This window comes from Camellia sinensis, chromosome 12 (genome assembly GCF_055761805.1).
Source record: "Camellia sinensis isolate YWXY chromosome 12, ASM5576180v1, whole genome shotgun sequence".
Taxonomy (NCBI): domain Eukaryota; kingdom Viridiplantae; phylum Streptophyta; class Magnoliopsida; order Ericales; family Theaceae; genus Camellia; species Camellia sinensis.
The window spans coordinates 29,746,686-29,818,774 of NC_138972.1; the positions used below are offsets into that span (position 1 = coordinate 29,746,686).

At 36.9% G+C, this 72,089-nt stretch overlaps 2 protein-coding genes across 3 annotated transcripts in view; both read left to right on the forward strand.

The window, feature by feature from the left end:
* Window positions 1-18,975: 18,975 nt before the first annotated feature.
* LOC114312491 (Pectin lyase-like superfamily protein) lies at window positions 18,976-41,971 on the forward strand. The gene is made up of 3 exons (XM_028258731.2): window positions 18,976-19,760; window positions 40,141-40,472; window positions 41,245-41,971. Exons 1-3 carry the CDS (start codon window positions 19,183-19,185, stop codon window positions 41,730-41,732), a joined length of 1,398 nt encoding a protein of 465 aa, XP_028114532.2. The 5' UTR covers window positions 18,976-19,182; the 3' UTR covers window positions 41,733-41,971.
* A 26,644-nt stretch (window positions 41,972-68,615) lies between these two features.
* LOC114279939 (Pentatricopeptide repeat (PPR) superfamily protein) overlaps window positions 68,616-72,089 on the forward strand; it is a 7,581-nt gene continuing 4,107 nt past the window's right edge. The window contains exon 1 of one of the 2 annotated variants that reach the window (XM_082898260.1): window positions 68,616-69,230. In XM_082898260.1, the coding sequence (XP_082754386.1) occupies window positions 68,651-69,230 (580 nt within the window). In that variant the 5' untranslated portion in view covers window positions 68,616-68,650. The remainder of the gene's footprint in view (window positions 69,231-72,089) is intronic. The other variant, XM_082898259.1, reaches the window with a different exon arrangement.

The following is a 72,089-nucleotide window of genomic DNA, read 5'->3' on the forward strand; positions in this document are numbered from 1 at the left end:
GTGCTTAACACAATTTCAGTCTCATATTCAAGTTTAGAAAGTCTCGAATATCTTCTTCTATAAGGTTTCACTTTAATTTTTCTTTTAGTTTTAAGTGTTAAAGATCTTTTCTTCTAAAATCAATGCACTATTTTTTGTTGAGTTGGAGTGTTGTACAAAAATTTTCAATTCATGTAAGGCCAATGTTTTTATTGTTAATGCTTTGTACATGTGACGGAAGCTGTCACGACCCAAACCGGCCCCTAAAAGTTTGGACCATGATCGGCTAGTAACCTTTTGATTACCAAAGGCCTCTTACAGAATACAAAAGATTTATATTAACGGGGCCTCAGCGGAAGCAAATAAAATAACAGAACGTCCATTGAGCAGTGTTTATGTCACGACCCCAAACCGCCCCTAGTAGTTTGGTGCCGTGATGGCCAGTAATCCGTAATTACCAAAGGCCAACTTTCTCTAGGTTTAACATAATCAGAGTATGGATATAGGGGGCTCACAAATGCGGAAGCAATAAATCAAAATACAAGTGGTCCATAAAAGCAGTGCATAAGTCTAATGAAATAGCATACATCTTTACAACTTTACAAATCGGGAACAACAAAGTAAAAATACGTATTACATCTTGATCAAAAGGCTTCTTGAGCCGACATATACAAAATACAGTGAATACAAGCCAAGAAGCATGATTTTCAAGATTCGCCGACATAAAGATAAATGACATCGCCAACGTGAATACAAAACAAAGCCGACATAATCATGGATCCAAAACAAGCTTTCAAAAACACATTCTAGGCGTCGCCGACGTCCTGCTCATCACCTACATATATATAGAGAGGGTGAGCTTGAATACTCAGTGAATGGTACTAGTAATAAAGGTTTTGCATGAATATAGCCGAAGTCTTTCAAAACAAAACATGCCAAAACCATACGAATATTAGTCGAGATCCTTTCAAAGCAAAACACATCAAACTTTATCAAAACAAGGGATGAACCGTATTCATCTATCAAAGTCTTACAAGTCTCAAGGGATGCTTACTGACATCGGAAAAACACAAATCAAGCTTTCCGAACAAACAAATCCACGCGGTAAACCGTCAGTGGCAAAACAAAGACTGCACGATCCGCAATCGATTAGTCGAAGGTACTGCGAAAGTTTATAGTCCTCCAGCACAAGGGACTTGTGTTACTTAGGCCCGTAGCCCGCTTTAACATGATGGGACTTGTGTTACTTAGGCCCGTAGCCCGCTTTAACACAGTAGTCTTTCCAAGAGAGGACCGTATCCTTTTTATACTTAGTGCTGCGAAAGTTTAGAGTCCTCCAGCACAAGGGACTTTTGTACTTGGTACTGCGAAAGTTTAGAGTCCTCCAGTACAAGGGACTTTTCAAGAATGACATCGAAACAAGGCTTATACTTGATACATCAAACAGAGCTATTCATTCATGCTTAACAAATACTTTCATCAAAACAAAGCAAAGCAAGATTTATCAAAACAGTATAACATAACTTTATTAGAAATACCACTCACATAGATTTCCTCGGATGTAGGCTCAAAGCAAAGATCAAGGACCTACAATCACATGGCAAATCACATTCTCAAAACAAGCTTTATATGCATGCAAATGATCTCGGCGTTCTCACCAGGTCCAAGTCAATAACAAAGAAAAACATGTTGGGAGTTTAAACACTGCTCCCGTCTCATGAAACTACACTAGGTACCAACCAGGTCCTTGCCGAGGTCCCACACCTCCTTGCCGAGGTGTGGTCCCGATGGCCTCATTCAAAAACAAAGTCGGGAAAAACCTGGGTTTCCCTTTGAAGAACATGAAGAATATGATGAACATGATCATGAGGAAAAATGAATGCAAGATCATAACTTGTTACAAAAATCTGAGATTTCATGCCATGAGTTCAAAACATGGACCTGGGTACCCCTACAAGAAGGTCATGCAAGAACAAACACCAAAACATGGTTCTTGCTCCAAACTTTCGGATCAAAACGAGACTTTCTTCAAGAACACATGAAAAACATTTTCTCTTTCCAAAACCAACTTCAAATCGATGCATGACATGCAAAAAAATTCGATCATGCAATGCAGCTAGATGATTAATGACAACAACCAGTGTAGATTAAGATTCTTACCTCAAAGCTCGAATCCAACGGTTCAAACCTCGAAGATCAAGCTTGGAAGATCTACTCTCTCACTCTAAAACTCCTTCTCCCTCTTCTAGAGCTTCTCTCTCTAAAGACAAAGATTTGAGAAAAAATGATTTGTTTCAAGGTCTGCCAGCTGTCTTAACAATCAGCTCAGACACGTGGCGCTACCGGGTTGGTTCAACTCAAAAGGTGATTGATTGATAAGACAAGTCTATGACAAAGCGTACGCAGCAAGCTTGGGCAAGACACATCGGCAAGTAATGACATCGGCTTAAGTCAAAGCTTTGGCAACAGGGTAACAGAGACATCGGCTAGGGAGGACGACGCTTGACTAAGCTGTGCCACACCTTGGCCGGGGTGTGCCACACCTCGGTCTAGGCCATACCTGCCCAAGGGCAAAGATCACTAAGTGCAAAACGTCTCGGCAAACATGCCCGAGGTGAAGATGGGGGTCGACCAAGGTTCCAAAACAGTTCTAAGTACAAGGGTTCAGAGGTGAACTAAGTTCAAAATGACCTCGTCCACACACACCAAGCAGGGAACAAAATCATGCAAGCAGTACTTAAACAAAACAAGGCAAGGCAAAACTTGTAAAACAACATAATAAGGCAAGATCATGCATGAATGTATGCAAGTATGACAAGAGTAAGGTGAGGGTTGCTACAGTTTATATGCCAGGATTTTAAAACATCAAGTCATATATAGAGAGTTCACATACATTGTCCATGCATACAAGCATGGGTCATGTAGGTATATACAAAGAGTTAGCAGCCTAAAAATTACAAATTGACAATGTATGCAATAAAAGTCACCAAAAGACTCAACAAAATGTGACATCAAGGTACTCCTCAAAAAGACAAAAGGCTCCAATTTTGAAGGCATAACAAAACAGGTCCATCAAAAGTTTTCTGAAGCTGACCTAGGGCTGGCCTTCGAGCTGATCACCTACATAGATATATATGAATACGGAGTGAGCAAAACTCAGTGAGTAATAATAATGTAAGGAGGTTCATATGTCTTGGAGAATATATATATATATATATAAACCACATGCACGTCTTATTCATAATCACATTCCAGAATGGCCTCGGGCCCACATAAGATGGAACAGCCTTGGGCCCAACATAATACGGAACGGCCCCGGGCCCAACATAATAAAGAACGGCCCCGGACCCAACATAATACGGAACGGCCTCAGGCCTAACATAATACGAAATGGCCTCAGGCCCTACATAATATGGAAGGCCTAACATGTTAACAATTGTTCTGAACATTATAGGGTAGATAGAACATCGACATGTCTCCACCTCCCTCGGCCTTAAGGTCATAAGTCATAAGCAATCCATATCAGACATAGCGGCCTCAGGCCCATCATACATAATAGAAACAAAATGACTTCGGGTTCATTTCATATGCCATTGCTGTTAAATGCTCAACCATTTCAATCAAAACACAATTTAGATAACGTATGGCATTCTCGATGAAAAATACATAAATCATAACATATCGTTACACTACTATTACTCACAGTAATTTGGTCGTGTAATGGTCCCTTCCGGCGAGTGACCTACATATGGCACATATACAAATGGATAAGCACTTCATTCTTTTCTTTGGTTTATCTATTTAATCATTCTTCCGTTTTATTCAATTCTTATTTATCTTTAAGCATTTCGAAGGGCTTAAATATACACATTAATAGATTCAGAGGGTTGAAAAGATGAACAGAAAGCAACAATTTTCTTCACTGTTTCCCACACATGCAGAAGACCCCTACCGCACGTGCAGAAAGGTGTGTCGCATGTGCGGCCTGCATGTGCTTTTATTTCAGAATACTCAAGTTGCTTTCCCTGTTTTCCGCACGTGCGGCTGTGAGCCTTGCACGTGCGATTCTAGGCTCTGTTTGTGCAATCCAAAAATCCAACAAACTCAAGCTTTCCAAATACATTTCTAAGGCTCAATTCATGCAATTTCACTTCAAAAACATGACATATAAACATAATAAACATGAAACTCAAGCTCAATTAGATCATAACTTACTTTACTTTGGCATATAACTTTCTAACTTCCAAAATTCCTTCATTTTCTTTTTCTTTTCATGTTCTAAATGTTTGTATATGTTTACATGAGTACACAACATGCAACTTCTCACATTCCAACTCAAATCAAACTCAAAATAAAGGAAACAACTCTTACATCAATCAAATGAAAGGAATCTATGTTAATTTCTTAATATTGATTCAAGCAAGATCATAACTCAAAAACCCTAACTTTTTTGAGTGTAAAGCTTCATCTTAGGGCTTGATTTTAATCAATTGAAGGAAGATTGAGAGTATTCTAGTTGATCTACACTTACCTTGAGCTATAATCTTGATTTCCCTTTCAATTCCTAAATATCCAAGCTCCAAGTTGAGTTCTCTACTTCTTTTCTCTCTCTTCTCTTCTTTTCTTTCTCTAGAAGTTCTCCAGGAGATTTTTTTTTTTTTTTGTTTTTGTTGAGTCAAGTCATATATAAGGCTCACCTCTATCTCTACTAAATCAGGAGTTAACCTTATTTGAGCCTAAGCCAAGCCTTACTGAGGGTTTAGACTAATTAAATCTAATTAATTCATTACGAATCAAATTTTTACAAAACTTCATATTATGTTCTAAAAATAATGCTAATCATAATTATAAAGTCAATTTCGGTTTATCGCACCTCTAAGGCTTTCAAATTTTCGTCCAAAGGTTGTAATTTCAACAGATTTTCTCATAACTGATAGATACAAATTTATAAACATGTATCTCACGCTTTAAAATATGGAATTCCACATCAAACACATAAGCACACATATAATAAGGGAATTAAAGCATATGAAGCATGTAAGAGAGTCGGGTTATTACACTCTTCCCCCCTTTAAAAAGTTTGGTCCCTCAAACTTGTTTTACCTCAAGTTGAAAATAACTCCGGGTACTGTTGTTTCATTTCCTCTTCTCTTTCCCAAGTGGCTTCTTTTCCGTAGTGTGCCTACCATTCAACTTTCACCATTGGAATTGTCTTGTTCCGTAGTTGCTTCACTTATCGATCCAAAATCTGAATCGATTTCTCTTCATAGATCAAGTTGTCATCCAAAGCAATCTGACGGTAGTCTATAATATGGGATGGATCTTAGAGGTAATCCCGTAACATTGATACATGAAACACGTTATGTATTTGCTCCATACTCGGTGAAAGAGCAACACAATAAGCCACTGGACCTACTCTTTCCAGAATTTGAAACAGACTTACATATCGGGGTGCTAATTTCCCTTTCTTGCCGAATCTTGTTTGTCCTTTCATTGGGGTGACTTTAACAAAAACATAATTACCAACTTCAAATTCTAAATCCCTTCTTCAGTGATCTGCATAACTCATTTGCCTGCTTTGGGCGGTTTTCAACCTTTGCTGAATGATTTTAATTTTCTCCATCATCAATTGTACAATTTCAAGCCCAAACAATGATCTATCAACAACTTCAGTCTAACACATTGGGAAGCAACATTTCTTCCCATACAAAGCTTGTGTGGAAACTATTGTTGTATGCAAACTCTGCCAACGGTAGGTAAGTTTCCCAACTCCCTTGGAAGTCCAAGACACACATCTGAAGCAGATTCTTCAATGTTTGTATTGTTCTCTCTGATTGGCCATCAATTTGGGAGTAGAATGCCGTACTAAATTTCAACTCTGTTCCCATAGCATCTTGTAAACTCTGCCAAAATCTGGAGACAAATTTCAGATCTCTATCGGATACAATTGAAACTATAACACCATGTAATCGGACAATTTCATTCATATACATAGTAGCAAGTTTATCTGCATTATATTGAGTTTTTACAGGCAAGAAATGAGTAGATTTAGTCAGTCTATCAACAATAACCCATATGGAATTCATATCTTGGGGTGTTCGGGGTAAGCCAACAATAAAATCCATAGTTAGATGCTCTCACTTCCACTCTGAGATTGGAAGAGGCTGAGGTAAACTCGCCGGTCTTTGGTGTTCTGCTTTCACTTGTTGACATGGTAAGCATTTCGAAACAAACTCTGTAATTTCCCTCTTCATACTTGGCCACCAAAAATTTTTCTTAAGATCTTGGTACATTTTGGTATTACCGGGGTGCAATGCAAATTTAGACTTATGCGCTTCCTCTATAGTCCTCCGTTTAATTTCTGGAACATTTGGGACGCACAACTTATCTTTAAATTTCAACACTGAAGTTTCAAGGGTGAACCCAAGCCTTGGCCTTGTTTCCATTTCATGACAAATTTGCTTTAGAAAGTCATCTTCTTTAGTCTTTGTTTGGTTTCTTCGATAATTTCCGATTGAACTGACATTGTTGCTAACACTGCGCCTTGATCACGTAGCACAATTTCCATATCCATTCTTTCCATTTCAAGTAGCAACTCTTTTCGCCCTGTGGGAAAACTTGCCAAATTCCTTATACCTTTCCTACTAAGAGCATCTGCAATGGTATTAGCCTTGCCAAGGTAGTAGTGGATTTGCAAGTCATAATCCTTGATAAACTCTAACCACAGTCTTTCTCACATATTTAACTCCTTTTGCATAAAGAAGTACTTTAGGCTTTTATGGTCGGTGTAGATCTCACATGTTGTACCATACAAATAATGTCGCCATATCTTCAAAGCAAATACCATTGCGGCTAGCTCTAAGTCGTGTGTGGGATAATTCTTTTCATGAGGCTTGAGTTGATGTGAAGTATAGGCAATAACCCTTCCATTCTGCATAAGTACACATCCCAATCCTTTATAAGAGGCGTCACTGTAAATCACAAACCCCTCCATACCAGTCGGTAAAGCAAGAATAGGTGTTGTAGCTAACCTTGCCTTCAATTCCTGGAAGATAGATTCTCTTTGTTCTGACCACTCAACGGAACACCCTTTTGGGTCAATTGGGTAAGAGGCACTACAATTTTGGAAAAGTCTTTAACAAACCTCCGGTAGTATCCTGCTAAATCTAAGAAGCTACGTACGTCTATCACATTCGTAGGAGTTGGCCAATTCACAATGGCTTTTTATCTTGTGTGGATCAACAGAAACACCCTACTTATTAATTACATGTCCCAAAAACACCACTTCATGTAACCAAAACTCACATTTCTTCAATTTCGCATATAATTTCTTCTCAATGTTTGAAGAATTAATCGTAAATGGTTCTCATGAGCTTCGGTGCTTTTCAAATAGATGAGTATATCATCAATAAACACAGCTACAAAGTCATCCAAGTGTGGTTTAAAAACACGGTTCATCAAATCCATGAAGGCCACCGGTGTATTAGTAACCCAAATGGCATAACGAAAAATTCGTAATGCTCATATCGGGTTCGGAAAGTAGTCTTCTCAATGTCTTCGGCTTTTACCTTTAATTGATGATATCCGAATCTCAAATCTATCTTTGAAAAGACTTGCGCACCTTGTAGTTGATCAAATAAATGATCAATTTTCTAGGCAAGGGATACTTATTCTTTACAGTTACTTTATTGAGCTCCCAATAGTCAACACATAACCGAAGTGTCCCATCTTTCTTCTTTACAAAAAGATTCGATGCTCCCCAAAGGGAGGTACTCGGGCAAATAAACCCTTTATCAAGTAGGTCTTGCAACTATACCTTCAATTCTTTCATTTCAGCCGGTGACATTCTATACGGAGCTTTTGAAATTGGTTGAGTTCCCGGCACTATATCAATTGGAAATTCAATTTCACGGTCTACCAAATCTCCTAGCAACTCCTCTGGGAAAACATCTGGAAATTCACGGACAATTGGAATATCATTACACATACATCCGTTGGTTGTCCATTCAAAATACTACACAAATACCCCTGACAACCCTTTTGCAATAACTTACACACTTTCATAGCTGAGATCAAGTATGGTGGCCAAATCACCCCATGTCCTGTAAAAATAAATTCAGATTGTCCCGGAGGTCGAAAAATGACTTGCTTGGATGTACAATCAATAGTCGCGTGGTATTTACTTAGCCAATCCATCCCTAATATTATATCAAAATAATCCATATCAAGAGGCAACAAATTAACATATAATTAAACATCCCCAATTAAGATCTCACATGCAGGATAAACAGACGTACATAACATGGAGCCCCCCCGATGGTGAAGACACACACAACACATAATGCAATGATTCCATAGGTCTATTCAAATTACTAGCAAATGCTTTCAACACAAATGAATGGGTAGAACCCGAGTCAACTAACACATGAGTAGGATGACCATTAATTAAGAATGTACCTGATATCACAGCCTCAGTATTCTACACATCACTAGGAATAAGGGCAAACACTCTTTCCTGCCTTACATTGTCTCTAGTATTGGTAGGTTTTGCAGCAGTCTTTATTGCTGGAGTTGGAGTTGAGCCGGCTGAACTTGTAGTGGTTTTATTCCCATTTTGTCGGTCAATCTGAGGGCAATCTCTCACTAAGTGACCCGTCTTTCCACACTTGAAGCATGCCCCAGTTACCTGATAACAAGTCTCGCAGTGTCTCTTCCCACATTTCGGACAAACTGGGGCCGAGTCAAGAGTAAAGGCGGAAGTACTAGAGGTTCCTAAATTCGATTTCTTATTTTGTGATGCCACTGGTCCCCTTTGTACTTGTGTACTCTGTCTCTTCCCTTTCCAATCAGAAATTCAATTTTAAGCCGCTATATTACCTTCAACCATTATCGTCCTTTCCAACACATTGACATATGCAGGCAATTTCAACACATTAACCCGATGCAGAATGGCATTCCAAAGTCCTTCCTCAAACTTTCTTGCTTTCTTGTAATCCGTATCCATCATATGTGGTGCGAAACGGGCTAACTCTGCAATCTTGTTTCCTTGCCTCAAAGTTTCAAATTCTGTCACTTTCTTATCTCGCATACACTGTGAAAAACACTTATAATAGAAAAGCTCTAAAAATCGAGCCCAGTTCAATCCCGAATGTTCATTTCTAGTGAGCATCCACCATCTCCGTGTTTCATCTTCGAGAGTAAAAGCGGCAAGTCGTACTTTCTATGCCTCGGTATATGGGAAGACCTCAAACAAATTCTCGATACCCAGTACCCATGCCTCTGCTTTCATCGGATCAATACCCTCCTTGAACAAAGACAGTTTCATCTTCTTAAACTCTTTCGTAAGTGCAATTGTTCGGTTCTCGACTTAATGATCTTGCACCACTAGCGGTGATATAAGCATTGGCGGTGGCGGTGGCGGTGGTGGTGGCGATGGTTGTTGTGGTTGTTTCTGTTGATGTCTCATAGCTTCTGCCATGTCCATTATCATTCGTTCCAATCTATCAAGCCGTGTGGAGGTTGACTTCTCCACTTCATCTTCTCTCATTCTCACCAGGATCTATATAACAATGGATTATAATACACACAGAAAAGCTACACAAGTACACAGTGACAATATTCATTTCATATTCCATAGCATTATTCACATATACAGATCATGTTACTATATTTGATATTGTGTGCATATCATAAGGCAGTAACATGAATATAACCTAAGTCTTTTCTAGACTCCTTATAGCTCAAATGGACACGTGTGTGAGATATTCACTCGTGCTCTGATACCAACTATCACGATCCAAACCCGCCCCTAAAAGTTTGGACCATGACCGGCTAGTAACCTCTTGATTACCGAAGGCCTCTTACAGAATACAAAAGATTTATATTAACGGGGCCTAAGCGGAAGCAAATAAAATAACAAAACATCCATTGAGCAGTGCTTGTATGCCAAATTTTAAAACATCAAGTCATATATAGAGAGAGTTCACATACATACAAGCATGAGTCATGTAGGTATATACAAAGAGTTAGCAGCCCAAACATTGCATATTGACAATGTATCCAATAAAAGTTACCAAAAGACTTAACAAAATGTGACATCAAGGAACTCCTCAAAAGGCAAAAGGCTCCAATTTTGAAGGCTTAACAAAACAAGTCCATCAAAAGTCTACATAGATATATATATAAATACGGAGTGAGCAAGGCTCGATGAGTAATAATAATGTAAGGAGGATTGTATGTCTTGGAGAATATATATATAAACCATATACATGTCTTATTCATAATCACAATCCAGAACGGCCTTAGGCCCACATAAGACGGAACGGCCTTAGGTCCAATATAATACAGAACGGCCTTAGGTCCAACATAATATGGAACGACCTCAGGGCCAACATAATACGGAACGACCTCAAGCCCAACATGTCAACTATGACGACCCCAAAATGTGTATCAGAAATTATCTTTAACTAATTGTGGGTTAATGTACTTTAATTTAATGATATTTGTTCGAATTGAAGAATTATCTGTTGAGTTACGACTTTAAAACTGAAATAGACGACCTTTATGGGTTCAGAAATCAAAATTGAGTACATGGATATGCTAATGGGAATTTTTAGAGCCATTTGGGAAAATTAATTAGAAATTTATTTCATCTGATTCGTTAAGGTATGTTTGGGTTAACTTTGCACTGCGAATTGAATGCCCTAGAGGCTTCAGAAACCAAAACGGACTACATAGTTATGATCAACATGATTTTTAGAGTCATTTGAAAAGTTTAATTGAAATTTGATTTCGTACGATTCGTAAGGGTGCGTTTGGCTCTCCCTAATTATGATAAGCTTATCTATATATATGATATGAGTTGAACTCATCCCTTGGAGTTCAAAAATATCTGAAGGAGAGAGAGAAAACTGTGAGAGAGAGAGAGAGAGAGAGAGAGAGAGAGAGAGCAAGGGAAAGAGAAAGCTTCTCTAAGAGAAAGAGCTCAACATTCATGGGGGTTTGAAGATAAATTGAAGAGATTGAAGAGAGAGGAAGAAGATCAACCATGGAAGCTTAGGAAATTGAAGAGAATTAAGAGAAAGGCAAAGAGTGAACTAAGGTACGGAAATCTATCTTGAATTCTTATGATTAATGCATCAATTTCATGAAATCATAATGATATTGGAAGATTTGAAACCCATTTGGGTTAGGGTTTTATGTATGTATTTAATTGAGCTAAATTTAAGAAATTAGCACTTGGGTCCTATGATTTCGTTTATGATTGGAGCTCAATCTTATGAATACCATATGAAATGAACTCTAGATTATCCATAGAATAAGATTTATGCAAGGATCAAGTGTGTTTGTAGGTTGTGTTTTGGGAACTTTCAAGATTATGAAAGATGAAACATTGATCTTGAACTTGAGGCAAAGATTGATTTGTTTGAGATGAAATTACACATGAATGATTTTAGTTTATCATGTTGTGGGGTAATTTTACATGTTTTTGAGTGATTAGAGTTGAAATCTAGCTTAGAAAGTGCAAAAAAAATAAGTGTTAGAGCAAACAAGAATTTCGGACAGCAGATTTTGCCCAGAGCCGCATGTGCGGCGGGGCTTCCCATACGTGCGGCAGTCCACTTCCAGTACCAAAATTGATTATGAAATAAAAGCACCTTGTCCCGCACGTGCGGCTCAATTCCCACAGGTGCGGCCCTGTTTCCCGCAAGTGCGGGGCATCCCTATTTCAGCCCACTTTCAAAATAAGCATATCTCTCTCATCCTGACTCTATTTTAAGTGATTCTTGAGCCTAAATTCAAGCCCCGGAAGTATAGTTTCAAATGGTGGTAGTCTCACACCCAAATTCTAAGTACACAAATAGATATTCTCAAATTAGTGAAGTTGTTCACTTTCTGTCTACCGATTTTATACCATTTCTTCTTCTAAACCATTTTCCTTTCGATCCCTCCTATTTTCCTAGACACGGATTATGACCTATTAAGGACTAATGAGTTTAGAACCAACATGATTAATTGATTAAAGAGCAAAGAAAGGGATCGGTTATATTCTCATATTATGCTATGTGCATTGTGTTGTAGGTCAAGACGAGGACAACGTCCCACTACTACCAAAAGCCCATCATTGTAAGTAATAATAGTGTAACGATATGTTTTACTTGCTTCCTGTGATTATGATTTATATATCATTGTTTATGAATGGCATATACTATTGACATTGTGCTTTGATTGAATTAATTGACATGATTGAACGATGGCATTGATATGGACCTAAGGTCGTTTTGTTCCTATTAATAAAAGTGGGTCCGAGGCTATTATAATGTGAATTATTTATGACTCATGGCCCTAAGGCCAAGGGAGATGGAGACATGCTGATGTTCCATCTACCATATAATGATATGAATTGTACATGACTAAAGACTCTAACGCCTACGGAGATGGAGACATGCCGATGTTCTATCTTCCCTATGTTGCTCTAGACAGCTGTTGTTATGTTGGGCCTAAGGCCGTTTCGTATCATACATGGACCCAAGGCCGTTCTGTATTGCATGTGGGCCTGAGGCCGTTTTGAAATATGGTTATAGATAAGACCTGTATATGGTTTGATATATGTATATTTATATTCTCCAAGGCTATGCTCATTCACCTAACCCCCTTACATTGCTATTATTCACTGAGCCTTGCTCACTCCATTTATATATATATATATATATTTATGTAGGTGAGCCATTGGGGATCGACACTAGAGTTGTATTGAGGTCCACCTCTCTGTCAAGCCGCCCGGGTTACGCCTCCGTGTCGAGGCTTTAATCTTGTATTAGAGAATCATGTAATTCATTGAGTCTTATGTATATGTGTGTGAGATCTATGTAAGTTCTGTGATTATATGTATATATGAAAAGTGTATTTAAATGCTTAAATTAATCTAAATCTCCATGTATGCACAAGCTCAATGGGCATTATCTTTTTGTTGGTATTTGCTTCTGCTTAAGGCCCCGTATTTGAATAAATATTATTGTGAAATTTTGTTTTGAGGCCTAAGTACAGGCTAGTCATGAACCAAACTTTTAGGGGCAGGTTTGGGTCGTGACGTCAATAACTATTCTGAACATTATAGGGTAGATGGAACGTCGACATGTCTCCACCTCCCTCAGCCTTAGGGCCACAAGTCATACACAATCCGTATCAGACATAACAGCTTTGGGCCCATCATACATAACAGAAACAGAATGACCTCAGGTCCATTTCATACACCAGTGCTGTCAAATGCTCAACACGTGTGCGAGATATTCACAGGGAATGGAAGATGAAGGGAGATTAATCGAATGATCAAACTTTTGGTTGGGAAAAAAGTTCCCCTTTGCTAAACTTTTGACTGGGGTGAGGAAAAAGTTCCCCTTTACTTGATTGGGTTGAGTTTATGAATTTATCTATTTTTTGGACGATGTTCTCTTTCTAATTATTTTTATTATTATTTATTATTTTTGGGAAAGACAAAAAAAATAGTATTTTTTTGTTTTTTATTTGCATTACTTCTAAATAGTTTGAATGCTCTCAATTGGATCTTAGTTGTGAGTTCCTGAAATCTTTCTTTTCAGATTGTGGTTTGAAGATTTTTGAAATGGACGCTCCTTGCATTGTGGTGCCAAAGATATCCATGAAAGGTTATCAAATAAAGAACCTTTTTCTTGGTCAATAAATCTCTCTCTTTTCCCTCTATATGGATGTGTCTTTGTTGAACATTTTTTTGATATATAGCAGTTTCCTGGGTGGACGCCACATCTGTCTGGGTGCATAAAATATTTGTTACATAAATTAAAATACAAATAGGATGTGTGGGTGTGGGATGAGGGGGAGTAGAGATAAAGGGAGGCAAAAAGTGAAATGGTGTGAGACAAATTGCCTCTTGAAAATTGTCTACGTAAGTGCTGAATTTCATGTCTCTAAAAGACTACTCAATGTTAGAAATTAAATATATTTGCTGAATCATTACTGCTTGATGATGTAGGGAGGCATTTATAAACATTAGTGCCTGATGATGTGTTTTAAGACCTAAAATCTAATAATGTGTTTAGAACCTTTTCAATTAGTGCTTGATGATTTTTGTTTTTGCAATTATTATAAATAGTGCTTGATGTTTTGAGATCGGTGTAATCCATAGACATATATGCTTGATTGGAGGGTTAGTTGATTGCCCAAAGAGAGGTGGTTTTGTTGATTAAGGTTTAGTCTCTATTTTTTTTTCTTCTCTTTCTCTGTAATTAGTTTATTAATTAAGCTTCAGCAAGAGAGAACTGTAATATGAGGAGTCTGAGACTTAAGCTTAGGAAAGTGAAATGAGTAACTAATATTGTAATATCACTGAGACTTAAGTGTAATATGTTCATGAGTTTGCTAATCATATATTTTACTTAACTAATTGATACATTTTTCCTGCTACACTTTGGGCTTTGATACACTTCAATTTTGCACAATGGGTGTGAGCAGTAGTGTACGATTTTTCTTTCCATACCTTTTCTTTTTAAACATTAGAGATGGTTTGTTAATATTACAATCACTGAGATTATATTATTTTCTAATTTTAGCCAAAGTTCAAATGAGACCAACCTCTTCAATTAGAACAAGAAAGATTGATAACTTAGGTAAGAATAATAGTGATGCTATAAGAAAGGAACAATTTTCTCCAAAATTATTTTGTGAATAAATTTTCCATGTACTACATAAAAGATTGGACATGAGAAGATTAATCTCAATATTATACACTAGTTAAATAACATGATTAACAGATTAGATATTGTTATGATTTTGTCCCTACTACTAGAGAGATGGTGAAGTTCTATTTCAAGCCCAGATTGGCGAAGTGCTAGTTTGTTCAAATTCTTCCTGATTTTGGCCAGGGTTTCGATGACATAGTTAATAGTGGAGGATAACTGGGGGTTCCCTCCTAGCGTTGATAGAGTTCGATCTATCCCTAAAGTCTTCAGCCAGCCAGGTTAATGCTCTCATTTTTCCTACATATGAATTTGTTTTTTGTGGTATTTGCGCTGATGTTCTTACTTTGTTTCTCTTTTTCCAGCTGTAAAGGTCTTTTCTTATCCAAGCGAGTGGGAAGATTAGGTTAACATCCCCTCCTTCCAAAAGTCTGGGCATACAAAGGTTCTCATGAGCAATAGATTCAAGTTGTATCCTAGAAACTTAATCACATACTCACATAGTCACATAAACACATAAAGCATGCAAGACAATTAATGTCCCATCCTAGCATGATAAACCCATTGTGGCAAAGCCACATCCCATAAACTTAAGGTATTCAAATCTGATTAGCTATGATACTAAGTTGTAACACCCCTAAAATTTAATCCCTTTTTTTTGTAGTTTAAAACATTTAATATACATCAGCCATTTCTAGAAATATTATTAAAGTATACCATAATTTGGCTAAGATAATTTGAAACGATAAATACATTGTAGTTCTAATACATCTAATACTAATAATAATAAAAAATAGTTCAAAAAGCAAGAGAAGTACAAAAGTCCGGTCCCCTAATGGCATACAAATTTCAATGATGGCCCTTGACTACACAAAATGGACATTTAGTCCCAAACCACAAAATAGCTTCGAATCTTCAACAAATAACATCCATTGAAATTTCATGCTCCATTCAAAACACTTCCACCGCCAAGTCACTTAGGCAAAGTCACACCATCAATTCCTGAAATATTGTTAGTTTGGGGTGAGCTAATGCCCAATAGCAATACTATTAACAGAGTATATAAATGATCAAAATGCATATGATCATGCTATGCACGTGTTAATATAAAATCTACATTTTTCCTTTCAAAATTTTTAATGCTCAATGCATGATTTCCATTTAAAATCTCATCCACTACAATGGGATAGTAAATATGCTATGATGTACCAAGCAAGAGCCGTAAAACCATACATACATATATAGATTTATTTATTAAAAATATTTCCACTTTTGCCACCTCTAAAAACAGCGGAGTGATGGGCACCAAAAACCTTTCCTTTCCACATTTGTTGACTCGTGGAATGGCAAGCTCGTGGACACCCAAAAACCTTTTCTTACATTCATCTGGCAATAAACTCAACACATTTGTAACAATCATCTACCCAATTTCAAGGTTTAAGAGTCAACTGAACTAAACCCCATTATCAAATTAAGGGTTAGTTTGGGATGTCCTAAAAAAGTGCACTTTTTGACTTATTGGTGGGTTAGGGTTGAGTTTGGGTTGGGTTTGATGTGATGTGTTAGAGAAGTGATGTGATTTAAATAAGATGATGTGACTTAAATAAGATAGTGACTTTTTGACTTTTTAACTTATTTAGTACATGCCAAACTAGCCTTAAGTTTAAAACTAGGGTTTTGAGAAATTTGGGGCTTTTCCCTCTTTTTCACTTTAAGAACCAATATTCATCATCAACATCTATAATCAACAAGAAATATTAATAATCATCCTAAAAAATTAGGTTTAAGCCCCTTTTTGTTCATCAAACTCATTTTCTATAACAAAATCATCTCATACATCACTATAACTAAGAAAATACCATATATATATATATATATATATATACCTCAAATCATAGATATAACAAGTTAAAAGTAACCTTACCTCAAGAATGAAGACAAAGAGATGAAAGTGTAAGCAAACCAATCAGTGAAAATCTTGATCTAAGCTTGCTCTTCACTAATCTTGGAAGATCTAAGATGAATCTTTAGTAGAAAAGGATGAAATCAAGAGTTTTGGGTTAGGGTTTTTCGAAAATAGGGAAGAGAGGAAGTGGGGAAAAGAAAAAGTGGAGTGAAAAATGATTTCTAATTAGTTGAGTCCGAATAGAGTGCTCGAGCGATCTAACCTGCGCTCAAGCGGTAACTTCACCACTCGAGTGGTCTTGCCCTTTCTAGAGCCGTCATAGACTATAACCACAATTAATCAATTGAATTAGGAATGTGGTAAACTTGTTTCAGAGATTATTAATGAACAAGTTGATACGGATATGGGTATAGGTCAAGATTCTTCATGGGCTACTCATATTTTCAATAACATTTCGACTTGGTGTCCTAATCTTTGTTTTGACAGGTTTATTATTGATGGTGCTTGGATGCTGAACTCAACAAGAGCATGTGCTGCTTGGATTGCTATGGATAACAGGGGAAACCAGATTGCTCAAAAGAATTTTTCTTTTCTTTTTTGCAACTTCAGCTATGATGGCTGAAGCTAAAGCCTGCCTTGAGGTGCTAAAATGATGTAAGATTAGCAATGTAAGGATGGCCACAATTCTCACAGATAGTCCTTTGTTAGTCCTGCAAATCAAAAAGGCCAAGGCTTTGGAGTGGAATATTAAATATATTTTGTTAGATATTAGCATTTTGGCTTAAAGCCTCCCTCAAGAACTTCCCCTACTCTGTTAATGATATTGTTATGAATTGGAGGCAAATAAGGGGCTGCCATTGATTTTCTGTTACCTGCCATTTTTCTGAATGGCGACAGGAGTGTGGTTGATTTGTCAAGCTGGTTGAGCTTTGTTGATTGGCTGCTGTGATCGGGTGTTTTTTTTTGGCATGCTCTGTTGTATCTGCTCTGCTGGTTGTCTGCTGGTTGACCTCTGTTGTATGTGTTATTTTACCTCTGCTGGTTGTTGTAGCTTTGCTGATTAGCTGTTATGATCAAATAGGGGTAGGCTGAATTGTTGTTTTGATCAGAAATAGGAAGGCTGCTTGGTTGTTCTGCTTCTGTGTTCATCTGGAATGCAAATGGATTAAGGGCTGAATTGGTTGGGAAGGCTATCTCAGTCATGGTGTTCGACTTCTGCTGTGGCTCCAATGTTTCAATTGATTAATGAAAGCAAAGCTTGTCAAAGTGGGGAAAAGTCGTTGCTCATCAGTTTTACTATCAGTTTGGCTGCTACTATCAGTTTTGGCTCCTATCAGTTTGGCTTCTTAGCTCCAAGTTATAGACTAGTTTATCTATCAGTATGTCTTTTCTTTTGCTCTCTTTTGTTGGTTCTTTACCAACTGGCGCTGAGAGTTTTTTCTTAGCTCCAAGCTCCTCTTTATTGATGTAATATTTCATACCTTGTATGTTTTCATCAATAAAGATTTTCTTTGCCGATCAAAAAAAAAAAAAAAAAAAACTATGGCTAGGCAGGTTGTGCATAAAGTACATATCATTGCCAAAGCAGCATCTAACTATGCATCTTAACTTTCCTAAAACATAATAGGGGTTACGTATGAGTTTTAGGGTCTTGCTACGTCCCCTAAAATTTTCCCCCCTAATCCCCATAATTTCTATATCAAGTAAAAAAAAAAAAAAAAAAAGAGAAAAAAGTTGCCCAAAATAGAAATTAGGAGGATTAGGGGGGAAAATTTTAGGGCTCTAAATCATTTTCCTGAGTTTTAATAGGTGAATATATTATTTAATAGATTTTATAATAATTAATGATATTTTTATTAAATATTATTAAAAAATTATTTATTTTTAATTTTTAGCTAAAGTTTAAAAATTTTGTCGCAAACATATTACTAATTATAAGTTTTAACGACATTTTAAAAATTTTATTATAAAACAATGTCATTAATTGTAAATTTTAACGACAATTTATAAAAATCGTAATAAAAAAATCACTAATTGTTAATTTTTAGTGACACGTGTAAAAAAGTTACAAAAAATTATTTTTAACAACGATTTTAAATAAGACTTGATGAAAATTAAGTCAAATTATAATTTATCCAAAAATTAATAATAAAAATAATGATTTAATTATAACATATATAATAATTTATTTATTTATTATTACTTTTAACGAGCTTAACTATAAATGTAGATTACACTGGAAGTCTTTGTTGTGGATTATAAGTTATTTTAATTTGAAAATTTATACTAGGCTGTTTGATATAATTTTTATTTATAAATTTTTAAACAGAAATAATTTAAACAAGTTTTAAAAAAATTAATTATTTAAAAATTAAGAAAAAAATACTTTTATCTCCAACTTTTTAATTTTCAATTTATAACTTACAGAATCCACTCCAAATACCCCCTTTCTTCGGAGATAGATGGTGGACCAAACTTAAAAGCAACGGAAAAGCGCCAATGAGGTAAAAGAAAGAAACACCACGCACGCAAAGACCCATTTCACACAATTGTACACTACACAGCACAGCCTCCGCCGTTGAGCAGATGATGAGAAGCCAATTATTAGGTGCGGTTTTCATCTTCTTCTCCTCTCTATTCGAAACACCAACACCAACACCAACACCAACCCCAGCAGCTACCCAATCAGTCTCTGTGAGCGACTACGGCGCCGTGGGCGATGGCGTCCACTACGACACCCTCCACATCCAGGCCGCCATCGACGCCTGCTCCTCCGCTCCCGGAGTCTGCCGCGTCTTCTTTCCTCCCGGAACCTATCTAACCTCTACTCTCTTTCTCAAATCTGGGGTTGTTTTGGATCTTCATAGAGGCGCCAAGATATTAGGGGGAACCAAGTTGGAGGACTATCCAGCCGAGTCGTCTACCAGGTGGTACGTGGTGCTGGCCGAGGACGCCGACGATGTGGGGATCACCGGTGGAGGGGAGATCAACGGCCAGGGGTTGAAGTTCGTGGAGAGGTTCGATGAGAGGAAGAACGTGATGGTGAGTTGGAATCGGACTGGGGCATGCTTCGGAGATGAGTGCAGGCCCAGACTCGTTGGCTTCCTCCGTTGCCGTAATGTTCGCGTCTCCAACATCAGCTTGATTGAACCGGCCTACTGGTGGTGCGTATTTTAGACCCTCTCTCTCTCTCTCTCTCTCCCTTTGGTTTGCTTGCTATATTACTCATCAAGTAATGTTTTACTGATTTTCCTTTTCCATTTCCAATTTTAACAAGGCTGTCTTTGTTTGACTTAGGCCTCGTTTGGAACAGGTTTTCACCTTCCTTGTTTCATTTTTCAAAAAAACACTTCCTAGAAAATTTTACTTTCTTATTTTTCTTATTTTTTATTTTTACTGAATTTTTTTAATATTTTAAATAATTTTTTACTTTTTAGACATACTGACCTAGTTTGGGAAGACTAAATAAGTGCACTTTTTGACTTTTTATGAAATATGGGTTGAGTTTGGGTTGGGTTTGAAGTGATGTGTTAGAGAAGTGATGTGACTTAAATAAGATGATGTGACTTAAATAGGATAGTGACTTTTTGACTTTTTGTCTTTTTTTAATTATGCCAAACTTGGCCTTAACATAAAGACACCTAAAAACTAAAAAAAAATGTAAAAAAAACTTTTTAAAAATTCAAAAAATATCAAAAATACAAAAAAAAATACAAGAATTTAGTAATTTTTTGTATTTTTTTATATTTATTAATTTTTTAAAATATTTTTTCATAAATTTTTTACTTTTTAGATACATCTAAGTAAGGTATATCTAAAAAAGTAAAAAAAATGTTTAAAATTTTAAAAATATTCACTAAAAATAAAAAAATACGAAAACCAAAAAACTTAGTCCAGAAAACTAAAACCAAACACATTAATTAGTTTTTTTTTTTTTTGTTTTTTTTTTTTTGAGCTAAAATATGATGTAAAAAAACTAGTATATTAGATTGACTTTTTAATTTTTTATGAAAAACCGTGTAAAAAGTAGGGAGAAATGAGAATTTTTGACTTTTTAGATTAAAAATTGATATTGCAGAAAATCTTATTATTCATAACAACTTTACTAATTCTTTGGCCATGTCCAACCCTTCAATATCCACTCAAACTGCATTTTGAGCAAATTGAGTTTTATTCAAATCAACGGAGTCCCATTCATTTATCCAAATTTTTATCCAATCAAAACTTTGACACAAAGGTGCTTCTACCCAAATAATTTCAAATTCTTCTTTACTCCAAACTCCTAGCGTCATCAATTTTTTCCCCAATTTTGAATTTACCCATTAGAGTGCTTCATATGAAATGAAACCTCAATTTAATTTGAGTAAAAGTATTAGTAAGGATTGGAGATGGCCTTGTTATTTAAAACTTGAAATTTTATCCTAAACAAGAATATGAGACAATTTTTACCAATGTCAAAAAGGTTCCACCGATTTCAAAACTCTATCTTTGGATACATTATAGTGACAACCTGAACTCCTCTTAAATAACCTGACCTTCTTTATTACATGAAATGTCATTGCCCTCTCGCACCTTAGAAAATGTTGACTTGTCCAGGACTCAATCTTGGTACCAATCCATAACAATGAAAGTCGAATTGTGAACCTATTAGTGAAGCGAATTCAATGAAATAACAACTAGAGAAGTTAACAATAGTAACAAAATTATACTAAAGCAAAGTTACCTTGTTACACCTTTCTTTCTCACTCACCCAATCTCCCAGAGTGTGTTATCAACTCTCATTGCCACCTCCTACCACCGCGACCATTAGCAATCCCTTGTCATGCCGCCCACCCCCCCTTCTCCACTACATACCTCCTCCTCTCTCAATCATTGTCCCCAACAACAATCAATCATAGACCCAAAATCGCAGTTAGAGAGAGAAAGACCACATCCATGCCAATGCACCCATTGCCATAACACTACCGCCACCAAGAATCCACGTCGAATTCCGAGAGAGAGAGAGAGAGTTAGGTCGTGGTTGGTTTAGTGGACAAGCAAGTGGTATTTATAACGTCACTTGCAACTTTCATCAAACATGTGGCCCTCATCCACCACCATTGTTAACTCATCATTGTTCGCCTCAATTTGCTTTCATCCACCGTCATCAGCAACCTCATCACCTACAAAATCTCATCATCGATCCACCACATTTGTGATAAGCTCAAAACACATCCTCTATCGACCTAGTGGTGGGAGGTGGAGGTGGACAGTTGTACCCTTCTTCAATGCAATGAGCATCACTGGACAATCACACTCCTCTCCCACGCAATGACCGTCACCCTATGAAGCACAAATACTTCAAATAGGGTGACGTATCTGTATTGTATATCAATGCTCTTTGGATACTCTCAGGTATTTATCAGGCACTTATTAAAAGTATCGGATATTTCTCAATTAATTTTTCATTAATTTTGGAGTATCAAATACTTAATTTTGAAGTATCAAATACTCCAAGTCATGTATGACTATTTTTATGAAATTAGAATTGTAGCATTTCTTGCATAGTAACATAATATAATATAATCGCAAGAATAAATATAAAAATATATTTTTAATACTTTGTTTAGTTTTTTGATGATAAGAACATAGTGCTTTAAATAATAGAGTTTATCAAATTGATGTATCCTAATTGTTTCATGCATATCCCATATGACTACATAGATTAACAAGAGGATATAATAATAATAAAATGAAATATCAATAAATAAATGAGTAAATAAACTTGAATACAAACACTTTTTACTAGTGCCAAAGGGAAAAAGCACAGGAATAATTTGTGGATTGTTCTATTATTGTAATATAAACATATTAGACTTCATATTGAAATGAAATATTTGCAAGACCTATTGAAAATTTAAAAGGTAAACAAGCTACTAGCATAAATTAATACCTAATTCTTAAAGGTTAGTATTTTGCATTATAAAATTACATTGTGATTTCTCAACGATTTTTGGCTTATGTGTCATTATTAATAATTTTAAAAACTATATTTTTCACAAACATATCCTAGCCGTACCCATATCTTATTTTTTTAGATTTTGTCATATCACCGTATCCATATCGTATCGTATGGCACAGTGTCCAAGCCAGTATCGGTTTTGTTGTGGTATGGTGAGGGAAGGTGGAGGAGTGACGATTGAGTATGTGAAAGGAGTGGAAAGGGATCAAGAAGTGGTGGGAGAGGGTGGGGAGTGGCCTATGAGGCACTAACACTCCAAAATATGTGCCGTAGCTGTGTTGGACATGAGGAAACGACGGGTACACGTATAAGACTCACCATGTGGCGTGTCCTTTCATTTGAATTTTTTTTTTCCCAGGGGACACTCTAGGGACACGCCAACTAATTTGCTATCCCCCTTTCTTTTGTGCTTTTGATGCATATTGGATGTTGAATGTTTATTGCTTTTGCTTAAATTTAAATAATTAATATATCATCTTAAAAAAAGACATAAGTGATTTAATTTTGATTGTTTGTAGATGTAATATTAATCTACATAGAAAATTAAAAAATATATATATATTTATTGTTGTGCTTCTAGGGAAGGGGGTTGGGTGTGGTAGGCGAAGCTAGGATGGTTGAATAAGAGGTAGGGGTGGGTTTGGGGTGAGGCGAGGGTGGATAGTAGGGTTGGCTGCTAAGAACAAGCAGAATATGAGGGGTTATTTTGTTTGTGTTACAAGGGTAAAGTGAGTACTTTATAAAATTGTATTGTTCATATTAACATGAATCGTTAGGTCAACTAACGGTGGACTAACGGAAAGTGTAATTTGTTAAACCAAACCGAACCAACCCCTAACTCCCATCAAATGGGGTCAGCATGAATCATTCTTCTCCACCCGACTATCAACAGAAAGTGTAATTTGTTATGTGAATATAAGCCTCTGGGGGGGAATGTAATTTCCAAGATCATAGGGAATCAAAAGTATTTTAGGCAAACCTCAAGGGGGTATTTGTAATTTGCCCTTAACAATTCATTTACTTTCTTTCTTTAACCATCCTTCCTCTCTCTCTCCTTTTCTTTACCTGTCATCATTTTCAAACGAATGGATCCCCTAGATGAACCTAAACCTTCCCGTCCATTATTGACAATGGTCAACATCATCTCCACCATCACCCTATCAACGGTATTTTGTATAGTAGAACACTAGCACCATCGCGATTATTCCACCACCATCGCTATATCTCTCTTTCTCGCCACTCTCCCTTGTCATCCCACCACCATTTCACTCTGGCCCGGCTTTTGTGCTTAATTTAGAAGTAGAAAAGAGAAGAAAAAGAGAGATGGAGAGAGGATAATGCAAGACAAAAATATGGTTGTAGAATGAGATGATTTTCTCATCCCTAGACCTAGGTATTTATTTTAAATAGTTTGAGAAATTACAAGAGTGCCATTAATGAAATAACGTAAAGAACATTTCTATGAATGCTTTTCTAATCTAAGTGATCTTATTTTGTGTCACGTGCTAGGAAGCATTAATTCTGTTTTCATTCCAAATTCAAGAATACGACCAATACAATTGATTGGTCTGTGCACCTCTCTTATTACTTTTTTTGCATTCCCCTATTCTTTAGGTCCCATATCTTCTCACTGCTTATTTAGTTACTTTCTTTGTTTGGTTTAGATTTGCCCTTTTTCTAGTTGCGGTTATGCCAGTGCTTAAGCAAATAGAGGTAATGAATATTCATAAACTAATATTCCCCCTCAAGTTAGTTCATATATGTCTCTCATGCCTAACTTGAATACAAGAGAATGAAAACACCGCAAGTTGATCTCTAGATTTCTCAAACGACGTACAAATCAGACCTGTATCCAACTTTTCCTTAATGAAATGATCATCAATCTCAACATGTTTGGTTCGATCATGTTGAATAGGATTATAAGCAATATCGATAGCAGCCTTATTATCACAGTATAGTTTCATAGGATCATCACACACCAACCCCAAGTTTTTCAGTAGAGTTTGAAGCCACAAATGTTCAATAACTCCATGTTACATAGCACTATATTCTGCTTCTGCAATCTGCACTAAACCTAGCAACAACTTGTTTCTTGCTTCTCCACATAACAAACTGCCCTCTAACAAAGGTGCAATAACTCGAGGTTGAACATCTATCATCTATAACAGTGTTATTAAAGGTGCGCCTAGGCATTCGCCTAGGCCCAAGTCCCATCCAAGCCTAAGGTTTGCGCCTTGTAGTGTTCCAGGCTAGGTGACTTCGATAAGGCGCGCCTAGGTGTGCGCCTAGGACCAAGTCCCGTCTAGGCCCAAAGTTTGCGCCTTGTAGTATTCCAGGCTAGGAGACTTGGATAGCACCTGACTGGCCCAAGGCTTGCATCTTGAGGGCTTTTTTTATTATTGCTTTAATTGGTTTTGTTTAAAATTTGACCATTGATTTAATATGGTGTAGCTACAGAAGATCCCTACTCTTATTACAGATGCCAATACATTGGGTATTCAACCCCAAATCAATGATAGAAGAAAAATTAACTCTAATTCCTAATCTCCAAAAAATACTAAATGTTTAACATTTCATTTGTTTATGTTGAATCCTAAATTATTTACTTATATTAAATTATATATATATATATATATATATTTTTTCCTCCGTACAAGGTGCGCCTCACTTCGGTGAAACCTGTGCCTCGCCTTGCGCCTTGAGCTTAGGCCCTAGGAGACCTTGGCGCCTTGGTGCGCCTATCGCCTTTAATAACACTGATCTATAGATCTTGCCCAATTTGCATCAGTAAAGGCTTCAGCTTTCAAATGTCCGTGATTGGAAAATAATATCCCTTTTTCGGGAGTCGACGTGAGATACCTTAAAATTTGAAACCTGCCTCTAGGTGAGTCGTGTGAGTATTATGCATGAATTGACTCACAACACTCACTGCATAGGCAACATCAGGCCATGTGTGAGATAAGTAAATAAGCTTTCTTACCAACCTCTGATAGTGTTCCTTGTTTGTGGAATTATCCTTTTCACCTTTAAGTCGATGATTGACCTCAATAGGAGTAGTTGTTGGTCTGCATCCTAACATACGTGTTTCCTTTAGGAGATTTATAACATACTTTCACTGAGATAAGAAAAAAAAAATGCAGATTTAGCAACTTCTATTCCCTAGAAATAATGAAGTTGACCTAGGTCCTCAATTTCAAATTCTCGAGAAAGATGAGCCTGAGGCTAGGTTGCTCTACCACATCATCACCAGTCACGACAATATACACAATGAGAATTATAATTTTCCCATTGGTGCGCTTTATAAACAAGGTGTGATCTATATGACATTGTACATACCCAGTTTTGATAATGGCCTTGTGAAATCTACCAGACCATGCCCTAAGAGATTGCTTCAAGCCGGAAAGAGCTTTCTTTAGCTTACATACTTTTCCCTTAGTTTTTAGAGATTAAAAACCTAGTGGAACATTCATATGTACCTCATCTTCCAAATCTCCATAAAGAAATGCATTCTTCACATCCAACTAGTTTAAGCCCCAACCTATTGTAGTTGTGCAAGATTTTACTCAAACAGTGTTCATTTTTTGCAACTGGCGCAAATGTTTCATGGTAGTCAATGCCAAGTGTTTGAGTAAACCCCTTTGCAACCAACCTTGCCTTTTATCTTTCAGTTGACCCATCTGCTTTTTGCTTCACAGTAAACACCCATTTACACCCAATCAGTTTTTTCCTTGTTGCAAGAGAGACCGAATGCCAAGTGCTATTTTTTCCCAAAGCTAACATCTCTTCCACCATTGCTTCTTTCCACATCGGTTCCACAACAGCTTCCTTCCACCCTTGAGGAATTGACACAGAAGATGAAAAAAGGCTGTATAGGAGGAGGACAGACGGTCATAAGAAACAAAGTTAGATATAAGATGTTTAGTACAACACCAAACTCATTTTCTAATAGCTCTCGTTAAGTCAATATCATCAATTATAGGATCAAGAGAGTCCGAAGGGATAACAAATTTATTAGCAAGTGAGAGAGAAGAAACTGGAATGTAATTATCATGGAGGATCATAAGGGGATATTTGCTTCGGTTGACATTGTCCATGATGACTATAAGTCTTCAAATTCACACCTAAGATCAACAGATAACAACAACAAAGACACATCCTCCTGAGGCAACTCTTTAATCACGATCTCCCCCTAAAGAGATGGCATAGGGGAAGGAAAAAAGATTTTGACTCCCAAAAAGTAACATTTATATTAATATAAATCTTGCGGCTAGAGGGATGATAGCACTTCATCCTTTCTTGGTGGCACAATACCCAATAAAAATAAATTCAGATAAGGAACGATGATAGTTATGGACAAAAAGAACACACAACCAAACACTTTAGGTGGAATTGTATGGGGTACCAAGCAAAAGATCGAGAGTTTTAAATCCAAGAACACTACTAAGCATCCTATTGATGAGATATGTGGCTGTCAAAACAAATCACCCCAATAAGATTTGGCAACACCCATAGTAAATAGTAATGGTCGAGTGACCTCCAAGAGATGACAATTTTTCTGTTCGGAAACTCCGTTTTGTGGTTTCATATCAACACAACTTGTTTGGTGAATTATGTCATTATCGGCAAGATACACTTGAAAGGCCCCATCCATATATTCAGTGCTACTATCATTTCTGAGAACTCAAATCTTGGCATCAAACTGAGTAGCCTCCATCTTATGAAAATTTTTTAAAGCAAGAGAACGCTTAACTTTTGGTATTTAGAAACAGATAAAAGGAGAGATGGAGAAAGAAGAACGGAATACATACATAGGGTTGTAGAATGAGATGATCTTCTCATCCCTAGACCCAAGTATTTATATTAAATAGTTTTAGAAATTACAAGAGTGCCATTAATGAAATAACATAAACTAATATAAACTCTAACAACTTACCTTAGCAACCCCGCCGTGTACTCTTTGGAACCCCATTTACAGGCCTCATTTCCCTAATCTTGTTAGCATGCCTCAATTCTCTCTTTATCAATTCCATTATCATATCCCAATTGGTTGGTAATTTGAGGGTTATCCATAATTTGGCTCAGGTTGGTTGAATGGTGGTGGTGCAACTGCACGCAGTGGGGTGATAAAGAAGTGAAGTTGGGTCTGTTAAGTTTGGGAAGAAATAGAAGTTGAGATTAAGGTGTGTGGAGGTGGGATCAATCAGTGGTGGAGTTGTGTTTCAATGGTTGTAGGTGGTGGTTTTTAGTAGCTATGGAAGAAGCGGGTGGTGGGCTTAATCGGTTGTGGTGGTAGGTTTTATTGGCTGTGGTTGTGGGTTGTGGGTTTTGAATATTGGTTGTGGAGGTGTGTTTCAATGGTTGTGGATGACCAAACTTGGCTGGCGGTGAGGTGATGGCTCCAATGGATGGGGAGGGGTTGCTATTGGAAGGGTGGTTGTGGTTGGGTGATCGGAGGGGGTGATGAGGAGGTGCTGGATGTGCTGTGTTCAGTTTCTCCATAAAGCCCCAATATTTAGGGTTCTAGGATTTCTATTGATGGTGTGGTTGGTTAAAGTTTGGTAGTCTTGAGGGTGTAGTTGTGATTGTAAGTGGTGATAGGTCAGTCTGATTTCAAAAAATAAACAAGGTGACAATGTGATTTTAGAGTTATACAAGGCGTGTTATTGTAATTTACCTAAAAACTCTCATTGATTTACCCCAATCCCAGTGCTTCCCAGGGACACTTGCGTGCATTTGTTAAAATAAGGAGAAAAAGAACAATTTTGTGTACTGAAAAATTACAAAGAAAATGACACGGATAATACATAGTGGGGTCCACTTGACATGTGATGACCGAATGTTTTTTGTTCATTCTATGTGTAATTTTTTGATATTCGTTGATATTATGAAAATAATGAAGCTTAAAATAAGGGGAGAAAGGAAAAAAAAATGCAAATGATTTATGTTTTAGTTATTCATTTAATTTTTAGGGTTTAAATTACAAATACCTCACCTCCCCGGGCAATATGACAAATACAGATTCCCAATTTGGTTTACGAAATTATAAACTCTCCCTCTCAATTGCCTTCTACCAAAGTTAATTGAAACCTAATTCAATACCAAAAGACAATTACCCTACTCCGTCATCTACTTTCATCCTCCATCTCCTAAACCCTATTGTTTGTCTCCCTACAATTCTGCCACCTTGTTGCACCTTCTACCATTGCCATCCTCAACTGCCACTTCCCCACCCTTCCCCACAGTAGATGACTCCTGGAATTTTTGTTAGTGATGACATTTAAACACCAATTGTATAAATCTTGTCCAAAATTCATAAATCTATCACCAATATATATATATATATTAAATTATTAATGTTTTTTGAATTTTTCCCATCATAAATGGAAAAAATTTAACACCTTAATACTATTTGTTTTAACAAAAAGACATGCAAATACTAGGAAATATGGTCCGAAGAATCTTGATAGTAGTTCCATGAACAATCCTTTGCACGATTGGATTTTTTTATACTGGAAATGCCATGAAGCGCGAACCAAGATCTGTGATACAAAAACCAAAATCAGAATGAGGAAGAAAAAGATATCGTGATGTAAGTCTATTATTCATAAACAAAATGAAAAATAAACGGTACGGGTTTTGAATTTACATACTTAGTTGTAAAATTCTTTTGAACATTTTCTTGTTATTAGCCTAGCATGTAAGAAACCACCACAAGATAGGGGATTCGTCCTTTATTCTTATTTAACAATTTGCTATTGTGCTTAGCTCCTATCAGTTCCATTATGGGAATAGAAAATGATGATTTTATTTTATTTTATTTTATTTTTTTATAGATGGAAAGTTTAGTTCCTCTCTATGAAGCATGGATACGGGTATGGGTACGCTACAAGTACGTCATTACTAAAAATCTAAAAGAAATGGGATAAGATTAAGGTTGGGGTATGTCCATAAAAATAATTTATAATTTGTATTAATTCATTATATGTGACAATTAGAAAATTAAATGCAAAAAGTAGCTAAACCAAGTTAACAACTAGAGTTTAATGCTAATATTTGTTAAGGATCTAACTTACAAACCGAAGTTCAATGCTAAAAACAAAGTCCACTTAGCGGGTTTAATGCCATTACATTAGAAAAGTAACAAACGAAAGAAATTTGCAATGATTTGTTTGGTTTGGGAACTTTCCTCTCTCTACTTTTCTGCACATCTTTCCGTAAAAAACCAAAAAATTGCTAAAATAACATGTTCCCAAACGAGGCTTGACGGTGATAAGAGTATTTTAAGTTCTCTATGATTTGGAAATTTAGAGATGTTAAGCATATATGTATTTGATATTATTATTTATTATTAACAGTAGTTTAGTCTTTGGTACTTTTAGGATTTGCTTAGCTTAGATATATATATATATATATATATCTCCTTTGTATTCTTTATTTTTCTAATGCTCAATAAACAATCCTTAGTTTCTTCTAAACTTGTTTATCATGGTATTAGAGCAAGGGATTAAGCTTCAACCTTAACTATTGATTGTTCATGCCTATCGATTGTCATTTTGCTGCTGGTGCTTGTTGGGTTGGTCTCAGGTTGCTGAAATCTCTCAGCGAAGTTGTTTACGACTTCGTATGTCTCTCCCTTCTCCTTCATAACTTCATTGTTGGGCTACCCATTGACTTTTCTCTTCTTCAATTGGTTCGTGGCTTCACACCCACGACCGCCACAGTGCCCCACAATTGCTGGATTGCCTCTGGGTGTCTTCGAAACAGCCTCTGGTTACCCAAATAGCCTCTGCTGCTTCGTTGAGGCTTTGTTGCTGGTTCTAGTGCTTTGTCTGCTGTTTCTGTCTCTGTTGAGGGCTTCACACTGTTCGTTTGGCTGCTGTGGTGCTTCGTCTACTCCTTGTCTTGGCTATTCTGGTGTTAGTTGCCTTCTCTCCCTGTCTGGTAATCTCTGGTCTGTTGCTGGTTCTATTTCTTTGGCTGGTGAGTTTTCTTTTGTGTCTTGGTGACGGGTGGAACCTCTGATTCTCTCCAAGCTATTGGTGTTAAGTTAGTAGGTGATAATTATAACTACTGGACATATGTTATGAAGAATTTTCTTCCTGGTAAAAATGTTTGGACCTATGTTACTGGTGATTCCTCCATGCCATCTGATGTTAAACTTGAAAACTTCAATGAACTCCTGTCTACATGGCAAGTCACTAATACAAAGGTCATTATTTGGATTAACAATTTTGTGGATCAATCGATTGGTATTCATTTTGCAAAGTTACTACAGCCCAAGAAATTTGGGATCATCTCTCTGGTCTCTATGTTCAGTCCAATTTTTCAAAACGATATCACTTAGAACATGATATTCGGGCTACTTCTAAAGGTGATAAGAGTACTCAAGAGTTTTATTCTGTTATGACTGGGTTATGGGATTAGTTGGCGTTTACGGAGCCTAAGGCCTTGAGTACTCATATAGAATATTGTACCTATTGTGAGGAGCAACGTTTGGTTCAGTTTCTTATGGCACTTTGAGTAGATTTTGAGGGACTGCGTGGTAGCATTCTTCATCGTAGTCCTCTCCCCACTGTTGATTCTGTTGTGAATGAATTGTTAGCTAAAGAAACTCAATTCAAGGGCATTCCAAGCAAAGGTTTACTTCCCCTGCTGAGTCAGACTATTCTAGATGTCCCTACTAGTAATCAGAGTCACTCCTCCATACGCACACCGCTGGGTGAATGTAGTTTTTGTCATCAGAAAGGTTATTGGAAGGCTTAGTGTCCTCGACTTGCTAGAGGCTCTCATTTTGGTTCATCTTCATCTTGGAAGAAAGGGTAATGATCGCTCTTCAGTGTCGTCGGTGCCTTGGAAAAAAGGTTGGAACTCACATAAAGCAACTACAGTTCGCTCTGTAGAAGATTTTGGCCCTTCATTGACTTCCCTTGCCGAGTAGGTTCATGCCATGCAGAAACTACTCTGCAACTAAGCCTAATGCTCTCTCGGTCTCTTTTTAGGTTTGCCTCCCTCTTCTTCAGGTATTTCTCGGTCCACTTGGGCCTTTGACTCAGGTGCTACTCATCACATGGCAAATGATTCCTCCTTATTTACTTCTATTTTTTTTTTTTCTTCCACTCCTACCGTTCTAACTGCTAAAGGCACTTCCATGCCGTTAGCAGGCGTTGGTTTTATTTTGATTGATTATCTCTCTCTTTCTGACATCGATTGCATTCCTCAATTGACTTTAAATCTCATTTCTGTTAGCCAACTTTGTGAGCTTGGTTATCATGTTCACTTCTTTTCTTCTAGTTGTGTTGTGCCGAATCTTCATTCTAGATAGCAGATTGGGACTGGCCGTAAGTTGGGAGGGCTATATGTTCTTCAGCAGCTTCATGTTCCATCGCTTGCTACAACTTCTGTTGATTTGTCCTCTTTTCGTCTTAGTTCGCAGTCCTCTGAGTTTTATTTATGGCACTCTCGCCTAGGTCACGTTTCTAGGTTTCATTTACAATATTTAGGCCAAGTTTGGCATACCTCAAATAATCCATCTTTTTATCTTTTTTTCCATCACATCACCTCTCTACTTTTCTGCACATCTTTTCGTAAAAGGCAAAAAGTGCACTTATTTAGGTCATTCCAAACAACCCCTTAGTTTCGACTGGTGTTTTGGAAATTGTAGTACTCATAATATTTCAGATTGTAGTGGTTGGAAACTTGCAAAATTTACTGCTTTATCTTTTAATAAAAGTACTATTTCTTCTGCTCCTTTTGATCTGGTACGTTCTGATATGTGGGATCCTGCTCCTATTCCTACTAAAGGGGGTTCTAAAACTATGTGTCATGAATTGACAGTTACACTAGTCATTATTGGGTTTATCTTATGAAACGTCAATCTGAATTTTCTTCTATTTTTTCTTTTTTTCGTGCCATGATTCATACCCAATAATCTGTTGTTGTTAAATGCTTTCATTGTGACTTGGGTGGGGAATATCAGGATACTAGTTTTCTTTAGTTATTACAATTTGATGGTACTCTTTAGCAGTCTTCATGTACTGACACACCTGAATAGAATGGTGTGGCCAAATGTAAGCATCGCCATATTATGGAGACTGCTCGTTCTTTATTGCTTTCTTCTTCTATTCCTAATTCTATTTGGGGTGAGGCTATTCTTACCGTTGTTCATCTTATTACTCATATTCCCTCCTAGGTGACCTTTGGTATCTCTCCATTTGAACGATTACATAGCAAACTACCATATTACTTTTCTCTTCATGTGTTTGGTTGTACTTGTTTTGTCCCTCTTTCTCGTGTTGAATGCACTAAGTTATTTGCTCATTCTGCTATGTACGTTTTCCTTGGGTATGGTGAGGGTCTGAAAGGTTACCGTTGCTATGATCCTTCTACTAGACGTCTCTATGTTTCTTGCCATGTTGTCTTCTTAAAACATATTCCTTTCTTTTCCATCCCATCTGCATTGACTTCTGTCTCTCGGTCTGATCTTATTTATCTTGATCCCTTTCATGACTTTGTTCCTTCTGATTCGTATGTCTGTAACCTATCTCCTTCTGATCTTCCCTCTTCGTCTTCCTCCCCTCCGCTGTTGTCTCCTGATGTTCCTCTTGCTCCTTCTCCCCCTCCTATAATTCATACTTATGTTCGTTAGACGAAGCGTGACTTATCTACAGGTCTCACTGCTCTCCCTTCTTCCGTTGAGGCCCCATCAGTTGCTTGTGATGAGGCTCCTGTTGATTCTCACTGTCCTTAAAGAAAGTGTAAGTGTCTTGATTGGTTGGGTTTCTCTAACTCTTGTTATTCTTCTAAATTCTCTTCTTTTTTGGCTTCTATTCACTCTATTTCTAAGCCTACCTCCTATAAGGAGGCTGTTTCTAATCCTCTTTGGTAGCAGGCTATGAATGGGGAGCTTTCTGCATTGCATGCTACTGGCACTTAGGATCTTGTTCCTCTTCCTTTGGTCAACATGTTGTGGGTTGTCGTTGGGTTTTTAAAACTAAAACCAAGGCTGATGGTTCCATTGAACGGTATAAGGCCCGTTTAGTTGCTAAAGGATTTTCTTAGGAATATGGAATCGATTATGAGGAGACCTTTGCTCCTGTTACCAAGATGACCACTATTTGCACTTTGATTGCTGTTGCGGTTGTTCATCACTGGTTCCTTTCCCAAATGGATGTCGAAAATGCTTTCTTGAATGGTGATCTAACGGACGAGATCTACATGGCGCCTCCTCTGGGCTGCCTTATCCTTTTGGCTCTGTTTGTAAAATGTGCAAACAGTTATATGGCCTCCAACAGGCGCCTCATGCTTGGTTTGAAAAATTTGCTACTATTGTATCTACTTTGAGTTTTCATACTAGTGATTATGATTCAACTCTCTTTCTTCGCTCTACCTCTATTGGTCGGATTATTCTTCTCTTGTATGTTGATGACATGATCATCACTGGTGATGATCTTGATGGAATTTCTGCTCTCAAAGGTCATCTCAGTCGTCATTTTGAGATGAAGGATCTTGGTCCTCTTCAATATTTCAGAGGCATTGAGGTGGCTTCTCCTAAAGGCTATCTTCTCTCTCAGTCCAAATATGCCTTAGAGGTCATTCACCATGCTATGTTGACTGATACTCGCATTGTTGACACTCCCCTTGAGCTTAATGTGCATTAAACTTCGACTGATGGGGTTCCTTTGTCTAGTCCTACTTTGTATCATGTTCTTGTAGGTAACCTTGTCTATCTTACTGTTACTCGTCCTAATATTGCTGTCCATATTGTTAGCCAATTTGTTGCCTCTCCTACTATGGTTTATTGGGTTGCAATTCTTCATATTTTGTGATATCTTCGTGGGTCTTTTGCATCAGAGTTTGTTTTTCTCCTCTACATCGTCATTGGACCTATTCTGATGCTGATTGGGCTTGTGATGCTATGCATCGTAAGTCCACTACTGGTGTTTGTGTGTTTTTGGGTACTTCCCTTATCTCTTGGAAGAGTAAGAAGCAAACAGTTGTTTCTCGTTCTTCTGTTGTTTGGTTGCGATGGTTACTCACTAATTTTGGTATTTCACTTTCTACTCGTACGCCTATGTATTGTGATAATCGAAGTGCCATCCAGATTGCTCATAACTCTGTCTTTCATGAGAGGATTAAGCATATTGAGATTGATTGTCATTTTGTGCGTCATCATCTTCAACTTCATACTTTGTCCTTACTGTCTGTGCCATCTACTATGCAATTGGCTGATTTTTTCACGAAGTCTCATACAACTTTGCGCTTTCGTTTTCTATTGGACAAACTCTCGATACTTCCTACTGTCACATCATGAGTTTGAGGGGGGTGTTAATCATATATTTATTTGATATTATTATTTATTATTAAGGATAGTTTAGTCTTTGGTACTTTTAGGGTTTGCTTAGCTTAGATATATATATATATATATATCTTTTGTATTCTTTATTCTTTTAATGCTCAATAAACAAGTGTTAGTTTCTCCTAAACTTGTTTATCAACAGATACCTTTCATTTATTTTATTTAAAAATACACACAATATCTATTTATTATGGTATTTTTATATATTTTTAAGAGTAATGCATTTAAACCTCTCCGTACCATACACAAGTACCCTGTTCGTACTCAAGAAATACTTGAACCGTACACAACAATCAAAAAATTATATACATTTGCGTACATGATACGCAGGCTCCCATTAGTTCTCAAATTTCACAGGGAATATCGAACTACAATATGAGAGAAATTATTTGGGGATTTTTTTTGCGGCTATGGGCAAAAGTTAAATTTGGTCAAACAAATCTAAACCAAATACAATCGAATGAATATACGTGATAGCAATTCTTATCTTGAAATGGAACTATTTTAGATATTCTAACAAACTATAGGCAAGACATTTTTGGAAGTGGTAATGAAATGTTGTATAGCTATATGATGGTTCAAACTCATTTTTTTAGTGGTGACAAATTGACAATTATATTTAATTTATTTAAAAAATAAAAAGTCATATATAATAATTTTTTTTTAAGGGGTTCGGGTGACACCACTCATCCATCAATGGTGTCACCCCTATGTCTTAGCAGCCACTACCCCTACCCCTCTCCCACTGTCCTCTACCTTTCCTAACAGCTCCACACCCCGCCCTCAGCTTTTACATGAAAGCATAAGATGATTACATAAAAATAAATTTTAAAGAAAAAATGATGGATTTACGAAGCATTTGGCAATGTTGTCAGTAATCAATAATAGAAAGCATATTTTGTTCTTAAAAACAAGTAACATATTTGTGGAAACAATGAAACTTGTTTTCAAAATAAGTAAAAACATATATTTTTTGTTTTTAATAATTTTGTTTTCTATTTATGATTGTATTTTAAAAAAAGGAAATGGTTTTATTTTTCTTTATGTTTTATTTTTCTTTCCCATCAATTAAACACATCCCTGTGTTGATAATTTTGTTATGCAATTTTTTTTCTACTTTCAATCAGTTTATGTTGGTCAAATTTGTTAGTGCCATTAACAATGTCTTAACAATTTGTTGACTTCCATCAAGAGTTTGGACAAAGTTGATTTTCTAGATAATTATTGAATGAATTTCAAGATCTTTTGCTTGAACTGAAAGTTATTGAATTTCTAGTTAATTTGAATGACAGCATAAAGATTTGTCATAGCTATAATTATTTAGGAACTATGGATTCTGAGGTCGAAAAGAAGAAACAAATGTCATAACCAAATATTAGTGTTAGAATTTACCATAAACCTACCACCACTACCACCTCACCTACTCCACTAAACCTAACCCACTCACCTACTCCACTAAACCTAACCCACTACACCACTACCACCTCCACTTCACCTACTCTCCACCTACTCCCAAACACACTCCTATATAATAGGAATCCTTGTAATTGTAATAAAAACAACACAACACATCAATATCTATCAATAATACTTCAATTTTCACATGGTATCAGAGCTGGTTTAGAACCTAATATTTACGCTTCCCCGGCGGGCGGCAACTTCACCTTAGCCGCCCGCCGGACCTCAACCTAGTCTGATAGAATTTTTTTACACATACCTTGAAATTTCTTCAGGTCCACCACCTTCACGCCCAACTCGCTTCAAGTCCCTCGCTTGACAGAGATCTCCGCAGAAGAAGAATTTAACATCGAGAAGTTGCAATTGGTAGAAGCAGAGTTTGCTGATGTCATATTCGAATCATTGATATGATTAGCAAATACCCCACACTGAAGCTCCTCATGAAGCTCCAATCCTTTCAAGTGGTTACTTCCATCTTTATCCTACTGCCTATCATTCCCCTGATTATTGGTGACCTGAACTCTGATAGACAGTCCCTTCTGGACTTTGCTTCTGCTGTTCCGCATATCTGAAAACTCAACTGGAATTCTAACATCTCTGTCTGCAGCTCTTGGGTCGGTATCACCTGCAAAGATGATAAAACAAGAGTGATTGCCATCCGTCTACCCGGTGTTGGACTATCAGACCACATCCCTTTTTTTTTTCTTTTTTTTTTGGGTCAAACTCTCCATCGCTCTTCCTCATTTAAGACCGCCCACTGAATTTGGCGGTTTTCGTTTGCCCATTGTCTTGTTTGTCCAGGTAATAAAGTCTATTCTACTCTATATTAAACAGTGCAACTACCTAGAATGTTTTTTATTTTTTATTTTCAAAACACCCACTCTTAATTGATAGGCAAAAGGTTGGACCTTTCTTTTACTTTCCAGACCTCTCTTTTCCTTTCTTTTTCTTTTAATATTTTTCTCCACTGCCTTTTGTCTTTCCAATACAACCACTCTCTTTACACCACCCACGTGATGCTGAGAGAGAGAAGAGTTTTACTACTTTGTTTATTTATTTATTTATTATTATTTTTTTTATCTCTTCTTTTAAAAAAAAAAAAAAAAAAAAAAAAAAAAAAAAAAAAAAAAAATCATCTCTCCCACCAAAACAACTTCTTTCTAACCCACCAGCGCACCTGCTTTTCTTTTTAATATATTCTTATTATTCTTATTCTTATTATTATTATTAACAAACAAAAAAAAAACAAAAAAACAAAAAAAAAAACAAAAAAAACAAATATATATCTATATATATATATACCGCACACTGCCGATTTCCAATATATATTCTTCTTATTTCTTTCTTTCTTTTTCTTTCACCTTATTTTTGATCTTTTTCAAATTCCATTCATACCATATAACTTTGCACACCAAACCATATTTTATTCATCTCAGGGATCAACCCCGATCACAATTTTACACAAAAAAAAACAAAAACAAAAACAAAAAAACAAAAAAACACACAAAAAAAAAAAAAAAAAACACCCAAAACCAACCACATCCGCAGGCAAGTTTTTCTTCTCTACTCTGCCGCCGGTCTCTTCTTTTTGCCTCCATCCTGGGCAGTCCTTGACGGTGCGGCCTCCGTGTTTCCTTGTCCACCGAGCACGTTCACTCCCCCATACTCCTCCACTGCAGCATATGGCGGACCTCCAAACCGGAACATCACGGTGGCCTTCCGTTTCAGCTCCTTATTTTCCGCCTTTAGCACACTTATCTCTGCTCGCGCATTCTTATACATGCGTTGGAGCAGAGCCAGCTGGGAGTTTAACTGCTGCACCTCATTTGCCCTACTCTGCAGCCGGTTCGACAAGTTTGTAACCGCAGTCATGGTTTCCACACATGACTTCAATGTATACTGATTGGCTTCCACATCCGTCTGCACTGCCATTCTTTGCTCCACAGACCGCATCGGAAAGTTCAACGGAGCAAACTCCGGGGCGCTTGGTTGAGGTTCCAGTGCCACCGCACCAGTTCTCTCTCTTGTTGACTCGTTGAGGTCGGGAAAGAGGGTGAGCAGTCCACGGGAAGACGAGGCCATTTTCTGGGCAACAAAGTGTTACAGACTATCTCTCTCAGCACAAGGAACTCTCTTTCTCAGCAACACGAAGGATTTTTCAGAGGTTTCTCTCAGTTTTTTCTCTGCCTCAGCCTTTGCCTTCGTCTTGGTTATATAGCCAAGGCAGCCACGCGTATCATGCGCCGCTCGGCGCTAGACGACAACCTGGGCGCGCAAGCCAAGTCACGCGCCTCGCCATCATGTCCGGTACACCTTTTGATAAAATGGGCACGCCTTTTGATGGCACGCCTTTTGATGAATTGGGCACACCTTTTGATGGCACGCCTTTTGATAGATTGGGCACACCTTTTGAGGGTGCGACTTTTTAAGGGTCTGACAAGACTCTGTAAACTGTCCCGACATAGATTCCGGTTAGTTTCTACAAGGGTCCGACAAGACTCTGTAAACTGTCCCGACATAGATTCCGGTTAGTTTCTACAAGGGTCCGACAAGACTCTGTAAACTGTCCCGACATTGATTCCGGTTAGCTCCTTCATGGGTCCGACAAGACTCTGTAAACTGTCCCGACATTGATTCCGGTTAGTTTCTACAAGGGTCCAGCAAGACTCCATAAACTGTCACAACATTGTCTGCTACAACGGTCCGACATGACCCCATAAACTGTCTTCTACATCGGTCTGACACCGCCATCCAGTGTCCCCTACACCGTTATGACACCACCATACAGTGTCCTCTGCAACGTTATGACACCCTCATACAGTGTCCTCTACAACGTTATGACACCACCATCCAGTGTCTTCACCAATGGTCTGACACGACCATACAGTATCTCTTATCCTCTTTTATTTTTGTGTATTTTCTTGTTTTGTTCCTCTCTTCAAACTCAAGTTGGTTAGTTTCTATCCTCCTTGAGTTTGCGGGGGGCTGTTAGAATTTACCATAAACCTACCACCACTACCACCTCACCTACTCCACTAAACCTAACCCACTCACCTACTCCACTAAACCTAACCCACTACACCACTACCACCTCCACTTCACCTACTCTCCACCTACTCCCAAACACACTCCTATATAATAGGAATCCTTGTAATTGTAATAAAAACAACACAACACATCAATATCAATCAATAATACTTCAATTTTCACAATTAGACTAAGCAAAAAAAATATATTCTCTGCCTTGATTATTGCTTCCAATATCTGTTATGGGGGGCATCTGGGCATCAGGAAGACGTGGCTCCATAATAAATTAATGTTAAGATTCTTGATAAAGGAGAGAAACTAACCAGAAATATCAATGCCTAAATACACACATATATAAATTAATGGATCAACACTAAGAATTTTATCAATAGATCATGCAATTGAATGTTCAAAGTTGCTTGATTTCATCTAATCTATGTTAGCTAAATCTTGATTGATTCTTGGGTCACTTATTTCATAGCTCAAAACTTAGTCACTTAACTACCCAAGCTAAACGGGATATGATTGTGCTTGTATAGAATTTTGATACTGCCTGTTCCATTTTGATGTTGACTGTTCCTGCTTCTAAAATGAATTTCCATCAAACACAATAGAATTTGGTTAATGCATTATAAACCGCTTTTCCCTTTTTCTTGCTTTAGTTTTGTGCTTCTACCTGATAAAAATAGCTGTGTGAGTGCAGTTTGCACCTAGTACAGTGTGAAAACTCATTCATTCATGATGTTTCTATCTATGGAGATTTCAACACACCCAACAACGATGGGATAGATATAGAGGATTCAAATAATACAGTCATCACGAGGTGCAACATCGATACAGGAGATGATGCAATCTGTCCGAAGACATCCAGTGGCCCCCTCCATAACCTAACGGCAACAAATTGTTGGATCAGAACAAAATCTTCAGGAATCAAGCTTGGTAGTGCTAGTTGGTTTGCATTTAAGGGCTTGGTATTTGACAATATCACCATTGTAGATTCTCATCGGGGGCTTGGACTGCAGATACGTGATGGAGGTAACAGCATTCAGTTCCCATGGAATCCTTAGCAACCTTTTCCATGTTAATTCTTTGCGTAGGCTTTTTTTGATAGTGCATAAAAAGCATATGGATGAATGGTACTAAAAATAGATTGCTGTAAATGCATTGCTAGGAGCCAAAAGCATTTTGATATTTCTGTGACTGACTTCATATATGCATTGAGTAACAAAAATATCACTGAACGAAGACTCTACATATTTAGCTAGTTGGACTGAAGAGAGATACATATGTTCTGTATTTTCTAGAGCATTCTGATTAGTTGAAAGAGAGAGAAAAAAAAAAAAAAAAAGGGCCTCCCTCATAGATAAGATGGATTGTCGATTACATTTATGGATCTATAGTTTTAAGCATCAAGCATACTTTAATTTAGCCTCAAAGGCTGTAAATGAGATGAACTGTATGATTTTTTATTGGGCTTTTTTTCAATAATAATTCTTGATTGTGTAAAGTAAAGTGACTTTGCAAATTGGAGACAAGTGGGACAAAGCTTTGTGAAACCTAGTTCAGTTGTGTATATCAATGATCTTGGATTGTTTTTCTTCTGGTTTATGATCTTCTAAATCTTACATAACTTTAGTTGATTGATGTTGAGCTAAATTGGGTGCAACAAAATTACTCCTAATTGAGTGCTGTCTTTAGCTGGTAACCACCAAGTCTAAACTAACCCTAGCTCGACAAAATTATGAGCATGTTTGTTCTGAATTTGATGTCAATAATTTTGGTGTTCTAATTATTCATTTTTGTGCAGGAAATGTAAGTGACATTACTTTCTCAAACATAAATATCAGCACAAGATATTATGATCCCTCGTGGTGGGGTAGAGCGGAGCCTATTTATGTGACAACCTGCCCTAGGCACAGAAACTCAAAAGCAGGTTCAATCTCCAATGTGCAGTTTGTCAACATCACAGCAAAATCAGAAAATGGCGTCGTCTTACTAGGATCAAGAGGGGGGGTTTTAAGAAATCTGAAATTCTTAAATGTCAATATCACTTACAAAAGATGGACAACTTATGATGGTGGATTGGTAGATTACAGGCCGGGATGTGAAGGGCTTGTTAAACACAGCATGGCAGGGATCATCATGGAGCATATTGAAGGCCTGGAGGTTGAAAACCTAAACATGAGATGGTCCAAAGATCGATCGGCGCAATGGAATAATCCTCTGGACTTCAGGCCATCAACTGTAAATGACATTTCTTTGCTCAATTTTCACTCAGCCCTGCACAGTGAGTAAATGTTTTCCCAACCGTGGAGAATGAAATTCTTTCACGGGAATAAATTCGAGTAACAATGAAGACTCTGTTTGGTTTAGTTTTTAAAATGAGTTTTTGAGCTGTATTTTGAACAATAAGTTGTTGAAAAGAATTTTAAGTTCAAAATTCATTTGGTTATAAGTTCTGAAAATAGTTTTGAGATGATTTGTAATTTTGTTTATATATATATATATATATATATTTATAGTTGATCTGAGCAGTGGGGGAATTGGTTTATATTTGGGTTTATGATCTAGAAAAAAACAAATTAAGAAGGCAGAGAAGGCAGCAGGTTTGTGGCTATGATAAAAGAAAGAAGAAAAGTCTTTGTTTATTCTTTCAAGTAAAAAAGGGGAGGGGGGATTAGCTTCTTCTAAAAGGAAGGAAAATAGGCGGTGTTTGGCAATTTGATTTTTTTGTTTTTTCTTATTTTTTTTATTAAAAGATAAATTAGTTACAAAATTAAAAAAATAAATTCAAATAAAATATTACATCAAATTTCATAATCATTTTATTTTTTCTCTCACAAACATCACATTTAATCATAAAAAATTCAACTATCTTTTTCAAATACAAAAAAAAAAATTCTAAAAATATCCTACAACTAAAAAAATTTATAAAAAAAACTCACTTCTCAAACACTCACATAATAATAATAATAATAATTTAAAAAAATGGAAGAAAGGACAGTCTTTGTTCAAATTTGGGTTTAGCAAAAAAAAAAAAAAAAAAAAAAAAACTGCTTCAAGGCAGAGGGGGGAGCTGCTTGTTGGACAGTAAGTCTTTGTTCAATCTTTTAAGTGAAAAAAAAGGGGTTTCACTTTTAAAAAAAAAAAAAAAGAAAGGGATCTCCATACATGGTTAAAAATAGCAAAAATGATTTGGACCCCCAATTTTTCAAACCCCCATGACCCCCAGTGTTTTCTTATTAGCTGGAAATTTTTTTTTTTTTTTTTTTTTTTCCTATCTGCCAATCACAATGCCCCATGTGGACTGGGGGTGCTGGGGGTCACCCCCACTGGGGGTCCCAGCACGGTTGTAAAAATAGGGGGCTACAGTGATTGGCGGAGGCAAAGAAGGACGAGGGGGTGACGTCCCCCCCCTCAGTTTTGACTTTTTTTTTTTTTTTTTTTTGTCATATATGAAATGTTTTTTTTTATCTTAACATATTTTTTGGTTAAGGATTTATTGTATTGTTCATAACAAGTAATTATTTGATACTTTGAAAGTACTGTGTGACATTATTTATATAATAGTTTAAACTAATAGTATAGCGAAAAATATTATAGATTGGATATAATAAACTCATTACTTTCAAGCAGTTGGCAGACTGCTTAGTATGATTTGTGATTTCTCATGCTTTGAGCATCACGTAGGCAATGCTATATGGTATTCTAAGACTATTTAATAATTTTCATTCAAAACACATCATTTATAAGCAATGTCATCTCTTTAATATTTTTCTATCAAGTAAAAATTAAATAAATTTTATAATAATTTGTACTATAAACGATGTGTTTTTATTTTCTAAAATAAAGAATTTTGATCCATAATTTTTTGTGCTAAAATTATAAATTTAAATCACTATCCCGCGCCGAGCTATTCTACACTATTATATAATTTTAATTTGTTCCTATTAATAATAAATATGTAATTTTTTATACTTAAATTTACCTCATAAAATTATTATTATTTTAATGTTCATCATGATTTTTTTTTAAATAAAAAAATATAATTAATAATGCCCCCCTCTATCCGTCACTGACTACAGTTTTAAGTTGATTTATTGCCATCCTTCATCAGTATTTATCACAGTGGTCGCATAGTTTTTTTTTTTTTTTTTTAAAAAAAAAAAATTTGCAACAAACAGGTTGCTGCAAATAAAAAAATAGGAGTTGACTCTGTTCATATTTGGGCCATTTTAGTTAAAAAAATTGCTAAACAAAGGCTGCTACTATAATATATATATATATACAAAAAAAATAAATAAATACATAATTTATATAAATAAATAAATAAAGAAAAAAACAGGTTCTCCACTAAAAAAGGAGGCTAGAGGGAGCAAGTATCCTCTCCTTGGCTCTCTATTGGGTGGGTCATTGAGCCCACTTTTGGGTCCAATTTTAATGATCTGAATTGTTCACATTTTAAGATTTGTCGAGTGTATCATACCTGTAAAAAATGAAGTCAATCGGATGTTGAAAACCATGTGTTCGAATAACTGTTTATTAAATTTTTTTTAATAAATAATTTTTAGTTTGATGATCCAAACACGTGGTTTCCGTTATCCGATCAACTTAATTTTGTACATGTATAATATGCTAGACAAATCCTAAAATGTGAACGATTTGAATCATTAAAATTGGGCCCAAAAGTGGGCCCAATGGCTCACCGAGTAAGGAGCCAGGGAGAGGATCCTTGCTCGGCTAGAGGAGTTGCTCAAATACAAATCTATATGCTACTGGCCCGTTTGGGAAGTTGGCTTAGTAGGTTATTTTAGTAGTTGGCTATTTTAGCTTGGCTAAAATAATTATGTTTGAAAAGACGGTTAATTTTTTTATAGTTGATTGTAATGTTTGTGAGAAAAAAAATAAAATAATTATAAGTTTGATATAACATTTTATCTGATTGACTATTTTAACTTATTTTATCTTTTAGTGTTATTTTAACCTCAAAAGCCAAAAAAGCCTCCTCCAAAAGTAGGAGAAAAACAGACGTGACATGAAGGGATTTGGAGAGATTCTTTTGTGTTCTCCAAGAACAACTTTGGTTGAAAATATGAAGAGATTTGAACGGAGTCTTTTGTGTTCTCCAAGAATGACTTCTACTGGAAGGATAAAGATCTTATATGCACTAAGAAATTTGTTGGAGGAAAGAAAAGTTGCAAGAGAAAAATATATATTGGCTACATGCATGAATAGTTGTTGTATAAAATAAAAAGTCTTATTTAAGAAAAGAGATAGTGAATTCCCGAAACACTCCAAAGAAGTAAGAGTTTATGTAACATTTGAAACACTTCAAAGAAGTAAAAGTTCGAGTAGGATTTGAAATCCTATCAATACACATGATGACCTAGAAAAATCTACTGTAAAAAAAAAAAATTTTAAAAAAAAGTATAATAGGATTAGGAGTCTTATAAATAAAAAGACTCCTGCAACAGAAGTGTTGGCAAGTTAGTAAAAGGCCCGCAAGAAATGAAGAAGTAGACCCTTAAAACGAAAGCCCAATTAAATTCTTGGGCTTTATCCATGACCTTTTATAAAAATTATAAAATAAAATTAAAAAAAAGGATCAAGTCGAAAAAAAAAAGAAAAAAAAAAGCAAGCCCAGTTAAATTCTTGAACCATACCCCATGACTTTTCATAAAAAATAAAAATTATAAATTATAGAAAAGAAAAAATCAAGTCCACGAGAAAAAAAAAAGACCCATACAACAAAAATAAATAAATAAATAAATAAAAGATATACATGGACAATAAAGTGCATCCAACTCATAAAAAAAATTAATTAAATTCTTTGTAAGGTCCAGTTATGGCATAGCAAGAAAAAAAACCCCAACAAAAAAAAAAGGTCTACATAAAAAAACCCATCATCCGAAAAGGTCTTAAAAAACAATACACAGGTCGAAAGTGATCAAGGCCAAGAAATAATCACATTCAGGATCTAAAGGAGGTCTACGTAAAAGCGCCAAGTTGTCGTGACTTGCACATTTAACAAAATTCACTTGTATAAATCACGAGAGGGCATTTGTTGACACATTCAACCAAATTTATGTTAAAATTTCAAATACTGTCAATCAGTCAATGACACGCATGAAGCTTATGATAGGAATGTTGTAGGTAATCACTTTCTAAAATGATCAATATAATCCATTGAAGTGTATAAATAAAACAACATCGTATCTCAATGACATTATCCAAGATACTCAAATGGCACATGGAGCCTACAAAGGATGACACTTGTAGAACCTACAACAAGGACACCACATGGGATGAAATTCAAAGGATTAGTACGGTTAATCGGATTACGATTAATCAAATATGATGATATCAAATTCAAGCGGTATTATCATTCAATTTGAAATTCAAATTGAAGATAGTGCAATGTTATCACAAAAGATGGCCTCTATAAATATGAGGATCACCACACAAGTGAGGGAATTGAAAATCAAGAGATCGAAAAATCAAGAGATCAGATATCAAAAGTTAGAGAGAAAAAGAAATTAGAAGTCAAAGAAGTCAGCGTAAGGAAGAAGAAAAGAAATTGGGAGAACTCAAGTTTGCATAAGGAGGAAGAAGAGAAATTGGGAGAACTCAAAAGCCTACATTGCAAACGCATAATGGCCATCAATAGGTAAAGGGTTCTAAACTCAAGAATTGTACTTTGTATTCAAGGGTTCAAAATCCATAACAATTTCAATAAAATATTTCTTTTCCTTAAATTATTTTTTATTAATTTTTTGTTCTTCATTAATCGGAGGTTTCATTTAATTAAAATGTGTAATTAATGATTTGGAATACAAATTGAAAATAAGAACCCACTATTCAAATAATCAACATTGGTTAGTCCAAAAACTAAATGGTAGACATTTGTAATATAAATTTTGAAATGTGTTAAAACACTCTTTTTTTTTTTAATATCAAAAGAAATTCATTAAAGGTAAAGATTGCCAAACAACACTTACAAGGAAATCAACAACAAACTTATACCAAACTAAGGGAAAACCTTATTCAAAACAAAGGAAAACCCTAAAATGAAGTACTAAGGAAAAACTATGTATAGATCAAGATATAACATTAGTACTGCGAAACAGAAGTTGATCATAAGAGTTTGACACTAGAATAAGTCTAAGATAAATATATAAGCTACAACCATTTATGTGGTAAGCTGCGAATACACCAAAAACAGAAAAACAAAACACAAAACCCTCAAACCCATAACTACCAGGCAACGGCGGTGGCGGATCCGGTAGTGGAAGGCAGCAGATCAAGGTAAAGGCGACAAATCTAAGAAAAAAAGACGACAGATATGACGAAGAAGATGAAGCGATGGTGGCTGAACAGGAGGCGCTGACATGGTGGCAATGCCAAAGTGGGGTGAAGGAGGGGAGAGACTGCGGATCCAGCGAAGGCCACAGCCGGAGTTGAGGAAAAGGAGAAAAAAACACCTCACAAAAGAAAGGTGTAGGGTGGAAAGCTAAAGCTTCCAAGTTTTTAAACAGAAAAGCAAGGAAAAGAAAGAGAATGAAGGGTAGGAGGAGGGAAAATGAGGCTGAAGGCCACCGAAAACTCCTTCTCCCACCTTGGTTTCCCCTCACACTTGAAACCCTAGGTGGAGAAAAATATAGAGAGAGAGGCTCTCAAAGTATAAAAATTTTACCAAAGTTGTGTTGATTTTTTTATAGATCAAGATATAACATTCATACTGCGAAGTAGAAATCAATTATAAGAGTTTGACACTAGAATAAGTCTGAGATAAATATATAGGCTACATCCATCTATGTGGTAAGCTACGAATACACCAAAATAGAAGAAAAAAAAAAAAAAAAACACACAAAACACAAAACCCTCAAACCCATAACTGCCAAGCAGACAGCGGATCCGACAGTGAAAGGTAGCAGATCAAGGTGAAGGCGGCAAATCTGAGAAAAGGATACGGCAGATCTGGTAGAGAAAATGAGGTGATGGTGGTTAAACAAGAGGCACTAACGTGGTGGCGACGCCAAAGTGGAGCGAATGCGGGGAGAGACTGCAGATCCAGTGAAGGCCACAGCCAGAGTTGAGGCAAAGGAGGGAGAAACACCTCACAAAAGAAGGGTGTAGAGTGAAAAGCCAAAGCTTCCAAGTTATTAAACAGAAAAGCAAGGAAAAGAAAGAGAATGAAGGGTAGGATGAGGGAAGAAAAGGTTGAAGGCCACCGAAAACTCCTTCTCCCATCCTAATTGCCCCTCACACTTGAAACCCTAGGTGGAGAAAAGTATAGAGTGTGTGAATATTATGTTACTTGTGTAAATCTTAGATTGATTGTGTAGATTGATTGTATTTCTTATTTCAGATTCGATTGATTGTGTAGATTGATTGTATTTCCTATTTCAGATTAGGGTTAGGATTGCTATATATATTGGCTGTAATCTTTGTATTAGCAACAATTGAATATACAGCAAGACATTCAAAAATCTTACATTGTATCAGAGCAAGGTACAAAACCCTAGCAACCATCACGCTTTGGTCGGTGCTTCTGATTTCTGGTTCCGTCCTTAGTCTCTCAATTGAGCTCTTTGCTCGCGATCGTCAGGTGGTTACTAGCGACTCGTCATCATCTGTGACCTTTAGCTAGGTCTTCAGGTCACAAGTTGTATTTGTGGTTCTCTGGTCACTTCGTTCGACTTCTGGTCCGTCTCTCTTTGTTTCAATCTCCTTCAGTCTCTCTCTGGTTCTCGATTTGTTCGGTGGTTCTTAGCACTATTCTCAGAATCTGCTTGGGTATTATACTTAACACCCTATTTTCAGGCTTATTACCCATTGACCCCTAGTTGGCCATTTTGGGTTTATTACACTTCAACCTCTCAGACTTCTGGTTATCACGATGTCTCTAGCTTTTGATGAGTGTACCTTCTGCTATTAGAGGGGCCATTGGAAGTACCACTGTCCCAAGAAAAGACGTCTGCCTGCCTCATCTTTTCAACAGTCTCAGAACCAATTCCGGGCTCCTCCCGCTGTGTATACTGCATCCGCTCCAGCTTTTGATCCTGACTTGGCTTCCTTGACTGCTCAGATTAGTCAGCTTCAACATATATTGTTTACCTCTCAACCATCCATATCTGTCTGTATTGTTTCCTCTCTTCATTCAGGTTTGCTTGGGTCTTCTTCAAGTATTTCTTCATATGTCTGGATTTTTTACTCTGGTGCCTCTCATCATATGACTCATCATCTCTCATTACTTCAAAATTGTACTCATCATCCATTTCCTATTATCGTCAATGCTGCTAATAGGTCTAGTATGTCTGTTGTATCTGTTAGGTCTGTCTTACCGTCTGCTATGTCTACTGTCTCTATTACATCTGTTCTTTATGTTCCTCAATTATCTGTCAATTTATTATCTCTCAGTCAGCTTGATGCATTTGATTTTGATGTTATCTTTCTTTTTCTATCTGTTCTGTGCAGGATCGGATGTCTAAGTAGCAGATTGGGACCGGCCGTAGAGTTAGAGACCTCTATGTGGTGGAGAGCTTGCATCTGCATATGGAAACCTCTCTAACTGCTTTTTTTTCTTTTTTTAGTTAGATTCTCTATCTAGTCCTTTCTACTTGTTGCATTCTACATTAGGGCATTTGTTTACTGTAACAACCCCGATCCATAATTAATGACAATTCATGCTTAAGGGTGCCTAATAAGAAATTAAGAAGAAATCTTGAGCTGATTATATGTGCATTGCATCATTTCGTATTCATATATGTTTGGTGTAGAAAGATTTGTTCATGTTTTGAATTCGATTTGCAAATTGAAGGCCTTATCGGTATCCGATTCTGAAATTGACTCGATTTATATATTAATTAGGATTTATAGGATTTTATGGTGGGTTTAATTGAAATTCGATTCGGAACGATCAAATTAGAATTATTGATGTCAATTAATTAATAAACTCTTGATTAGGCCTATATAAGACTAATTTGACCCATTAGTCATGTTTGGCACCTTCATTTTCCTCATCTTATTGCTCAAACGTGAAAGAGAGAAGAGAAGAAAAGATTGAACACACACAAGAGGGATTGCTAGAAGAAAAGGAGGAAACCTTGGAGATTTGATCATCTAGCTCAAGAATTTAGCACCTAAGGCCCAATTGAACATCTAAGGTAAGAAGACAAGTCTCTAAGCTTGAAATTAAGTTGATTCATTTATGAATTCTAGTAAATGGAGCTAGGAGATGTAAGAATTAAGCTTAAGAAGTAGGGAAAAAGATTAATTCATGTATGCATGTCCATATCATGGAGTTTGACTTTGATTTCATGGGAATTCTCACATGCATGTTCATTTCCTCATAAATTGAGCATGATTTCAAGGGATTCTTTCATGCATGTGTTCATCTCACTTACATTTTGGAAATTCATCATGTTTTCTATCAAGTTGCCAAGTTTGATCATGTTTTGAAGAAGTTGAATTGTCTGCTTACGACACCTATTGTCTGTGAGTAATAACTTAGTAAAGCTATGTTCAAGTAAATTATTTTCTGTTCACGAATTAAGAATTGTTCTATGAAATATCATGTTTTATGCTATGAATGATTGTCCAAGTCTAACAAGCCCTTATGACAATATGCTATGATTCAAGTAATGATATGTTTCAAGTGTATGCAAGATCTCGGTCTGGAGGTTCATTATGGAACTGACAAGCTATCTATACCCGGCTGGAGGTTCCTACGTGGAACTGGCAAGTTTACAAGTTCCCAGTCCGGAGGTTCCTCTATGGGACTGACAAGTTATTCTTACCCGGCCGGAAGTTCTTACATAGAACTGACAAGTACGATTTAAGACATTGTGTGTGTGATCTGTCAGCACTAATAGATGTACTATGTAAGACTAAGCATGAACTCTGAATTCTATATATGCTCAGAATGAGAATACGTATGTGAATTTCAGTTTCAGCCATAGTTATGGGACATCATTCATTTACCCCTTTACTTTGTTATTATTCACTGGGCTTCCGCTCACTAGTTATTTATTATGTATGTAGGTGAGCAGGCTCGTGATCAGGCTTAAGATGATGCTTGGGGTATTTTTGTGTTGGTCAGCCACCTTTTGTGCCTCACAAGGAGGTTCCAGATCAAGTCATGTATTGTGGCTGTGTCAATATGGATGTATAAGGCTGTCTCTTTGTTTTTGAACAAGTCGCATTTTGTATGTACTTGTTAGTGACGTGTAAATATTATACCCATGACGTAACTCGTATGTATATAAAGTTAAAGGTTTTCAGTTCCATGTATGTCTTCACTGCTCAATGGGCTTCGTATGTTTTGTATATTTGCTTCCATAGCCCCTAACTATATGCTATTATGTCAAGAGGCCTTTGGTAATCCAAGGATTACTGGCCGGTTACGACGCTAAACCTATAGGGGCGGGTTTGGGTCGTGACATTTACTGATCGCTTGCTGTCTTTAGCTCAGCCTAGTATATTGGGTAAAGTTTCTCCTAGTGAACTTACTGAATGTCGAGGGTGTAAACTTGTCAAAATGACAACCTTACCTTTTCATAAAAGTACTTCCATGTCTGATACACCATTTTCTTTAGTTCATACTGATGTTTAGGGCCCTTCTTTTGTTCTCACCAAAGGGAGTTCTGCATAGTATGTGTCATTTGTTGATGACCGCACTCGTTACACTTGGGTCTATCTTATGACTCATAAGTCTGACTTCTACCAGATATACCATACTTTCCAGTCTATGGTCACTACACAGTTTGGGTCTACTATTAAATTGTTGCGGTCTAACTTGGGAGGGGAATACTTTAAAACTGAATTATGTGAGTATTTGGCCAAATTGGGTTGTAAAAATCTGAATTTTTGGATAACTAATTAAGTTTGTTAATAACAATATTAAGTTAATTAACAGTGATTATTAAATTATCGAATTATAATGATAATAGCATCATGATTAATACCAATATTAAATTCCTTTAAATAAAATTATTTATCTTGTTGTGATAAAAAAATTTCTGTAGCTAAATACAATTGTGGAAACTAAATGAGTTAAACAAATAGTAACTAAATTAATCAGAGGATAGTAAGGAACAAAATATCTAGTGACTAAGTTATATATATTCATTGATTTTTATTTTGTATAAAAAAATATAAAAAAGGGGGGGGGAAATCAAATTTGTTTTGGGCAGAGGAATTCGGCTGTCTTCTTCCCAAGAGGTTGCTGTCAAAACATGCCAAGGCATGCATAGAAGCATACTCTAAAGTCTACATATATAGATGATAATTTCAAGCGAAGAGGCTACTATCAAAGCATGCTAAGGCATGCATAAAAGCAAACTCTAAAACCTATATATATAGATGATAATTCCAAGCCAAGAGGAAAAATTTTAAAAAAAAATTGTCTCCAAGCTCCTACATTGTAACAACCCTCACTTTGTCTTAGTCATGCTCACGTGCATTTGTATGATCTTTGTCTTGCTTAAACTTGCATCTGCAGACCTTGATTTGTTTTATCTAAGTGTTGCTTGCATGCTTTGTTCCTTGTTTAGTGTGTGTTAAGCCGAGGTCATCTTAAGCCGAGGTCACACCTTTGAACCTCTTACACCTAGGACCATTTTGGAATCCACTTTGGTTGACCTCCACATTCGCCCTAGCATATTGGCCTAGATGTCATCATCTAGGCCGAGGTGTGCATCACCCAGGCCGAGATGTGTATTATCCAGGCCGAGATGTTCTCATCTAGACATCCTAGATCGTTGATCCTTGCACCTAGTGATCTTGTTCCTGGACTGGTATGACCTAGACCGAGGTGTGGCACAGCTAGGCCAAGTGTTATCCTTCCTAGCCGAGATCATTAAGACCGTACTTGCCGAAGCCTATGTCCTAACCTGAGATCATTACCTGCCGGAGTGCCCATGTCACCTTACTTGTTGTATACACTTTGTCATGTTCTTATCTTGTCAGTCAGTCACCTTTTTTAGGAGAGCCAACTAGTCGTTGCCACGTGTCACTGCAGAGGGTTAAGTCCGCCAGCAGTAGAGAAAACATATCATTTGTTATATCTTTGTCCTAGGAAGAGAGAGAAGCTCTAGGAAGAGAGGAAGAAGAGTTCTTGAAAGAGAAGTAGATTTCCAAGCTTAATCCTTAGAGTCTAAACCATTTGATCCGTATTTTGAGGTTAGATTCTTGATTTGCTCTTGTTGTTCTTTATGTTTATTTGATCACATTGCATGATCTAGCATTATTCATGAGCCATGCATTGATTTAAAGTTTGTTTTAGAAAGAGAAAATGATGTTCTTGTGTTCTTGAAGAAAAACCATGCTTTGATCCGAAAGATTGTATCAAGATCAATGTTTTTGTGTTTGTTTTCATAAGATTTTCAAGTATGGGTACCCAGGTCCATGTTTTCGAACTCATCTCATGAAATCTCAGATTTTAAATAAAGAAATTAAGATTTTAGCATTCATGTCCTTCATGTTCATGTTCTTCATGTTCTTCAAAAAGAAACCCAGAATTTTCAGACTCCATTTCCCTAAATGTGGTCATCGGGACCATACCTCGGCCAAGAGGTGTGGGACCTCGGCCAAGACCTGCTTGGTACCCAGCATGTTTTCCCGAGATGAAAAGACAGTGTTTTAACCCCCAGCATGTTTTGCTCTGGCTTGACTTAGTTTTGAAGGAATGCTGAAATCATTTGCACTCATGTAAAGCTTGTTTTAGGAATGCATTTCATATCCATCTTTGAGCATCTCTTCTTGTCGTCTTGAAATGCATTCAATGGGATTTATTATGTACTTGTTGGCCTTAGATCCTTGCTTGTAATCCCAACACCCGAAGAGTTATGTGAGTGGTATTTTTAATAAAGTTATGTTATAAAGTTTTGATAAAGTCTTGCTTGTTTTGCTTTGGAAAAGTATTTGTTCGTGTATGAATGATTATTCCTAGTTTTTGTATCAAGTATTATCTTGTTTTGATGACATTCTTAGAAAAGTCCTTAGTGCTAGGAAACTATAATGCAACTAGCGCGTTTGTTTGAGATATCTCATTTGTCTTGCCACTGACAGTTTACCGCGTGGGTTTGTCCGGAATGTCATCCCTTGTATTATATTGATGCTAGTAAGCATCCCTTGAAGCTTTGAAAGATTTGATAGATGAACTTGGTTCATCCCTTCATTTGTACAAGTTATTATATGTATTGTTTTGATAAAGATCTCGGATATCATTCATTCAAACCTTTACTAATTATATCATTCACTGAGCATCCAAGCTTACCCTCTATATATATATATATATGTAGGTGACGAGCAAGAAGGCGGCGACGCTTAGATGATTATTTGCAAGTTATTTGGATTCATATTTTGTAGTATCTTGAAGATTATGCTTCTTGACTTAGTCATTGTAGTTCATTTTGTATATGTCAGCTTGAGAAGCCTTTTGATCAAGATTTAATATGTATTTATGTTATTTGTACTCAAGTTGTAAAACCACGTTATGTATGACACACTACAGGAAAATATAGCAAAAAAGACGGGGTTTTTAGCGACGCCACGCCCCCCGTCGCAAAAAACCGTTTTTTGCGACGGTAACTTCACCTGTCGCAAATAATAGCCTTTAGCGACGGTACTGACCCGTCGGTAATGAAACTAAGCGGAGGCGTCGGAAATGCGGAAGTATTAGCGACGGTAAATAAAACCGTCGCAAAAAACCTTTTTTTTTGAGACGGCGTATATCATTTGCGACGGCAAATTTCCGTCGCAAAAAAGGATTAATGCAAACGGCACCGTTTTTCGTTCTATTTGCGACGGTGTACATCATACCGTCGCAAAAAGTCCAAAAAAAAAACCCTCCTTTTTCCTTCTGCCTCCCGCTCGATCCTCCTCACCAAATCCCTAACTTCACCCCCAAATTTCCCAAACGGCCTACGAGGAAGACAGCGGTGGTGCGGCGGCGACGGCTCCGGCGACAAGAGTGGTGCTCCGGCGACGACTCTCTCTCCCTCTGCGTATGCTCTCTCTCTCTCTCTCGGTCTGTGTATATATATATGAATCTGTCTATATATATATATATGCAATGTATATAAATCTATATATATATATATAAATCTGAAATGTATATAAATCTATATATATATATATATAAATCTGAAATGTATATAAATCTATATATATATATATATAAATCTGAAATCTGTCTATATATATATATAAATCTGTTTATCTGAAATCTATATATATAAATCTGTTATATATATATATAAATCTGTCTATATATATATATAAATCTGTCTATATATATGTATATAAATCTGTTTATTAATAACATACTTTAATTAAGAACATACTTTAATTAATAAATCTGTCTATATATATGTATATAAATCTGAAATCTGTCTATATATAACAGATTTGTCTCATGGTTATTAATAAATCTGTCTATATATATGTATATATATATATATATATAACTGTTTATTTTTTAATTATTATCAACATTTATCAATTATTATCAATTATTATCAATTAGTGTTTTTAAGTTTTTTTAATTATTTTTATGGTTGTTTTCATTTATATCTCTTCAACTATTATCATTTTTTTTTTCTATTTCATCCATAAATTATCAATTTTACCATTCAATCGTTCAAGTTTTTTATTTTTTTATTTTTTCCAAATCATATGCTCTAATTAGAAATAGTTTGTCAAAATCAGTAAAAATTATATGCATATATATATAGTTTGTCTAATTAGAAATAGTTTGTCAAAATCATATGCTCTAATTAGAAATAGTTTGTCAAAATCATATGCTCTAATCATATGCTCTAATCCTTTAAGTTTAAATTATCATTTTTTTTTCTATTTCATCCATAAATTATCAATTTTACCATTCAATCGTTCAAGTTTTTTATTTTTTTATTTTTTCCAAATCATATGCTCTAATTAGAAATAGTTTGTCAAAATCAGTAAAAATTATATGCATATATATATAGTTTGTCTAATTAGAAATAGTTTGTCAAAATCATATGCTCTAATTAGAAATAGTTTGTCAAAATCATATGCTCTAATCATATGCTCTAATCCTTTAAGTTTAAATTATCAATTTTTTTTTTTCTATTTCATCCATAAATTATCAATTTTACCATTCAATCCTTCAAGTTTTTTATTTTTTTATTTTTTCCAAATCATATGCTCTAATTAGAAATAGTTTGTCAAAATCAGTAAAAATTATATGCATATATATATAGTTTGTCTAATTAGAAATAGTTTGTCAAAATCATATGCTCTAATTAGAAATAGTTTGTCAAAATCATATGCTCTAATCATATGCTCTAATCCTTTAAGTTTAAATTATCAATTTTTTTTTTCTATTTCATCCATAAATTATCAATTTTACCATTCAATCCTTCAAGTTTTTTATTTTTTTATTTTTTCCAAATCATATGCTCTTAAATAGGAATTTTAGACATTTCGTTAATTTGCCAAATAGGATGTCGAGTGAATATTTATGTGTAGGTATTATATTTAGAGTTACTTTGGTGAGATATTCTTGTGGATGTGTACAGATGATGGATAAGAGTTGGATTGATTTGCCAAATAGGATGTCGAGTGAATACATTAATGGGATTGATGAATTCCTTGTGTTTGCCTACACCAATAGGGTTGAAGGTTCGATGATCAGTTGTCCGTGTAGGAAGTGTGAGAATCGATACTATTTTGTACGAGATGGTGTACGGGAGCATCTGATTTTGAATGGTTTTTTTAAAAAATACAAACATTGGATTAATCATGGGGAATCTTACATATCTCTGCATAGTAATCGAGAGAATGAAACATTAGCTAATTTAGACATTGGAGATGATATGATTGGAATGATACAAGGGGCTATGGGAAATCCACATGTCGGTACAAGTGTTGAGGGTGATGAACCACAGGGGCCTGATCCCCGTGCATCTGAACCCCAGCTCGGTCCAAATGCAGAGACTGCAAAGTATTTCAAACTTCTTCAAGATGCACAAAGTGAATTGTATCCGGGTTGTCAGAAGTTCACATCTTTGTCATTCATTGTTCGACTTCTACATTTGAAGGTGCTTAATCAGTGGACGGACAAGTCTGTTGACATGTTGCTTGAGTTATTGAATGAGGCGTTTCCGTTGGGTGTGAAACTCCCGGACTCATATTATAAAGCTCAAAAGGTCACAACAGATTTGGGCTTCACGTATGAGACGTGGGATGCATGTCCCAACAGTTGCATGTTGTTTCGAAACGAGGACGCCAATCTTGATAAATGTGTCATATGCAACAGTTCTAGATGGAAATCAAATGGTGATGGTGGTTCAAATGGTCCTAACACAGGTGGCAAACAAGTAGCTGCAAAACAGATGAGGTATTTTCCTTTGAAGTCAAGGTTGCAGAGGTTGTTTATGTCATCCAAGACGGCCAAGTTAATGAGATGGCATGTAGAGGAACGAACTGATGATGGTGTCTTCAGGCATCCTGCTGACTCCCTTGCATGGAAAGATTTTGACCGTCGGAATATTGACTTTAGTAATGATTGCCGAAGTGTAAGGCTTGGCTTAGCATCTGATGGTTTTAACCCATTCAGGACGATGAACATAGTTCATAGCACTTGGCCTGTTGTGCTCATTCCATACAACTTGCCGCCATGGATGTGCATGAAGCAACCATTTCTAATTTTATCTGTGCTTATTGACGGCCCGAAAGGACCTGGTGACAAGATTGATGTTTATATGCAACCGTTGATTGAGGAGTTGAAAGAACTATGGAATGAGGGTGTGTCAACATTTGATGCATCAACAAATCAAATGTTTCAAATGCATGCAGCTTTACTGTGGACAATTAGTGATTTTCCTGCATACGCAAACTTGTCAGGATGGAGCACTAAAGGAGAATATGCATGTCCTTGTTGCAATAAGGAAACTACATCGTGTTGGTTGAAGCATAGTAGGAAACAATCATACTTGGGTCATCGCAGATTTTTACCTACTGGCCATAAATTCCGGAAGGATAAAGTATCATTTGATGGTAGTCGGGAAGTCAGACTCAAACCAAAATTGTTGTCTGGAACTGAGATGTTGCTACAATTAGAATCTGAGGGTATTTTAACCCAATACAATAGGGATGACCTTAAGGAGAGGCATAGGAGACAGGTAGAGAAGGAGAAAGCTGGACATCGCACCCATAGTTGGAAGAAAAAGAGTATCTTTTATGAATTGCCATATTGGGAGCACAATCTAATAAGACACAACCTCGATGTGATGCATATAGAGAAGAATGTTTGTGACAATGTGTTGTGGACAATATTAGGGGTTGCAGGAAAATCGAAGGATGGTGTTAATGCTCGGCGTGATTTACAAGATATAAATATTAGAAAACCCCTACATTTGCAGTTAAGAGGGTCGAATAAAGCCTATTTACTACCAGCACAATTCACGATGACCAAGGATGAGAAAGATTTGTTCTTGAAAGTGTTGAAGGAAGTAAGAGTTCCCGACGGGTATTCATCCAATATATCACGTCGTGTGCGCTTACATGATAGAAGCATTGGGGGTCTTAAGAGCCACGATAGTCATATTCTGATGCAACAACTTATTCCATTGGCTATTCGCAGATCGTTACCGAAGAATGTAATTGAACCCTTGATTGAATTGAGCAATTTCTTTAGACAATTGTGTTCGAAAGTGAATCGTGCGACGGATTTGCAATATATTAAAGATCGTATCGCTGTAACACTTTGTCATCTAGAGAAAATATTTCCTCCGAGTTTTTTTGATATAATGGAGCACTTGCCTATACATCTAGCTGATGAAGCGTTATTGGGTGGCACCACAGCAGCTACCATGTACTCGGCCTCCACGCCTACCATCGGTGCGTCCACCATCAATGGCACCACAGCAGCTATCATCATCAGCTTATGAGCCATCCGCAGGTATTTAAATTTGCTTTGAGTTGCATGAAAATTATTTACACATACATTTATTTATGCTCATTATATATAACTTGTTTATTCTCATTGTATTTTGCAGACCCTTCGACTTCTTCACAGCCCACATCAGGTTTATTTGATATGATTTGTATTCACATTATTTAAATTTGCATTTGGTTGTTACCATTGCATATTGTTTATTATTATTGTATATCTCAGGTCATGTTAGTTCTTCATCGACCTCGACTAGGCGTGGTAGAGGATGTGCCAAGGGCATTAAAGAGTGGGGTACTGGTAAAAAGCTGCACATACAATTTGATGGAAATTACTGCCCAATAGGAGATAACGTGGCCAAGTTAACTACTCAACTTGGCATTATTGTCCGGAATGGTAACATTGTTCCTCTTACTTTTGTTGACTGGAACAGTGTGCCTGATGATATTGTTGATGCTATCTGGAAGGATGTGAAGGTAAAAGTATATTTTTGTCCACAAATTCGAATTCCAAATTTGTGTTATACTTAGCCTTAAACTTTGTGTTTTATAGGACAATTTGAATATATGTCCAGAGGAGTACAAGCCAATCTGCATGAAAAACTGCAACAGCATATGGAAGGATCACAAGAACAAGCTTAAGGCTAAGTATTTCAAGCCTAGAAGCTCTGATCCTAATCTGAAGGATGATGTTCCTATGAATGTTGTGCCAAGCCAGTGGGAACAACTTGTAGAGTGTATTGGCGTACTTCCGATGCTGAGGTATACAATTACGTTATATTTATGATATGTAAACATACAAATCATATTTACATACTTACATTTGTTGAACTTGTTATAGAAAATTGCAAGTAGGAACGCTAAAAATCGGCGAACTCACGGCATAGCTCATACACAGGGCGTACTACTTTCTCTCAGATACGGCATGAGGTTTACATTTTATTGTTTTATTTTTCTATATAAATAAACATTGTATATTTGCAAATTATTTGGATTCTAATTTTCATATTTCTAAAAAAAAAATTTAGATGACCAGTAAGGGGGAGTCTACTGATAAGATGAATGTTTGGCTTATGACACGTAGAGTAGATGACCCAGAGGTTATCCAGACCTTGGTAGTTTCCAAACACCTTTGATTGTATTTAAAGTTTATTTTTTGTGTGTCAACCATCTTAATTTCGCGTATACTTGTGTGTCTTATTCAATACAGGATGAGTTTAATCGCCAACTCTCTATGCTACCTGAGGATGGTCGGACTTTGGAGGCTAGGAATGCCATTTTCCATGAGTTGATAGGTCATGACAGACATGGATATTGTCGCACATACGGGAGAATCGTGCCTCGCAGAGTGGTGTATAAGGATGGTGCTGGGCCATCACAGTCAACACCCCATCCATCGACTATTGATCAGATCACGCAGCAGGTTCGTGCTGAGCTAAGGGATGAGTTGAGGGAGGATATTGTCACCAAACGGCGTCGGTTTAGCACGAAACTTGACACACACGACCGCCTAGGCACGAGAGACTTGTGGGAGAAGACGGGGCTCGAATCGGGTTCCCGGTTTGGGAGTTAGAGCCGGATTTCACTTTAGGCAAACAACTTCCTTAAGAAACTTGAATTCGAGGCGTTAACGCCCCAAAATCACCAAACGGCGTCGGTTTAGCACGAAACTTGGCACACACGACCGCCTAGGCACGAAAGACTTGTGGGAGAAGACGGGGCTCGAATCGGGTTCCCGGTTTGGGAGTTAGAGTCGGATTTCACTTTAGGCAAACAACTTCCTTAAGAAACTTGAATTCGAGGCGTTAACGCCCCAAAATCACCAAACGGCGTCGGTTTAGCACGAAACTTGGCACACACGACCGCCTAGGCACGAGAGACTTGTGGGAGAAGACGGGGCTCGAATCGGGTTCCCGGTTTGGGAGTTAGAGCCGGATTTCACTTTAGGCAAACAACTTCCTTAAGAAACTTGAATTCGAGGCGTTAACGCCCCAAAATCACCAAACGGCGTCGGTTTAGCACGAAACTTGGCACACACGACCGCCTAGGCACGAGAGACTTGTGGGAGAAGACGGGGCTCGAATCGGGTTCCCGGTTTGGGAGTTAGAGTCGGATTTCACTTTAGGCAAACAACTTCCTTAAGAAACTTGAATTCGAGACGTTAACGCCCCAAAATCACCAAACGGCGTCGATTTAGCACGAAACTTGGCACACACGACCGCCTAGGCACGAGAGACTTGTGGGAGAAGACGGGGCTCGAATCGGGTTCCCGGTTTGGGAGTTAGAGCCGGATTTCACTTTAGGCAAACAACTTCCTTAAGAAACTTGAATTCGAGGCGTTAACGCCCCAAAATCACCAAATGGCGTCGGTTTAGCACGAAACTTGGCACACACGACCGCCTAGGCACGAGAGACTTGTGGGAGAAGACGGGGCTCGAATCGGGTTCCCGATTTGGGAGTTAGAGTCGGATTTCACTTTAGGCAAACAACTTCCTTAAGAAACTTGAATTCGAGGCGTTAACGCCCCAAAATCACCAAACGGCGTCGGTTTAGCACGAAACTTGGCACACATGACCGCCTAGGCACGAGAGACTTGTGGGAGAAGACGGGGCTCGAATCGGGTTCCCGGTTTGGGAGTTAGAGTCGGATTTCACTTTAGGCAAACAACTTCCTTAAGAAACTTGAATTCGAGGCGTTAACGCCCCAAAATCACCAAACGGCGTCGGTTTAGCACGAAACTTGGCACACACGACCGCCTAGGCACGAGAGACTTGTGGGAGAAGACGGGGCTCGAATCGGGTTCCCGGTTTGGGAGTTAGAGCCGGATTTCACTTTAGGTAAACAACTTCCTTAAGAAACTTGAATTCGAGGCATTAACGCCCCAAAATCACCAAACGGCGTCGGTTTAGCACGAAACTTGGCACACACGACCGCCTAGGCACGAGAGACTTGTGGGAGAAGACGGGGCTCGAATCGGGTTCCCGGTTTGGGAGTTAGAGCCGGATTTCACTTTAGGCAAACAACTTCCTTAAGAAACTTGAATTCGAGGCGTTAACGCCCCAAAATCACCAAACGGCGTCGGTTTAGCACGAAACTTGGCACACACGACCGCCTAGGCACGAGAGACTTGTGGAAGAAGACGGGGCTCGAATCGGGTTCCCGGTTTGGGAGTTAGAGCCGGATTTCGGTTTGTCAAAATTATTTACTAAACTATCTTTCTAATTATATAGTAATCAATTTTTTTTTATATTTTTCTATAATTAAAATATTAACACATTATATGGTTTTTAATTATTTTTATCTTGTTTTTTTCAGATATTTCCTGAGTAGCAGTTGGCTTTTTTCTGGAATGCGGGCGTATCAAGATTATGACTAATTTTTGTTTTTGTAACCCACGAACGAATGAAGACGAAAACTTTTGATTTTGATTTTGATTTTGATTTATGTTATTTAAATTTGGGAGCAACATTATGTATGTATTATGCGACGTTATTGTTCTGAATTTTTATTTCTGTATTGCTATGAATTGAACAATATTATTAATTTTCATTATTTGTCAATTTTTGTTTATGTACGTATTTATATTATTCTGTAATTTTTCAATTTTTTATACTTATTTTTTATCTAATACAGGTTATTTTAATTTTTTTATTAATTTATCAACAGGGTTTTTTATTTTTTTTTTATTTTTTGAGACGGGAGAAGAACCCGTCGCAAAAACCAGTAATAGGCTTTTGCGACGGTACCAACACAGTCGCAAAAGCTGCCTTATTGAATGTACAGGACACCTTTAGCGACGGTAAACCGTGCCGTCGCCAATACTTATATGATGCTAGAGCCTTTAACGACGGTAATTTTCCCGTCTCAAAAAATCACTTTTAGCGACGGGAATTACGTGCCGTCGCGAAAAGTGATTTTTCCACCATTATTTGCGACGGGAAAAATGCCGTCGCAAAAAACTTGGCATACCGTCGCAGAAACTAATGGCGACGGTACATACCGTCGCCAAAGGTCTTTTGCAACCCCGTCTGTCGCGACCCCCCCTTACCGTCGCAAAAAGCCACATTACCGTCGCAAAAGACATTAGCGACGGCTTTCGGGGCATTTGCGACGGCCGTTTACCGTCGTAAAAAACAAGTTTTTTTGTAGTGACATTTCATTTGATCTATGCACAGCTCTTGTGGACTATTTAGATTTAAATTTATTGCTTCCGTACATGTGAGCCCCATATGTATACTCTGATTGTGTGTGACTTTGTAAGTTGGCCTTCGGTAATCTCGGATTACTGGCCATCATGGCACCATTCTACTAGGTGCGGAATGGGGTCGTGACATACATATAAAGCACTATTCACCCCTTTTCATTTCCATGACTGAGGAAAAGAAAAAGAGAAGAGGAAGAGAGAGTGATTGGTGGTTACCAATTCAAAACTATATTTGAGAATTGTTTGTAAAAGCTCTTGTGGTAAGAAAACTCAACCTCTATCCTCCCTTAGATATTTTTGTAACTGAATCTATATACTAAAAGTATGCAAGAGTATGCATTGTTAATACACATGCAAGAGTGTGCATTGTTAATACACACATAGCAATAATAGCTCAATGCATGTTTATATTTTGATAGAATGATAATCTTATGATTATATGATTTCTATCCTTCTTGCAAGCATAGATTAGATGGTTTAGCTATTGATTTTTCTACTTATGTGCCCAAATATTCTCCATTGTTTGAAATAATCTTGCATACTTATGAATTTGTGTTCACTCTTTATAAATATTTATTTTCATCTATTCCCTGTTCCCACTACTGAAAGTAAATATGAAGGATTAGAGTTTCACATGGGAATAGTAGCACGAAATAATTTTTATAGTCTTGCGTGTGATTCATGGTGAATACAAAGTGTGTTTTTCACAAAATAATGAACTTCCAGCAAAACAGATTTTTAATCCATTATGAATAAACACAAACAAACTCATGAGAACACTTTCATAAAATCTGAAACTACTGGAGTTAGTTTAACATGTTTTCATGGTGCTAGAATATCAAAAAAATTATTTGACAACGTTTCGTGGCCAAAACATATTTTTAACTTCATTGTTGTTTGGAGGCAGCAGCAATGTTGACTTTACCAGGTCACCGTTTATTGTACAGAATGAATTTTCAAGTGATTCAAATTAGAAAAGTTAGATTTTTAAGTTACCTTTCAAATGCCGCTAGTTTCATAATTTTTTTTATTAATCATTGAGAGAGAAAATGTCAATTTTTCCAAAATGTGACAGAATCTGTCTAGTTTGCTTAGAAAAATTATTTGATCATCTTCTATTGGTTTTCAGTCTTCAAACTCTTATGGAAATAATTTTTAAACTCAAATATCTAGCAAGACGTTCTCACCATACCTCTTTTTGACACCATTTGAGGCCGCTTTTTATTTTTCAAACACAGATTACCTGTGTTGGAAGTTAATGTAACTCACTGTGCTAGAAAAACCAGTTTTCTTCCAAAATTTATTTCTCCATTTTCAAATCGTTTTTAGCCCTGGTATTCTTCTTGAAATATTTTCCTAATTCAATGAACTAACACCATTTAAAATATTGTAATGGTTGAACTTCATTTGATATGGGTTTCCTTTTTTATTTTATTTTTTGTGTCTGACCATACAGTGCTGAAAGAAGAAGTGTATGAATTCCTAAGAAACTTTGTGATGAGTCCTAAGACATTCTATCATATCTATTTTGGTTACCATACACGATTAGGTTATGCTATATAAACATTATGACACTGGTTTTCAAACTAAAATTCCCATATGCATCAAAATGTGAATTAGACGAAGTAAAGAAAGACGAAATTGAACAGATGCATTAAAGTTTACAAGTGATAGGGTGAGTCCGGTTTAGAATCTTGCACAAGTGAGTTGCAAGCCCTAACATGGCACGAGAAGATATTTTGGCTCTTATCGGTGTAGGCGATGTAAAGTTGGTGGTGCTGATGTCACAACATAAACCGTTCCCTTGGGACAGACCGTGATGTCACAACTCGAGTACGTAACCTTGGTGCGTGGGTATCATTGGTAGTTACAGCAAGTAACATTTGAATATTTGACCAAGGGGGAGTCAGAATTGCCCGTGGCTATTGCTTAGCAGTTGAGTGGAAATAGTGCTTCGCGGGAAGTCACTTAAACTTATTTGATAAACTAAATCTATGAGAATTTAAAAAGAAAAGTGGGCATTTTCCTTATGATGAAATACTGCTTCTGCTTGCCATTGTTTTTTATTATCTATTGTTATTATTTCAACTGATAGCATTCTTTTTATGCTTATTAAATGCTACTTGTTATTCTGTTACTACACATTATTCATTAATTGTGAGTATTATTATCGGGGTGGGTATTTTCGGGTTGTAGTATCTTATTGAGCTCGTCACTCATTGGCATTCTCGTTGCTCTAGCATTTTATGCTAGGTACCGAAGAAACCTAAGGGAACACTGAGGCCTTGCAAGGCGACATTCGACCTTGGTTAGCTTGAAGAGTGCCTAAGTTCCATGAACTATTTTCTAAGTTTTCTAGTTTTTCTCTAGTCTTCTTGTTATATTTGTGTTATTTTTTGTTTATGTACTAAGACTAAGTTTTAAGTTTTACTGGAGTTGTAATTTAAGAACTTTCAATTTCTGGGTTGTTAATTAATGGATGTTAGTAATATTGGTGGCAACATTGATTTTAAGTTTTAAATCTTATTATGATGTCCTTAAATTTTGAGGCGTCACATGGGTGCTATTCACCAAACTTCTTGTACTGATACATCTGCCCAAAATTGTTGAGCTGAGCATAAACACCGTCATCTCCTTGAGACAGCTAGGTCTCTCCTTCTCTCTGCTTCTGTTCCGACTCTGTTTTGGGATGAGACAGTTCTTACTGTTGCTTTTCTTCTCAACCATATGCCTACCCCCTTCTTTCTGGTTGGTCTCCTTATGAGGCTCTGTTTTCTCAACTTCCTGATTACTCCCTTCTTCGTGTGTTTGGGTCTGCTTATTTTGTCCTTTTACCCCATAAAGATAGGACCAAACTTAGTGTCCGATCTGTCCTATGTGTTTTTTTGGGTTGTAGTCTCACTCGGAAAGGTTATCGCTGCTATGACCTTATATCTCGTCGCCTTTATGTCTCCTGCCATGTTGCCCTTCTCAAACATCTACCTTACTTTCAGCTTCCTCCTTTCACCGCCCCAGTTTCCAAAGCAGATTTGATTCATATTAATCTGTTTCCTTCTGAGGTCCCATCTGATGAGTACATCTCTATAGTTCCTTCTAAGCTTGTTCCATCTTCTCCTCCTGCTTCTTCTTCGGTTTCTTCTCCTTCTCCATTGTTAGTTTATTCTCGTCGCAAGGCTCCTCCTTCACCAGTTGTCTCTGCCCCTGCTGCTGATCCTCTTGCTTCTGACGACTCTGATCCTGCTGCACACCGATATCTTACTAGAGCGCATCATCTTCTAAATAGGTAAGGTTGGTCTAATATATGTTTTTTTGCTTCCTATCGCACTTTTTGGTCTGCTATTCACTCTTTTTTAGAACCTCAGTCTTACAAAGAGGCTTGTCAAGATTCTCATTGGGTTCAAGTTATGGAGGATGAGTTGTCTGCTTTAGAGAAAACTAGTACTTGGGAGTTGGTTTCTTTACCTACTGGTAAAAATCTAGTTGGTTGCAAATGCGTCTAAAAAGTCAAGACTCATTCTGATGGTTCTCTTGAACACTACAAAGCTTATCTGGTTGCCAAAAGTTTCTCACAAGAGTATAGTATTGATTGTGAGGAGACCTTTGCTCCTGTTGCGAAGATGACTATTGTCCATACTTTAATCTCTGTTGTGGTAGTTCGTTCTTGGCCTCTTTATTAAATGGATGTTAAGAATACTTTTCTTAATGGCCATTTCACAGAGGAGGTTTGCATGCGTCTTCCCTCTGGCCTTCACCATTCCTCTGGACAGGTTTGTCACCTTCGGCATACTCTATATGGTTTGAAGCAGTCTCTTCGTGCTTAGTATAATCGTTTTCCAACTACTATTACTACGCTTGGGTTTCATCCTTGTGCTCAAGACTATGCTTTATTTTTTCTCCACACCTCTGCTGGATTTGTTGCCTTATTACTGTATGTGGATGATATGATCATCGATGGTTCTGACTTTTCTGTTATCTCTGAGATTAAGCAGCATCTTTTCCGCACCTTTGAAATGAAGGATCTGGGCCTCTTGCGATATTTTCTTGGTATTGAGGTAGCTTCTTCTCCTAAGGACTACTTTCTATCTCAGGCCAAGTATGCCAATGAGGTTATTCATCGTGCCAGTCTTACTGACACTAAGAGTTCTGATACCCCCATTGAACTTAATGTGAAGCTCACCACTACTGATGGTGTTCTTCTCATGATCTTATTTTATATCGAGAGCCCGTAGGTTATTTAGTCTATCTGTCGATTACTCACCTTGATCTTGCCTATGCTGTTCATGTGGTTAGTCAGTTCATTTCTGCTCCTCGTTTTACCCATTAGGCTACTTTGGTTCGATTTTTCGCTATCTCCGGGGTACTATTTTTCAGGATTTATTGTTGTCTTTTACTTCCTTTTTGGACTTGGTGGCTATGCTGATTTTGATTGGGCTGGTGATGTCACTAATCACAAGTTCACTTCTGGCTTCTAATGATTCCTTAATTTCTTGGAAGAGCAAGAAATAGACTGTTGTTGTGCGTTCCACTACCGAGGCTGAGTACTGTGCTATGGCTCATGCCACTGTTGAGATTGTTTAGCTTCGTTGTCTCTTGACTGATTTGGGTGTCCCTCAGTCTTCTCTGACCTCTCTTTACTATGACAACTGCAGTGCTATTCAGATTGCATATAACACTGTCTTTCATGAACGGACGAAGCACATTGAGATTGATTGTCATTTTGTCCGTCAGCATCTGCAGTCTGGCTCCATCTCGCTTCCTTTCGTCTCTTCAGTCTTGCAACTTGTTGATTTCTTTATGAAAACTCACACCACTGCTCGCTTTCAGTTTCTTTTTGGCAAACTCTCAGTATTTTTTGCTAAAACACCTTGAGTTTGAGCAGGGGTGAGAATATTATGTTACTTATGGAAATCTTAGATTGATTGTGTGTACATTAATTGTATTTCCTATTTCAGATTTGGGTTAGGGTTGTTATATATTGCCTATAATCTTTGTATTAGCAACAATTGAATATACAGAAAGACATTCAGAATCTTACAAGAGAGGCTCTCAAAGTACAAAATTTGTACCAAAGCTATGTTGATTTTTTGTGTTGAAACACTTCGGGCTTGTTTAGTTTGTTTTTCAGAAAAAATTTTGAAAAAAATTCTCTACAGACAAATTTCCAAGAGTAATCAAACCAAATAATTTTTTTCAAAAAAAATCTCAAATTTTGTTTGGTTACCTATTTTCCAAAATCACTCTCTCTCTCTCTCTCTCTCTCTCTCTCATACACATCAAATCAATCATTTTTTTCAAAACTCTCTCCCCAAAACAATTTTCCAAAACTATTTCTGAAAAAAACAAACCAAACAAGTTTTCGTACTTTTTATCTCAAAAATTATTCTACAAACACAAACCAAACACACCCTTCATATTTCAAAATTTGTGTCTACTGTGACATACAAAATTAAATTATTATAATTCGACATAAATCTATTTTTTAGAGACTTGCTTAAAATTATTTGACAATCACTTGGATGGGGACGAAAGTTGACATCAATTGTGTTGGGTAAATGGTTAAAACCTGACCAACCCAGAGATTGAAATTCAATAACATTATAATGAGCAAATTTACAAAATTTAATCGCAGTACATTTAAATACTCAAACTAATTACAGTATCATTGAATTGGAATGTGAGTTCTATTATTAGTCGAGCAATGTTACAACTTAAAAAAATTATTAAATATTTTACCCAACATGAAATTCACTCTACATAAAACCACATTGTTGTAAAAATTATTTGATAATTTAGGCCCCGTTTGGGGACTTATTTTTTTAGCCAATTAGTCAAAAAGTTACTAAATTAGCTAAAAAGCCAACAACTCATACCAACAAGTCAAAGATTCTCTTTTCTCTCTACTTTTTGCACATCTTTTCGTAATTAGCCAAAAAGTCATCCCAAACATACAAATTTTTTTTACCTACCCTTTTAGCCAAATAACTAAAAAATTACTAAATTAGTCTCTTCCCAAACGAGGGCTTGTTTAGAATTTTTAACATTTTTGTTATCAGCCAGCTTTTTGATTGTTGAAATGCTCGGGCAACAAAAGAGAGCCGCAAAACCACAAAATGCTCAGAGCTCAAGAAGGGTTGAGATAGATAGTACAACACTTTCTAAGACTTTGGTTCTGAAAATGCCACAGAAAATCACCAACATTTTCTATCATTCCAAACACGCGTTTTCTTCCCTAACCGTTAATTTTACCGGCCAGCTTGCCCTTTCTTCCTTCCCGCCAAACCCTTCAAATTTGAAAACTCTGGTCTCCAACGGTCAACTAAAAGAGGCCCTCTTAGAAATGGCAGTTCAAGGCCTTGAAACGAAGTTTGATGGCTACGACACGCTCTTAAACGAGTGCGTTAACCGAAGGGCAATTAGAGAAGGACAAAGAGTCCATGCCCACATGATCAAAACCCATTATCACCCTCCTGTTTACCTCAGAACCAGGTTGATTGTTTTATATACCAAGTGCAACTGCTTGTCTGATGCGCGGCAAGTGCTCGATGAAATGCCTGAGAGGAATGTAGTTTCTTGGACAGCCATGATCTCGGCTTATTCTCAGAGGGGGTATGCCTCTGATGCTTTGAATCTTTTTGTACAGATGTTAAGATCAGGTACTTAATTGAAATTTGGGCTCAATTTGTTCTTAGGTATGTTTTGTTGTCGACACTATAAAACATTTTCCAGTGGAAAAGTAACTAGATTTTCCGATTTGAATTTGGTAATCTGAGTCACCAACTGAAACTGAATCAACTACTTAGTAAAAGAACTAGGGGACACTTTTTATTTTCCTCGGGATTGATAAATTAGTGTTGTGGTGCCTTAGATAACTAGCTTGAATTCATTGCTGATAAATTTTGCTGTTTTATGAAATCTGTTAAGGGAATGTTAAATGTGAATAGATATACTCCTCGGAGTGCACAAGTATTCAGAAACTATAATGGAATAGAATTGTTTACATTTGGTTCTATATGGCTTGTGAAGTATTTAAGAATGTCAATTATATTGCTATGAAGGAGCACTGCCTCAAATGGTTTTATTTAAGTACACAGAAAACATACGGATGGATACCTTCAAAAATAAGACACGAATACTTTTAATTTTTTTTATGGCATAAACAAGTGAAAAATTCCATTTCCATGTGTTTTGCAGATACCCCTAAAAGGGGTTGGGTTCCTCAGTCACGAAACCCTGTCCCAACTCTCTGTCCCATTGATCAAATGCCGCCATGTGTCCTTTATTAAAATAACAACTCACACTCCATTTCCTCCCCTGTTTTTGTGCTTCTCTCGCTCACCTTTGCCCTCATTGTCGTTAGCTGTACATCTCCCTACATTCTATCCATATCCAACATCTACTCCCATTGCCCCCGAGAATCGCCTCCTCTCTCTTTCTTACATTAGCAGATAAGAATTGATCCCAAAACTGGGTATAGCATCCAATAGCATCAAACAAGTTGGTTCATCATCAAGAACACGCACACTGACTGAAAATTAATCATCTTTAGAGCCACAATTTTCAAAACCTAGACAATAAATAAATAAATAACAAAATTTGAGATCACAATACAAAATTTTGGGTTTTATGTAATAAAAACTTTAGTGTTTTTCAGAGGATTCTAACAAACCTAGAAGGAAATGACATGAATCATAAGGAAATTTTGGAGGGATCAATGAAAGAGAGTAGTCAAAAGAGAGATTAATTGTAGCGTAGATTTTGGCAATGATGCTGATGGCCAGAACATGGTGAATGGCTTTAACCCAACAAAATACCAAATCATATTCTTCAGTAATCGTGATTTGAACCTCTCTTTCTTTGTCTTTTGTTTTCTTCTTCTAATAGAAAATTATTTTTCCGACATAATATGGAGGGAGGGAGGGGGAAGAGAAGAGTGGTGGGATGTGGCAACAAACAGTAAAATGGAAGGAAGAGAGAGTACAATGAGAACAGTGAGGCATAGAAGGCGATGGCGAAAAGGGTTTGCTGAAACGAAGAGAACGAGCATTACAAAGTTTAACATGTGGCAGTATGTGGAGGCTGGGACAGGAAATGGGGACAGATGATCCCAGCCCCCCTAAAAGTTCATATTTCATACCTCAAACCTGCAGGTGGAATGTTAGATGGCTATTGCTTTTTGACATATAGTTATAGACACCGAAGGACTTTTGTTAAAATTCACCTACTACACACCTACCACTACCACCTACTACACACTCACCTACTTCACCTACTCTCCACCTACTCCTCACCTACTCCATATCTACTACACACTCACCTATTCTCTTCCCACATCCTCTCTTCTATATATAGGAATCATGAATCATTGTAATAGAAAAAAATACATCAATCAATAATATCAATCATAAATACATATTTCATTCTCTCTATTTTTCTATACATCAAATTTAACATGGTATCAGAGCAGGTTTAGAACCTACTATTTTTCGCTTCACCGGTGGGCGGCAACCTCACCTTAGCCGTCCGCCGGACCTCAACCTAGTCCGCCGGACCTCTACACATACCTTCACTCCGCTGCCACATTTCTTGCTGCCGGAGTTTTGTACTCATCCCCGTGACCTCTCATGTGCATCCTTAAATTAGCATCTCTCTTGACTCCCTTTCCACATATCATACAGAAATGGGTATGAGTTTTGTTCAATCTTGCAACTACCAGCTAGATCAACATGGTTGGACTGATCAGAAACTTTTCTTCCACCAATGTTTTGTTACACACACTGCCAGCACCGCCGTGGTCGATGGTCCCGGCGGAATCCCGGCTTTCTCCGAGTTTTCTCTCTCCGACCTGCAATCGGCCTCCAACAACTTCAGCTCCGACTTCATCGTCTCGGCGAGCGGTAAAAAAAAAAAAAAAGCCCTGCGACGGCGATGAGAGGCTTCTTGTTGCTGAATACATCCCCAATGATACCTTGGCAACACATCTATTCCACTGGGAGAACCAAACCATTGAGTGGGCCATGCGTCTAAGAGTTGCTCTGTATATTGCTGAAGCATTGGATTATTGTAGTACCGCAGGCCGTCCACTATACCATGACTTGAATGCATACAGGGTTCTCTTTGATGAGAATGGTGATCCACGGCTTTCATGTTTTTGGCTTGATGAAAAACAGCAGGGATGGCAAAAGTTATAGCACAAATCTTTTGAAAAACCCACTTAACTTTCTTTTTCTTTTTTTATTATTTTACTCCATCTTCTTTGAAAAGAAACCGACACACAACTTGCTTTGCACATGTCTCTCCTCTCTCTCTCATTTTTTTAATAAAATAAAGTAAAAGTAAGAGTAGTGGAAATATATTATAATAAATATATATATATTTACATAAAAGAAAAGAAGGAAAGAACGTGGGTGCAAAAGTGTGAAAGAATGTGGGTGCACATGGTTTTGGTTTTATGATGCATTATTTTAATATATATATATATATTTAAAAAAAAAAAAAAAAACGCAGGAAGATCT

Bases quoted from the DNA above. Each gene is read 5' to 3' on its own strand.
- LOC114312491 (XM_028258731.2), top strand. From the start codon at position 19,183: ATGATGAGAAGCCAATTATTAGGTGCGGTTTTCATCTTCTTCTCCTCT. The intron at 19,761-40,140 runs GTGCGTATTTTA...GTGTGAGTGCAG, and splicing joins ATTGAACCGGCCTACTGGTG to TTTGCACCTAGTACAGTGTG. The intron at 40,473-41,244 runs GTAACAGCATTC...ATTTTTGTGCAG, and splicing joins ACTGCAGATACGTGATGGAG to GAAATGTAAGTGACATTACT.